This window comes from Spinacia oleracea, chromosome 2 (genome assembly GCF_020520425.1).
Source record: "Spinacia oleracea cultivar Varoflay chromosome 2, BTI_SOV_V1, whole genome shotgun sequence".
Lineage (NCBI taxonomy): Eukaryota > Viridiplantae > Streptophyta > Magnoliopsida > Caryophyllales > Amaranthaceae > Spinacia > Spinacia oleracea.
Window position 1 is genome coordinate 102791681 of NC_079488.1, and position 70144 is coordinate 102861824.

The following is a 70144-nucleotide window of genomic DNA, read 5'->3' on the forward strand; positions in this document are numbered from 1 at the left end:
CTTTCTAGGCCCAACTAGAAAGAAAACCTCGACCCACTAGGAATTTCAACTTAAACTCTTTTCACTATAGGGCAACAACTCAGTTACAAACCTATAAGGAACTCGGGCATTACTTGAGTTCCTCTACGAACTCAAGTTCCCAATAGTTGTTCCTCAAACAACTACGCTCTCACTAACTTCCCTAAAAGTCTCTCTTGACTCTTTTGCTTCACTCAAAGCCTCTCTGCTTCTCTCTCATAGACTTCACTCAAAGCCTACTCAAATACAACCGGAACTCACTCAAGTTCCTACCCCATACACATCAGGAACTCACTCAAGTTCCTGCCCAAAACTTACACAAGAATTCACTCAAACCCTTGACAAATTACCCATTACAAGAGCTCACTCAACCCTTGAACAACTCTTAAAATATAGACATTTGATAATTGATTAAACTCTAATATGTAGAGAGTGAATAACTGTAAAGGAACTCGGAACTGACAGGAACTCGGAACTGCTGGAACTGACTGAAAAACGTGGAAAACAAATAAATTTTTCTATGAAATTATCCCACCTAAATCAGACCCTTTGGAATGACTGCAAGAGTCAGACGCTCTTGAATGAATGAGAAAGCTCTCCTTTTATAGAGGAAGAAACCTCAACCACTTTCTCCATAATCTTCTCCACTAACAACCACTAAGCCCTTCAATTTAGGCATGATCCCATGACTTTAGTAAGTAGAGAAAATCATGGAGTTAGGGCCAAGCATAATCAGGTTTTCCATGATCTCCTATTATTTCTCCACTTATGTAGTTTTTCCAAAACAACGTAAAACAATGATTTTAATTTTCTAAAACAAAACATTTTATATCTGATTTTAATAAAATAGAAAAATAAAGTTTATTAAAATAAAATAACTAACAATCAGATTTTATTTTACAAAAAGATTAATTCTTTTTTATTTATTAAAAATAAAATTTTAAACACATAATAACGCAAAAGATATTCAAAACAAATCCTAGATTAAATAGGACTTTATTAAAAACGAAATTTAAATAATAAATAAATAAATATATGATATTAAAATCAGAATCCTAACCTAGATAAGATTTTACAAAAATTATCTTTTATTTTAAAAATATAAATAAATAGAGTTTTACTAGGAGATAAATACTCAAAGTCAAAGGTAAATCCCTAACAACTAGGAGTTTTAAAAGCCACGTCATTGACACTTAAAATTACCTTAAGACTAGGAATATTAGAGGAAAATAAACTGACGTGATTTCTCATAAGTTCCGACAAGTTCCTTTTGGCACCGTGTTCCTTAATTATTCAAGTTTCTACATACTTACATGAATCCTAGAAAATAAACTCTTATTTTCTTCTTCATGCTTCATGATGCTCCAACTCAAGAGCCTCATGTTGATAGTTCCGCCTCTGGAACTTCTCCATGCTTGTTCCTACTCAGGAACTTTATACTCGTTGTTCCTCTTAGGTTCTGCTGAGGAACTGGTCTGTTTGTGTTCCTTTGAAGAACTCTGTTGCTGCTTGGATACTTGATTTATTGACTTGAACTCTTCATGTTTGTTTCTTCATCAAACCTATATTTGTTTAGTATACATATTGGAACTCAAACATAGGTTAGTCGTTTGCTAGTTATCATCAAAACCATAAAGTCGGTGATGACAACCAATACAAGCAAGATGAAGAAAACTAAACTAATAAACAAGTATGCAGTAGTTAAGGAAACAAACTCTAAGTCTAATGGTACACTTATATAATTAGACTTCTCTTCTGAAGTTCCTTTCACTTCTAGAGTTCCTTTCAGGAACTTCACTTCTTCTTGTATATATCTTCAGAATCTTCCAATTAAATGATCTGTATTAACCGTGATTACTTGTTCATGCACATCTAAACAATACAGACATTAGTTAGATAATCATCATTTGTTCATAATCATCAAAATACTATATTACTCAACAGTTCTATTACAAAAGATAGTTTGGTAAAATTGTAAAATGGATGGGATAGATTGTCTAACCGTATTACGAGTAACTTGTTAACTCTCGTCCGAATTTATTAAGTGGAATAAGAATTTGTTTGGTTTGGTATATAACGTTTCGTCGAAAATGATTTTTTCCTTTTCAATCATTTTACATTGTCTGGTTTGGTAAACGATGAACAAAAATTTCATAACTTCTTCAAAGGTGGAAAAACATTTTCTATTGGAAAGAAAGAGAAACCACTTTTCCTCCTTACCTTTCGCTTCCTTCTTCCCATCAATTTTCACCCATCTTCTATCATTTTCATTTTCCTAATAATTGTCTTGTAAAGAATCAAACAAAAGAAAACTAATTTGAAATTGTAATTCTCCTTGAAGAATATTTCCATAAAAATTATTTTTCACTGAAAACTTTTTACGCCAAACTAAATAGGTGCTAAGATGAACATGGCGGAGCCATCACAGCCATCCAATTGAAGTCAATAAGTAAGGGACGGCCGATATCAAGTCAATGTAGCTGTTGTATCCCATTTTAAGCAACCAAAAAAATCAAGCGAAAAGGATAAACTAAATCAAGAAAGAATTTTTCCCTTCAGAAAATACGAAAATTATCAAAATCCCAAATTTGTTGGGTAGTAAAAGGAGAACAGAGGACCAAACAAGCCCTTATCAATTTTAGCGTCCTTTATTTGATAATCTCTGAAAAAAATAAAATAAAGATAATTTATCTCCCGCGACTTGCAACAGGAGAGAGAAAACCATACATCACTTGCGATTTCCCAAGCTTTTCAGGTAATTTTCAGCTTTCTTCCCCTTTCGCCGATTAGATTACCCAGAACCCTAATTTATTGGCGTAATTAATTTTCCTTTTTCTATTACGTTTCTTTGTGGTAATTCAATAAGGGTATTAGCTTTAATTGAGGAATTCTCCTTAATTGATCAATTGTTAGTATTAATTCAAAAAGGTATTAGCTTTATCTTTTTTGAGGTGATTTTTGTTTTTATTGTTTGTTTTCCCGCTAGAATTATCTGATTCAGGGTTGATTCTTGTGGGGCTTTTTTCTATTTGAGGGAGGAGGGGTGTTTGGTTGTTGGTCAACTTTGGGGAGTGAGAAATATTGGTGATGGAAGTTCTGTTAGTATTCTGAAAGATCTTATTGATTTGTATCTGGGTTATCAATTTGTTGAGAATTCTGTTGTAAGTTGTAACTGGTGGGTTTGATCTCCTTTTTTATGCAATACTTTTTGAAAAATTTGAAGCTTTGAGGTGTAAAATTTGATGCGGGGCTAAAGAAATAGCAGGGATACCTTGATTTCTAGCTGAATTCAGCTTAAAACATTTCAGATATGGAGAAGTTGTTGATGTTCCCATGTGGGATTCTTATTGTTCTGAAAGCTTGATTGGTGTTTGTTAGGCTGAATGTTTTCTTGCTCTAGAGGTGGGGAAAGAACATGCTTTCGACGTTTAGGCTTATTTTGTTGGCTCCTTTAGTATGAATTCCTACCTTTCTGTAGTTAGAATGTTTAAATTGTAAAAGATGCAGTCTTTGTTGAGAGATTATAGAGACTTTGACTTTGATGGGGATCCTTGAGCATACCACTAATCAATGATTTAAGGTTCTTGTAAATGCTAATTACTTTGTTGGGAGTGATGTTCAGCTGTAAATTGCTTTCACGTCATTATGGTATTAGTGGAATGATTCAACGAACATAGTGTTAACCTTTATGGTTCTTATCAACTAGCAAGTCAATTTTTCTCAGGTGTAGTTGAGGCGCTCTGAGGCTATCAAAAACACAAAATTCTTTCTTTATTATGGTTGAAGTAATGCTTTATCATGGTAAAATTGTGGCTTATTTTCGTTATATGTGATTTTATCTAGTTACGGAAATATGCTTGTAGTTTCTTTTTCACTCCCCTCATACCTCACTTCCAGACTTTTATCACCCTAGTATGATGCATGCCGTTTTAAACATTTGCTAACATGTTGACATGCTCCTGGGCTAGTGACCGGTGCCTTCAGACAATTCAATATTATCAAGAGTGTTTAGTTGTTTTCAAATAGAGCATTTGAGGATAGTATACACCAAACTTAGACACTCCATCCATTTAGAAATAGTATGCCACATTGGACTTTGGAGTTTGTATGCACTACCTTTGATTTTCATTTTTCAAATATATACATGGAGTTATAGTGGGAAACAAATCTTGTTAGGTATAACCCTAAAAATAGTTGTACAAATTTTGAATTACTCATATCATAGATGTTACTAATACCATAGTAGTAGAAAATGTTGGTCAAATGCGAGAAGGTTATTTTTTGGCTTGATTTAAAGTGGAGCTTGTGTTTTTTTGTCACCCATAATATTTGGTTCTTATTAGTGCATTATATAGGTAGGGATGTGGTCTATTTGCCCGAATATTTTCTGTTATAGGGAGTCCTTAATGTGGTATGAAAATGCATGTCAGGCTATTCTGTTGGTTACCACTTTAAATTCTGTTTATCTTTTGTGTCATGTTAATAATTCTTAGTTTCTTAATTTTGGTTGTTTGACGTTCTTAAACCTTGCTGTTTGAGTTGGGAATTTGGGATGGGATCAGTGTGGTATTATGACATAAGTTTAATTATGATGATGATCAAATTTGTAGGCCAGTACAGAAGATAAAATATGAGTGCACTAGACGTTCCCAGGGCAGAACTTGCCCTTGTAGTGCTGTATCTGAATAAAGCAGAAGCCAGGGACAAGATATGCAGGGCAATCCAGTATGGTTCAAAGTTCTTGAGTGATGGACAGCCAGGTACAGCACAAAATGTTGATAAATCCACCAGCCTGGCAAGAAAAGTGTTCCGTCTCTTCAAGGTTGGGCTCAAAAATTATCTTTTGATCGTAAAATAAATATGATTGTGTGACTTATCTGTATATAACCGCAATATAAGGTTATTGTCTGGTTTTGGGGTGGATTTTATCCCATTATGGTTTTCTCTCTGATCACGACACCAAGACGTTTCAAGTTGAAGCTGACATGTGCTGACTTTTACACTGCAGTTTGTTAATGATTTGCATGGTCTGATAAGCCCAATTCCTGCTGGAACTCCTCTTCCCTTGTCTCTACTTGGAAAGGTATTCAAGCTCATTGATTTCATGCTTTTACTGGATAACAAACGTCGTTTCTGAGATATTTAATAACCTTTTATTTTCTTCTTCCAGTCTAAAAATGCACTACTATCCACTTTTTTGTTCCTTGATCAATTTGTTTGGCTTGGTAGAAGTGGCATCTATAAGGTACGGATTACTTTCCTTTCTCTTTTCTGTTGGTTCAGCACGGTTCGTATGATTCATACTTGATGGAAACTCAATTTTTGATTGATAGAACAAGGAGAAAACTGACCTGATTGCCAAGATATCTCTTTACTGTTGGATGAGTTCCTCTGTTTGTACTTCTTTGGTTGAGGTTTGTTATTTTCCAAGTTCTAATCCTTTTCATTTTAGTTTCTGTAATTTGGGAAGGCTTTCTGAATCTAAAGGTTCTATGTGATTATGTTATAATAACGTTACATCAAATCTCAGATTGGGGAACTTGGTAGGCTTTCTGTCTCAATGAAGAAGTTGGAGAAGGAGCTCAAGGGTAGTGAGAAACATGAAGTAAGTGTTTATTTTGAGATACCTCACGGACTACGAATAATCTTTGAATTTCTTCTAATAAGTTAGCATTTCTGACTGCGTTGGGCATGTGTGTGAATGCAGAATGAGCAATATCGAGCTAAGTCCCAGAACTATAATGACAGGTCCTTGGCCTTAATTAAAGCCGCCATGGATATAGTTGTGGCTGCTGGACTTCTCCAATTGGCACCCAAGAAAATCAATCCTCGCGTGACTGGTGCCTTTGGTTTTGCTACATCTCTCATTTCTTGCTACCAGGTGCGTCCATATTGTGTCATTGTGTGCTCTATCTGTTTCCTTGGTTAGACATACTGCCATCTCAAGTTAGAACAATTTCTGCTTTGCATTTGGAAATCATCCTCTGCTTCCAATCTGTTGCTACAATGTACCAGCATTTTAAAACAGGGCTTCACTTTTCGTCATATAGCTTGAATTTGACACCTTGAACAGTTAACCTTTCCAATCTCCATGCTTTCACCATTAGCTGGTCAAGCCGTTTTTCTGGAAATCCGTGCCATCATTATTTGTTTGAAATGCTAAACCATGTCCAATATGAGACCAGTTTACATTCTTTTATTTAAGAAACGAAAGTTCTGTGCTGTGAGCAATGGAGTTTCCTCAAGGGTAGAGGATTAGAGACCCAAATATTCGACTGGTTCCATGAGATTTTTTTTAAAAAAGAGAGAGTTTGGTAAGGTTACAAACAAATCCCTTTTAAATGCATAAAACCTTGGTCATAACCCCCTCCCTCTCCCCTAATGAGAGATGAGTTTAGGCATATACGGAGTATGCAATATAAAGCTCCTCGAAAGTGACCTATACTTGGAGAAAAGTGGAAGTATACAAAATTCTTGATTTGACCAGTTCTTGATACCTTGAAGTTTCATACTTTCATGTGTGCTAACCGAGGGAGTAATTTTATGAATCACCAGCATCTTCAGTATCAGTATATGACTCTGGGCAACTGTGACATTGTAGTTCATAATCACTACTTAGCTAGATTTGGTTTTAATACTTATTTGCCATATTTGATGCAGCTACTTCCTTCACGGCCAAAGTCCAAGACGTCTTAAAATCAGGAATCCACGTCAGGATTTAAAGGATTACAGAAGCAAAGATCCATGTCTATGTATGCTTGGGCGAATCTAGATTTCTAGTAGGGTGACATTCATTTAATTAAGAACCACTGCTGTATTTCGTTCTTGCAAGTTCGTCCTTACAGTTCACAATAGCTATGATATGTTTGTTAATTTTGTTTAGCCAAGATAGCAATGTTACATCTTTGTGTTTTAAATTACATATAGGCAATAAGTTTTCCATGAACCCAGCAATTAAAGTGGAGAAAAAGAAGCTGATCCATCATTGAATGGTATACATGAAATGATCATAATTTTATTAATCTCGTAACTAAGGATGATATAAGCTGGAGCTAATCTAAAGACCTAATCTGGATTTCACAATAACCCCCATCCTTACCCTGAAAAGGAAAAAGTAAATTTAGTCGCCATGATGTATAATGAATATTGTACAACGGAGTAACTCAAGATGTTTAAAAGTTACACTTGTATAGGTAAAAGCTATCTATTTTTTAGTGATGAATTTTTTATTTTAATAAAATATATTTCTTTAAAATCACTAATAATGTATAAAATTAATCATTTAACCATTTAAAATATTTATCTATCAACTTTTTATTTTATTATATAAAAGTTAATTAAAATATATTAAAAGTTACAAAAAAAATTAGATAAAAGTTATATTTGTGTACAATAAATTTATTATGCACGCAAAACCTTTTGATCAGCTAAACATGTATACTATAGCTCCTGAACTCATCATCTGATTCAAGAGCAGTCATGACATCAGGTGGTAGACATATTTCTAAAGCTATGCTTCGTCTCCCTTCACTTCCTGGATATGTAGTCACTTTACCAGGAAACTTGTTAGCATACCCACTGCGAACCACCACCGGTTTACCAACTCCGAAATCATTCCCGAACATATCAAATCTCGGTGAGCTACCAATCACGGTGCTGTTTGGCTCGAAGAAAGCATCAATCTGATATACAAAAGGAGACTTCATCCATGCTTCAAACACACTCTTCACTGTTTTATCAGTCAGCTCCATTACTGCTTTCTGCAGCAATTCAGCCACCCATCCTAAACTATGTTCGTTGACTTGATCAGCTGTAGCGGTAGCTTTAGCCACCCAAATGGAATTCCCAAAATAACCCTGTGGCAACTGAGGGTCTATCCTCTGCCTCAGGTTAGCATCCATGGTGCAGGTAATCTTTTCATCACCAGATAAACAGCGTACCCTGGTAATAGACTTCCAGACTAGTGCAGACAATGCTTGCAATGACGAGATCTCTTTATCCGTATCCTCAACGTCTATATTTGCCTTCATCTTGAGCTTTGATATAGATTCTGACGAGAAATGGAAGATTCTTTCTCTTAATTGAGGTACCTCATATCTGCTTATGAATTCATCAGTATGTGTGAAGGGAAGGGTAACCCGTGGACCATATCCTTCAGGAAACCATCGTTTATGAATTGGTAGCTTCGATTTTGAGTTAGGATTGTGTTGCATATGTATTTCTGACCATATGTTCCAGAAATTCCAGTAAGAAGTTCCATCTGCTACTGAATGATTCATTGAACAGCCTATGAAAATCCCATCTACAAGCTCTGTTACCTACAGTCCAGGCAAAAAGTTTTTAAGATGGTGCATACATTTTATATAAATGCTGGCAAAATTGTCAAAAAGTACATTGTTTTTAGGACAGTTTGTGAACTACCTTATTGGTTTGATTTTGTTAAAATGTAACTTGAATTAAAAAGTTGTATAAAATGAGATCTTTGGCCAGAACGTTGATTGTTTGGCCGGAATGTTGGCCAAAGGTCCCATTTTTAAAACACTGTTTTAATTCAAGGTATTTTTTAACAAAATCAAACCAATAAGGGATTAGTTCACAAATTGACCTAAAAACAAGGTACTTTTTGATAATTTTTACCTTAAATGCAGATAAAACATCCCAACTTTCACCTTAGAAAAATCTCCTGATGAATCCTGAACTGGTGATTTACCTGAACAGATAACAAAGGCCTAGTATGCCCATCATGGTTGACAGACTTATGGTGATCGAAGAACGATTTCACTACTACAGGCACGTCAATAGGAGACAGAATATCATGGATGGTCATATTTAGAGTTGCATGAATAAATCTAGCACCAGGACCTTTTTCGCAATCGATAAAGATGAAGCTAGAATGCTGATGTTCATCTATCTGAGTGGCAAGCTGGCCTGCCAATGGATAAAAGTGGACAAGAGTACGAGTTAGAGAATCCTTGAGCTTTTCTAGGAAAGTCTGAATGCTGAAATCTTGATCTGTTGCTGAAGATTTGGTGAAAAGAAGTCCCTTTTGAATGTAGTGAGCTGAGAGCATGGCTAGATCACCAGGTGACAAATAGTAAGGCTGTTTCGAATAATCGTCGTTGAGTTTTGGCTTGATGAAGCATTCTGAAACATGTTTGACGATTGGGGAATTCGACATTGGAAATTGAAATTGTGTTTCACTGCAGCTGCAATTCACCATAAAAATTCAAAGATGACATATTAATTCACAATCAATTCACAGTTTCAGACTAACATAACAGATCACCCAGAAATAAGGCACAAGATCAACCATTCAACAAAGTCTATAATTAGTTCATCAACATCTTAATCCAGTAATTGAACCAACTTAAAACACTACCGAAGAACGCGTCCTTTTATATTAGCTCATACTATAGCTTAACAAACAAATTGAACCCAGCAATTCACTCCAGGCATATTTCTTAAACAAGTTTACACTTCAAACCGATTATCCCTATTATTTTTTTTAACAAATTACAGAAATGGAGGAGAGAGAAAGTACCGGTGGATCTCACTCTCCGGCTTCCGATTGCTATAATCTCACTTTGATGTCACCGACTTGCTGTTTCTTCAGCCGTTTTTTTTCTCTCGTTTTTTTTAGAATGCTTATATGAAAATGGGTGAGAATTGCATCGGGTGGAGTATCACCCGGCATCAATCTGCTCCACCGGGTTCATCCGTTACCCGTTTACTCATTACCCACATACCGTTCATCTATCACTCGGGGTGAATCAGGTGATATTTTGGATAAAAACTATTAACCATCAAAAAATCATCACCTAATAATATAAAACATAATTAATTAAAAAAAACCCTTATATATACCTACATTTACTTCCGAAATAGGAGTATATAATTACACCTCATCACGCATAACTTATAACAAAAAAAAAAAAAAAAAACCACTAACTTTAATAAATAATGGATTTACCAACACCTTTTTATGTTTAAAATATAAACATAAATAATATATACTCCGTATATAAATTAAATGGGTGACGCCGTGACGAGTCGGGGGATAAACAAGTGATAAAAAAACATCGATCACCCGCATCGACCACCGCTTCACCCATCACCCGTTTTTCATTCATTTAATTCGGATATTCAACCGTTTAACTAGAGAGGGTGACCGATTTATTGGACCATTCACTGGATATTTCCATCCCTAATTGTGAGTAGTGCCTAATTCTTTAAGGAGAGATATTTGCTTAACACATCAACGACAAAAGTCCCTCGGCCCTGGTTACGTTAAAATTAATTTTGGTGGTTCTGTTCGTAATAACTATGGATAGTCTGTGCAGTAATATTGTTAGTCGCATGCAGGACCGGTCCTGACATTTAGTGGGCTCTAGGCAAAAAAATAATTATGGGCCCCTATATATAAATATAAATTTTAAATTTTAAATCTACATGACAAATAAGTTCATTAAAATAATACGCTAATTATACTTTTACGATATGTATTTTGTTACAAAGTACAAACTTTGTAGAGAGAGATAAATCAGATGCATTTAAATTTTCTTTCATCTTATTTCTATGATGTCGTTAAAAGAAAAATGAGATTTTATGTCCTTTATATACATTTCACGAAGAGTTGAATGTGTAAAGGAAACTGATCATAGATTATGCAAGAAGACTGTGACACATTAATCTTTATGGAACAAGATTCTTAACATAAGCAAGTTTCATAAATGTTAATATTTCTAAAAATAAATTGAACAATTTTATTAGATCTTGATTTTGTTGAATTAAAGATGTCAAGCAACTCAAGAAAATTACAGTACATAAAACTAGGAAGTAGGAATGAAAAGACTTAATTTGTTAAACATATATAGAAAAGGAAAAAAAAAGAATTAATTTTAGAAACAAATACGCCCATAGTTAGTTAAAATAGGAAAAAAGAGAAAAATACAAAGGGAGATGCCTTAGTTAAAAAAACAAAGCGAATGAATGAAAGCCGCAGGGTTCGAACCTGCATGTACTGAGAACAACTAGGCGCTGGTTACCACTGAGCTAGAGTTTTGAGAGAATATTATCTTAACTTTTGTGTACTTTTCCTTTACAGAAAAATAAAATAAAACTCAACGCCAAAGTACTTCTAGATGCCCTCTATCTAGAAAACCATAGTATTTTTTTTTAGCAAAAACACCCTAAACACAACATTAACCCAACCAGCCGCATAAGTTTTAGCACTTAGAAAGAATCTGCCGTCTGCGTCCATTCTTGAGAAAAAATTTCCTCCCAAGTCAAGATCCAAATCCTTAGGCTCATTTGATTTTTCAGAATCCTCTCCTTAATTTTTATAAAGACTTTGTTTATGTGAAGTATTGTCGATTATAAAGGTCCACTATTATCCAACTCTCCGACGTTTCTCTGGTAACATGCTCTCCGTTCAAGTCTCGTCCGTCGAAGAATTTTTCCCTAGCCAGGCATTTCCTCTTTTAGAACTTTGAGATTTTTTTTCCTGACAGCATAGAAAGATAATCAATTAAATAAAGCTATTCCCTTTTCCTAAATTTCTGGTTAGATTACGGGCTATATCAACGACCACACAACATTGAAATATAAATAACAAACAATTACTAACTTGAGCAATACATGCTCTTACAAGCTGCTTGATTAGAAGACAACTAACATTTGCGGTAAGTATCACTTTAGAGGGACCTTGGTAGTTGGACGAACTCACTGTTGAAACTGGAACTTGCAACGTGTAAAAATAAACTTTACATGTCCTTGCTTTTGCTTCTTCATGAGGTTGGTGGTGGAACATCAGGGCAAGATTAACACAAACAAACGAGACCAATCTGATGATGGAAAATGTGGAAGAAGAGAATTGGTAAGCAAGTCACTTAACTTGCTAACAGAGCAATCCCAATGACCTGAAGTCACAAACAAATGGGATTCTTGGCTCAAGATCAAATCAAGAGTCACTTTTCTTAGTGACTCAGTACCCTCACGAGAGGGTACACGCAGAAGCTCCTCACATCGAGAGCAAGCGACCAAGTGCAGAGAGCTATGAACCCCGAACCCATTTAGTTAGGGAGCCTCCTTCGGAATGAGTTTTTTAACGCAACAATTTCCATCATTGCTGAGCTATAACTAGAAGTAACCAGAGGCCTCCGGTTACCAAAATCAGAGACCTCAAACTGCATCTCCTTTCCACACAGACAAACAACCATTTTGATGTTGATTAGAGGACCTTGTAAGAAAGACCCACATATTCTTCTTCCATCTTCTAAGGTCTTAGAGTACTACCATTGAAGGTACTCCTGTTTGCAAGAATGGAATCAAACTTCACCCGAGTGAAAATTCTCATCACAAAGCCTACGACCTAAGCATTGACACCCGTCATCTACCCTCCTTTGACATGAACAAACCCACAACTGAATCGAAACAAACCAAGCCTGGTCATCCCAACCTTGACTCAAGTACATACATCCATATCAAAAAAACTTACACAAGGAGTCCCCTTTACCCAAAAAAGGAATCGAATACCGAAATGAGCTCGAAATTATTTCGAGGAGGAGGACAATCAACAACATAATTAAATGGACATGACTAAGAAAGGAACAAATTGAAACTACTAAGGACTACTAAGAAAACAAGAGAAGGAGAAGAGTATTACCCACCCAACAAACAGAACCTAAAATCGCAGCTCAAGCACCTATTGAAGGAGTTTTTGGGATCTAGTTGAGGGATTTTTATTTCCTTCTTCTGTTTCTTCTCTACTAGCTTGGACTGATGATGGAGGCTTGCCGGCAAGCTAATCTTGGATACCAACGAGTCTCGAGCAGGGTTCTTTTTTTTTCTCGTGGTGGCTGGGGCTCTTTTTAGAGAGAGAGAATATTAGGGTTTTTCCCCCTACTTTCATGAATGCTGCTATTGTGAGAACTTTTAGATTGTTTTTCAATTTGTATAGATCGAGCCACTTGCTTGATACCTATCAAGTGAACGTAATCATAGAATTGTAAAAAGGTTCCTAATCCAGGTTATTAAAAGGATGGACAATTAATGACTAAAGAAGAATAGCTTGTAATTGGTTCATAGTGCTATTTATTGGACTAGAAGGACATTGGAAGTCATGAATCATTTGTATAGATACTAAGTTATAGCGCACTTGGCCAACACGGGCGTTGCAATTGGCCAAAGCGCACTCACCATCACACCACAACCCGCAGGCGAGCAACACACAAGCAAGGACACGCCCACGACAATCCCACAAGGCTATGCGCGCAAGGGGCGCTGCGGGCCAAGCATTGCTTGGCACGCCATCTTACAAACCAAGTCTTAGGCGTGCGTCTGTGTGCGATCCGACCACTAGGAGTTTACGAATCCTAGTTAGCCAAATTTGATGTTTTAATAGTCTTATTCAACCATGAAGCTTCAAATCTAGAGCTTTAATTGCTGAATTTGACTATTTAAAGCTAAGATTATTGATAAGAAAAGGTAATTAATTTGTAGTCTTGATTGTTTTTTCAAAATTTTAGGGTTATGTGTTGGTGAGGGTGGACTTTCACGGTGAGGTGGAGTTTTTGTGGTGGTGCAGATAAGTTTTAAGGGTGGGTGGGATGGCTTTTTCTGGTGGGTTTTTACTGGTGGTTGGATGAGGGTCAGTGGTAGTGGATAGAAGTCCGGGTGGATAAAGGGTATTCCTAGTGAAAGAGGGATGGTTTCATATAGGATCTCAGGTGGTTTTGTAGTGGTGGGGTGGTTACGGGTGGTTGTGGGTATGATCCATAAGGTTTTCGGCAAGGGAGGGTAGTGGTAGGTTGGTTTCATGATAGTTGGTGCTAGGCGTTGGTGCTTAAAGGCGGGTCTGACCAACGGTGTTGGTGGTTTTGGTGGTCAGTATCAATGGTGATGATGTGGTTCTGGTGGTGTTTACAAGTGACACTATTAGTCGAGGTTGGTTAATGGTGGTCAACGTTTTTGGAATTTTTGAGGAAAAAAGAGTGGATATACCTGAGGGGGTTAGGGAATCAACATAAAAGACTTTAGGGTGAATTGAAAAAAGGAAGATAGTAAAAGAAATGACAAATTAGGACCAACAAACATCTAAGGAAAACATATAAGTTCATCTGTTACACTTACATGAATACCTGACCAAACGCCCCTTAGTAGTTTCTTTGATTCTATTGTTTGGCCTCACCTAAAAGGGTTGAAAAAGTTATTGCCCGTCACCTTTTTAAGCTAGAGTCATTTAGCATAGAACAAGTTTGGGAGAATCATTGCACTGTAGAAACCTCTCCTATCTACTCTTTATCCCTTGTTTAATATTCTATCTTAATTTTTCCCTAAAAAAAAATTAATAATTAGAACCTTGGGACTTTATTAGCCCATATTATTATTATTTTTTTATTTCTGATAATGCGTTGCACTTCTTGCATAAAATATAGAATTAATTTTCAACTAGTTTACATTAGGGCTCTTGGAGTGACTATCCAAATATCTCTCCAACAAGAACTATCTCTTAGTCAACATTGAGACTCTTAGAGCATGTACATTGGGGCTCTCGGAGTGGCTCTCCAAGTAGCTCTCCAACAAGAATTATCTCTTGGCCAACTTTGGGGCTCTTGAGTGGTTCTTGAGGGGCTCTTGAGTAGCTCTTCATGGAGAGCTACTTCAAGGTAGCTCTTGCACAAGAGCTCTTCAAGAGTCGATTCTTGTTGAAAAGTGAGGAGTAACTTTGAAAATTGGATAGTAACTTTGGTTAAAAACACAATTAATTGTGAACCACCAAATGGTAAAAATGATAATGGAGAGCTCATTTGAGTAACCAACCAATGTTGGGTGTTTTTTACAATGAATTCTTGAATGTGTATTGTAGAGAGATAGTGGGAGAGAGAGAGAGAGGAGAGTCCTCCAAGAGCTCTTTTGAAGAGCCAACCAATGTACATGCTCTTAAGGGGTTCTTGAGTAGCTCTTCATGGAGAGCTACTTTGAAGTTGATTTTTATTGAAAAGCGGGAATTAACTTTGAAAAGCGAGAAGTAACTCTGAAAAGTAGATAGTAACTTTGATTATTAATTATGGATCACCAAATGGTCAAAAAAATATTAGATAGCTCACTTGAAGAACCAACCAATGTTTAGTATTTTTAGGAATGAATTCTTGAGCATGTCTTGCAGAGAGATAGTGATAGAGAAAGAATGGAGAGCCCTCCAAGAGCTTTTTTGAAGAGTCAACAAATATACTTAGTATGGGCAACGACACGACTTTTAAAAAGAACCACATCACTTTTAAGTTTGAACCAAAAATTGCATTGAAATTTGCAAGTAGCATCTTGCCGGCATCACCGATTGTAAGACATAACAGGTTTCATGACAGTATCAACGACAACAAGTTCATAGCACATCAACCAAGGTCGATCTCTCAATCCTTGATTAATAAACCACCGACTTTTCGCACTTGCTAAGAGTTATTTACAGAGCAAAACACCAGTCTCAAGCCCTCCACCTAGAGGAAACATTGACAACGCTTATTAACTAATGAAACAAGACCAATTACTGGCGAAAAGTCTTACTTGTTTCACAAGGTTCATTCACCCAACGACTTTAAAAAACATACATGGTCGCTAGATGCACGGGCTGAATTGGGACCCTTGAAAAACTACAAAGCAAACTCCTCAGGCATCTCGTCCTCTGAATCGTGTTGCTCATCGTCTGAATCATAAACCTCAACCCCCAGAGTTCCCCGTAACATGTTTAGAATCTGCTCCCAACCTCTAACATGTCTTTGCACCATCTCTGGTGTTACACTTATTTCATCAGACTCCTCGTTGCCGTTATGAGGAGAAGAAAACTGAGCATGAGGGTTGTACGTCAGTGTAAATCTTCCATTTGGGTCAAGAGATTCAACCCCAAACACAGGGAACAAAGAACGCCCCATAACTTGAACGTGTGCCACACTGTAAAAAGCATGACAAACTGAAATTAGCTGCAGGATACACTAAAACGGAAGTCAGGGTAGAATCCCAATAACACAATTCTTGAAATATCGCCAAAGAAATGGGGAATACCAACAACCAAAAAAAAGCAACATAACAATAAAACATACTACTGTGGAAAATCATACTACGTACAAGAAAAGATACCAGCAAAAACCAAAGTCTGCTTAAACTTTCAATACCACCTAAATTAATGAGTAATTACACCTAAATCAAATTAGCACTTCGTTAGCCAGCTAAAAACAAAATAAGTCATCAGTCAATAAATAAATTGAATCATTAGACCACTTGACTTAGTTCCAGAACTCACCATATGTAAAATAGGCCATCCATTTCTTGCCTCTGAACTCTACCTAGAAGCTCTATCTGTAGATATCCCCCAAAGCAAAGGATAGGCTCTGGAAGCTTGAAATTTTGTACTCGATTCTCCTGTTCCAAGAACTATGTTAATGAACAAAATCCCTAAAACCCAAATTAAAGCACATAAATGTTTCAGCAATAATAACACTGTTCTTTCCTATCCCTCTTTCTGTCCATTTTGAAAAATTTCGTTCTTTGTTTATTTTTTCTGAGTGAGTGAATTACAAGCTACTCTATGGTAGTGAAGTACTGATATCCGTGTCATTCAACAAAAAGTCAAGTCAAAAACCCTTCACACAGCAGTGAATGAGTTTACACTTCACAGGAAAAAACAGTAGAATCCAATAATCATCATCAAGTAACCTCCCCACTCCCCCTTTCCTTACGGAGAAGTGAATTCCAACTTATATATTCTTTTCCTTTCAACTACTCCTAAAACATAAAACAGTTTCACTTGCACCAAGTTGGCAATTTCCATATCTACTTGCCCCAAAAGAAACAAGACCTTCTGGGTAGTGAAGAGAAAAGAACTACCACCACTCCCAGTTTGCTAAACATTACCAAGTATACAGGAAGTGAAACTTCATTTCGACCACTATATTATAATGCATGTAGCAACTTCTAAGTCACTATGATATAGTCGAACAAAGCAACAAACAGAAGCCAAACCCATAAAGATCCATGTCTCAAACTCTTGCATAAAAGAGCCAAAAGGTATTTTGGAGTAAATATCTTGAGTTAATGTATCTTCTATGTCTACTCTCATAAGTCATAACAGTAGAGATAATTTCAAAGACGATTCAGCAACAGCATATTCCTAGGGTGCCACTGACCTGCGCCATTGGAAATTCTGGAGATGTGTAAGTCCAAACAAACTTCTCCTCAGCACATTCTTGACCTTCATGAACAATATCTTCCTCATCACCCTCGGGCAATATTCTGTGACCCATGCGGAAACGCACTGCTTTTGCAGAATATATAGGTGAATTTGATTGGAAAAAGGCTGCATGAACAAGAAGAACACACTTAGTGGGACTTCTTAACGAAGAGATTGCAAGTGGGAAAGCAAGGATCATCACCTTGAAAAGGATGAACATTCATTTCAGTAATTATACACAAATCAGAAATTAACTTATAAGTCAGTCTCTCGGGCACTTCAGGGTTACTTTGTCCTGAGCTCGACCAGTATGAAGCTCTACGTCCAATTCGGTCCCTGGATACCAGAGTGTTATGAACACCTTCTTCCGGATAATTATCTGTGCTGGTAGCACTAATGGCATCTGAGAGACATTCACCCACCTCTGAGGATGTAAGACCTCGAGCTAAAGCGACAAACGCTCTGTGCTCCTTTTTCAAATGCTCCAGCTCAACAAAACTGCTGGAACCAACATCTGAATTCTCTTGTTTGTTGCTTATATCAACCACACGATCAATGCCAGATAACTGAGGAAACAGTCTTAGGCACAAGTGCTTGCATATACCATTTGTTATCACTGCCAATAATTACAAACTATCGTTAGACACTTAGAATTATAGGTTCCTACCATGATCCTCCATCTATAGAGGAAACACATTTCCACAATTCCATCTTCATATGTATTGTATTCAGGAGTACACAACACAGAATATTAGTTGGAAAATCAAGCTGATTATAGTCCATATGAATAAGACATAAGCAACATGTGAAAAACATTAAATGAGAATTATTGGATGGGAATATCTTGAAAGAGAAGCAAATTCAGAAACAGACCATGGTTGCCTTATTTGTAGTATGTCCAATTGCCAATGTAGTAAGAATATGCAATGTTTAAGGAAGTATGCCATTCAAGGTGTTGTTACTTGTTAGTAAAACATCACTACGACGCTTTCCTAGGGATGCAGTAGTCTATAGTTTTTCGCCTTCCTTTGCACTGTTTCAGAGAGATTAAGCCAAACCCTTGTGTACATTTCCCGTAATTCATACAATCTCAAACACACTATTAGTGTAACCCACTTCAACCAATCTTTAATGAATGCATATTAGATATATTGCTCGCTGATCAAGGATTAGACACCAGCTCATAGCTAGAGGCCTAGACCTAACCTCAAGCCTAGTTTGAGTATCTATAACCTATAAAGATTATTTCAATTAAAAGTCCTAAAATTTCTAATTGCATCGTATGATCCTCGGATGAAAAGCAGGGGCGGTCTGTTGCTGATCATAATGCCAAGAACAACCTCCTACATTACCCCTGTATGTTGCTTTCAAGTACACCTTGATCTTACTTAACCAAAGTAAGCTATCTACTTTATCCAAGCGTGGATTCATGTCTAGATCCGTGACCAGCATATGGACACTGAATATTTGACCAAGTTCTCAAGAACAGAACAGGCAAACATCCATCCAACGTAGATATCGCATAGAATCAAACATATCTTCAATCTCTCTCCTCAACTATCCACGTTATCATCATCATTATCCCATTGCCTCCAAAGAGTCTCCCGCAACAAGCGGAGTAAGGGGGATCGAACGTACGCAACCTTATCCCTGAAATTGTAGAGTGGTTGTTTCCGTTGACCCATAAGCGATAACAGGAAGACCATATTATACTTCATGGAAAGGAAGCAAAGAGGTTTTGAGAGCAATTTTGATTTGGTCCATCCTTCAATAATCCATGGAAATAAAATTTCTCACATCTAAAGTACCCCATAAATTTTGGATCCAAAAATGAGCCATTAACCCTATGTAGTTAAATTAATCATCCCCAAGTACCAGAACTGGATATTCAATGTTCCAAGTCTCCAACTGTCCGACATAATCATGACAAACGGCACATAATTAATGACCCAAAGCAAGCAAAATTTTCATAGAATAGTCAAGATTGACACTAGTATCAATTGAGAGAAGGAAGATTATATCAAGGATAAAATGTTGGAAAGAGGGTAATTTTTGGAAAGTGAAGTAAACTACAATGTATTACATAAAAAGTTGTTGAAAAGGTAGTAAATTATCACAATGGAGGCATGGAGCTGATGATTGATTCCCCTGCCCCTCCTAAAATAATAATTTACTCATGTGGGCAACATGTTTCTCCACCAAGTTCTTACAACCACCACCACCACCAACTCATTATTTTAGCCAAATGGATTCTTTTACCCTCATTCTAGTCATTCTGAACATGGCCCTAACCTCCTACAAAAGCATGATACCCATGCAAATTACAATACAAAACATTGAGGCATTGAGCAACAACAAAAATTGCAAATAGGAAAAAAGTGGCTTACAATCCATAGAAATTATGGCAATAAAGTCACATAAAAACCCAGAATGAATACTAAAAACTATTTTTTAAGGTAAGGTAGACCCTGACCTGACCTCAACCCTCGTGGTTTTTTGGTCGAGTATTTGCAAGCCGGACACTTAGGATTAGGGGGATAAAAACCCAGATTTATATGAAGAACTTCACAAAGCGACATTACACCTCTTTAGGATACACTATAACATACTCCACATTTAGTAAAATTTTAAAATGCCAAGAATTTAACAAAAAAACAAAAGCACCATAACACTTCCAAATAGATTGAAGACACATCAAAGAAGCACGGCATACAATCTACATACTGAGTAACTACCACTCTACCAGAGCCAATATTTGGAATGAAATCATCTAAATGCTTACCAAAATCACGCCATAACCTCGACACGGAACTAGCACGAACAATATCAGCAGGATCATCCAAACCCATAAGAATCTTACTCGAAACATCAGGATCCAGGGAATCTAAAAAATCCCAACGGAATTCCATCACTAAATATCGGAGCACTCGGAGCAAAACTCCGAGTTCTTCTCAGCTTCCAAAACCTAATTTCCATAATCATAATCGCATAGTTAGAGCACATTACAATCACAATTCGACGAGCTCGAATTATAAAACATCAACCAATAATAAGCAGGTTAACACATTGACTATTAATCGAATAGATTGAAAAAGACCTCACTTTGACCGCATAAATTCAGAGACAAAGAATCAAAGTAAGTTGAAAATTCAACAATTGAATTTCGTTGTAAAACTGGAAAAAAGCTAAAATTGAATTAATTGAGCGACTATATGGATAACGAGAAGGAAGGTATGCGCACAATTGAATAAAAACAAGGTGGAGGAGTGCGATACAGAAATCAAAGGAGTACCTTTTGGTCACCGACAGGGAAGGAATTCGGAGCAAAAAACCCTAGGAGAGAGAAAAACGAAAGATGATGATCGCGCCTTCCCTTTCGTTCTTGTCCCAGTAGTACCAGTTTAGATAGATAAACTTGAAGGTAACGTTTGCGCAAGATATACACTTGTTTTTTTTAAAAAAAAAAAAAAATAAATAAAATTAGTGCATTCATTAATCAATAAAATTGTCATGAGTACATACATTGTTATATGAGTAGGGCAATGATATTCTCATACTTGCTCAACACCCAAAAAGAGCACTAATCATGTTAGGTTATGGGCGACAAAATTCAGACCCCTATTAACATGAGACCAAGCAACAAAATCTAAGTTTGAGCTAGTTACTAGAACATTATCCAAAATACCATCTAAATCAGAAGAATACGTAGTGAGCTTGGTGAGACGGGACACAACAACTTGGTTGTCTGATACAACAGTTACTTGGCGAAGCCCATACTTGCGGGCAAGCTGGACCGCGAAGAGGACAACTTTGCCTTACCTTCGTATCCACCTTCTTCCAGAGTATTAGAACATCCTTGAAATCCATATTCACCTCACTTGGGATTAAGGCTTCGCACTAGCATTCTCTCCAAAGGTCACACACGACATGGAAAGAGAAAAGGCATGATTCGTCGACTTGGGAACACCTGAACATGTGACATTGCTTAAGGAGAGCTCGAGTGGGTAGCGAGCTCGTGCATACCCTCCACAAGAAATTTCTTACTTTCGGTATAGTGTCCAGCTTCCGGATATTCACCTAGGGCTTATTAAAATTGTCAAAATTACAAGACTTCCCGAGCATTATAAGCGGTCTTAACAGAATAAATACCGTCTTTGGAGTACGTCCGTGTTAAACAATCCTCTCGGCTATGACGAATGCTGATGGGTACCGGTATAGCCAAAATGCATAAGACATCCCTTGCATTGAAAACTCTCGAAATCAAATCAAACCTCCACTCTTTCGTGGAGTCATCAATTGATCAATTCTTGCACCAAAGATACATCAGAAGTCGGCGAAGAGGAGATAAAACGCTCGTTCTTATCCGTGAGCCATGGAGCCATGGGTCCGAATAAATATTTATTTTTGAACCATCTCCAACTCGCCATATTAAACATTCTTTTACAAGAGCCATCGATCCCCAAATGTTACGCCAAGAATAGCTCCCATTCAAGCCTAATGGCAGCCCCCGCAAAATCTCTATGAGGGTAATACTTACCCTTCATCACACGGCCAAACAGAGAGTTTGGTGTTGAAATAAGCCTTCAAGCTTGCTTATCTAGTAAAGATTCATTAAATACCTTCATGTCACATAGAAGCTCATAACATTTCTTGATCGAATAGCTACTACCTATGCCTAGCTCATTAGGCTTAATCACTTCCTTGATTACATCTCTAGTGTTGCATATCTTTTTCCAATACCAGCTACAATTTTTTGGTGGTTTGCATGTCCGCCATTTTTGTGCTTTAACATAAATCGAGTGCACCCATTTGACCCATAGGTTGTCCTGTTTCGAGCTCAAAGCCCACACATGTTTACCCAAGACAACAGTGTTCCAAACCATAGTATCTCGCACACCCAGTCCTCCAGTTTTCTTAGGAATATAGACATTCCAACTTACTATTGCTATAAACAAATTATTGTATGTGCACAACATTTTAAAATCTGTCATTTAGAACTGGTATCAAATTGCTTGTTATGATTTATGTGTAGTACTCATGTTTAGTTGATAGTGTATTGAATCGTTGTGTAAAAACACTTTTTTTTAATGAGGTAAACTTGTTAACTAAACCCCAAACTAGCTAAGAGAATTTATTTTGGCTCACTATTTATAATGGCAAATTTGCCAAAAACAACCTTTTATAACCATTTTTTTGCAACCTTTTATAATTTTTTTTGCAAAAACAGACCTAAAAGTAAAAATAATTTGCAAAAGGCAGCCTATTCCCATTTTCAGGCGTTGACTCTCAATTTTCCGGTTTGACTTGGCATGTGATAGTCACGTGAGGCCGGTTTTTCTTATTTCCACTCTTTTCCCTCCATTTTTCCTCCCATATAAAACCCACTCCCTTAAAACCTAAAAAAACAAAATTATGGAAAGACAAAAGGAAGGTGAAGGAACGCCATTAATGAAGCTCTGCAAACAACGAACCTCCATTGAATGCTGTAAGTCATTCAATTCCAAACGTCACTTTCTTCAACTACTTAAAATAATGTTTAATTTCCATTTTTGGGTAAAAATTCTGAACTTTTTGCACCCATTTTATTCCGTTTTTGGCTCTGAATTTTCTTGCTTTGTTGTACTTCAATGGCACCCAAAAAAGGAAAGAGGAAGGCATCAACATGGTCATGCAATTCCATCAACAAGACAAAATCAATTCACAAAATTGGGGGAAAAAACCTTAAGTTTCCTACTTAAAATTAGGCAAAATTAATGAACAAAACGTACCAAAAATTAGTGGTTGAGTGTCGAAAATCACTTAGTATAGCAGCATGAAGAACGAGGATGAAGCAAGAGGAGAGGAAAAAAAATTGGTGGAGGATGAAGAATGAGGATGAAGAACAGAGAGAAAGCTGTGATTTTGGGGTTTTATTTTGGCTCCAAAATGGGTTTAAGTGATAAAAAGGGAGGGAAAATGGGTGCCATAAGTAAAACCGGCCAAGTCAAATCGGAGATTTGAGGGTCAACGCCTGAAAATGGGAAAAGGCTGCCTTTTGCAAATTATTTTTACTTTTAGGTCAGTTTTTGCAAAAAAAAATTATAAAAGGTTGTTTTTTGCAAAAAAAAAAATGGTTATAAAAGGTTGTTTTTGGCAAATTTGCCATTTATAATTACTCCGTTTATTGATTTTGGCACATATTTAGTAAGTAGCTCTCCTCCTCCATTTTGACACATGTCATTAAATTAGAAACACATGTATAGTTTATACAAGATTTGAACATATATAACCACTTGATTCGTATCCACTTGGTTATGTCATGCTACATGTTATTTTTTGTAAATAAAAATATAATAAGTGATGATAAAATTAATAACTTAATAAGAGTAGGATTTAATTATGTTTTTTTTTTGGCAAAAAGGTAAAGTTAAAGTTATCCAAGTTAATGACTGGGGGGCATCGACCGAGACCCAAAACTAGTTCTACTTATTAAATGTAAGAGAGCACAACTTAAAGAATGAAGAAGAGCTTCCTGAATGACACCTTGATTAGCGAGCCAACACCCTTGTTGTGGTACGGCCTAAGGATTACATACTTACGAGTGATAGCTTTGTTTAAGCTTTAGGAAGGGGCATATTGTAAGTGATCTGAGTTTAGAGGTCTGGAATTAAGGAGCCAAAAATGGTAAATTACTAAATTTGTTTAGCACAATCAAGGGGCCGACTGAGAATGAATTGCATGTACAACTTTGGTTGTTCAAAAACAAATTAATTCTTGCACTTTTTTGCCATTGTATATGCTACTTTGTTAGTAGATCTAGCTTCAAAAATCAACAACACATCTCTTAGCCTGCTAAGACCTGCCCTGCAAACATCAATCACAGACTTATGTCTCGAGTTAAATAGGGTGTACAGGTCTCCTTGCCGGATTCCTGGTTTTATCTTATCGCTTTTCCTCTTGTTATTAAATTGTTTAATTTTTATTCTGAAATCCTTAACCCATTCTCAAAAGCAAACATCATCTAATTAAACAATTTTAATACACAAAACTTTCAAAAAACCAAACCTGAAAAAAACATCGTACTGCCTTCTAAATTCCTAGATCACTTATAGAACTGCCTTCTGCTAAAGGCTAAATATATAAGATTGCGCGATCTTCAGAACAGAACAACTATGGGCTAACAATGCCAAGCTCCCCCTAGTAAAAAAAAAATATGTACATGGAAAAGCCCTTATGCAAACCAACCTGAAAACTATTCTGTTTTTTTTTCTATGACACACTCACTATTTAACATATATCTACAAAAATTATCTAGCTTTACTGGCTATACTCTTGGGTAAAATCATGACAGAATCAAAAGAGAGACCCCCTTTTATGTGGGTGCAATCGATTTGCCTAGCTGAAAACTTAATCTTTGTCAATTTATCAGTTTCTTTGACGACAAAATCTCCTCCGTGGTAGAGGATCCATGATCCAGGACTATCCAAATAACACTCTGACGAAGCATGCTGACCGTCTGATGTTGTCAGCTGGAATCGTACTGGTCTTAGGTTCCACCCATGTATATGCTCCACATTACATGAACGACGACCAAACCTCTTAGAAGACTTGCCAAGCTGGATTCTGAAGAAGAGGCTATATGTTCCTGCTGGGAATTTGAACTCCAGTTCCCCACAAACTTCAAACCACCATATCTGAAGAAGATATGCAACTGTCTGGAATCTACTACCAGAAAAATAGACATTTAAACAACCAGTCAATCAATCTGCTTCAACCCAAATCTATTTTCAATAATTGAAGATATTACTAACAATGCAAGAGATCACCAACAGTCTTAATTTTGGCTGATTGCTAATAATGCTTAAAAACCAACATTAACTATTTCGATCTTTAAACTCTCTAGGAAGCGTATTTACATAAATATTTTCTTTTTCATAGTCCCCTTTTTCATGTTTTTTATTCGAGGAGCACACCGAATATAGTCTAATAAACTTATCAAACAACAGATGCTGCTGTCTCCTGACTTTTGTTCTTAAACGACTATTCAGACAGTCAGATTATGAGACAAGAAGCTATGATATCAGAAAACCCTTGTTTTCAAACAATGCCTCTACCAAAAGGTCAAAGTAATTACCATTTCAACATTCATACAAGCAACTTTTCTAAGGAAAAATAGGAAACCATTGACTGACTCGTCCAGATCCTAAAGGCTCGCTGTATTGACTTTCTAATAGCAGCCGGGGAGGGCTGAGGGGGGCGAAAGAAACCTAATTCTGTCTTTCAGCTTGAGAGTCTCGTTAGCATCACCAGGGTAAAATTGATGTTGATGTCTATATCATTCAGCAATTTAATACGAAGTGTAACTTTGATAATTATCATCATTAACCATTTTGACTAGCAACAAAAAGATGGCATCAAGCCGCCAACCAACCACCAAGGAGGCAAGGAGAAGTGGACATAATGAATCAGTTGGTGAAGTGGACATCTTGAATCAGTTGGTGCTTTCACTATACACTAACAAGTTGATTTTGAGCTAATGGGAACTATTATTATTATCAACATATTGGTTACCAATTACTCAAACTCTACAATTCACCTCAAGTCCTAGTGTCAAATCATCAACACTCCGACATGGAATTAGACACCAAAATACGACACCTTAGAAGTATATAATAGCCGAGTCTAACACTTGGGTGCATGTGCATACCGTGTCTGAAATGAGTATACAAGTCCGAGTAACATAGTTGGTGAGTATGCACCAAAATGAAAGAAGATAGGGTGCTTCATTACATGACCAATCTGGATTAAAACAGAGTCATAAAATCTGACAATCCCAAACAATCACAGTGAAATCAAAGATGATAAATAAAGCAGCTAGCTCACCTAGATTCCTCAGTGGGAATGTGATTCCAGTATCGCCTGTCATCAATACCAGTAATTGACAGTGCCTTTGATGATATTGACACACATACACCTCCAGTTTTCTTGTCCAACCATATTTCCTACCAAACAGAATCCAAGAAAATAAATCACTAATCTAGCAGTCCATGTCATGAAAGATAAGGCGATTATGCTATTTTAGGACTGATGAATGAAAACTATTCATAAGCAATCTGTTCAAATGAATCACCTTAATATGAGTGTATAAGTATCATTTTCATGGTAAATTTAAGACAGTCTGATAGACTACGACTAATCGATTCCATAATGACATGAACGTTAATAATGATTATTAGCTACTCTACTCCATTAATTCTCCATATATACGTTTGTCCATATCGAATCATCGATGGTGACATTGATATTACAGTACAGTAAGTACACCTTGCTTTCTAATAAATCACACATTTTAGCATCTCCAAATGAATCACCTTAATCTTATCCTTAATTGGCATGAAAGCTTGTCAATAAAAATAAAATTCATATAAATCAACATCAATTCAAGAAAGAAACAAAGAAATAAAAGACACCAATTCAGAGTGAAACATCTAACCTACAATTCTATAAACCACAGGGTATGTACACTCCCTCTTTCTTCAAATGTTAAAAAAAAAACAAATATCCGATACATCGTGATTTAGAGTTGAAAACAGCTCGCCACCTCTTGCAGGTGGATATAAAGACAATTTTTATGATTGACTATTCTAACTTTTTCAATCTTTTATAAACTAGATCCATACATCACAACTCAAAACTGCTTGATTTAAGGCAGTTTTTTGTCAAAACAAATAAAATTCATGCATTTTCGAGTGACTAATGAACCAAAATTGACCTTGGAAAAAAATGAGTTTATTTGTGTTAAAGATTTAGACCCATAAATCATCACATGTGAGCGTTCTACATTGATTAAAGCGAAAAAATTTGTCCCTTTATAAAGCTAAGGGATACTCCCCTTATAGAGTTATAGTCATGTCTTCAGTTAAATTAACGTAATCATCCTTATATACCTTCTTTCATTCCACAAGATGTGTACATTTTATATCATTTGTATCTCTATCATACATTATTAAAAAGTATACAATTCCAAATTTTTAAAGTATACATATTCTTAAAGACCACCCGAGTATATAATATATAGATGATCCCACGTCCCTAACTATATATGCTTGCACAAAACATCAACCGTACATAAAAATAAAAAAGTAATAGGCACTTTTACCTTTATTTTACATGCTTTAAAAAAACTTTTCCCCCACCAATCCACCGTAGTAATTTTTTTTTTGAATACTACAATACATGTGAATGTATTCTTTATATCATTGATGTTTGATGATGAATGACTTAATAGTTAATGATGGATGAAATCAAACTACTCAATGTTTGAATAATTAGATTAGATAGTCTAATATTCTAAACAAAATAGTTCGGAAAAGTATACACGACCGTATATACAGAGTATACAATTGTATATTTGTATAGCGGTTGGCTTAACTTCTAAGCAAAAACAACTACGTATAAGTTATAACAATTTGAAGAATGAAGATTACTTCTTTATGTATAGAATTTGAGTCAAGAAAACTTCAAAACTCTAATAATTTCATCTTCTATTTTATTTTAATGCAACATTTTCTTAAAAATATTAAATAAAGATTGTTTATTCGATATAGTTGTTAGCTAACATGCTACAGTACAACCAAAAGAAAAGAAAATAATTCGACTTCGTATGAGATTGAAAATTGCAGAAAATTACACGACTTCCGACTTAATAGTCGAGTACTCCGTATTAAACAACGTAACAAAAGAGACGCAGAGGATATGAGTTACCTTATTGCCGGAATCGAAAAGGTTGTGGCGAGAAAGGCGGGCAAAAATATCTTTTTTATTTAAACCCGTGGATATATCTTTACTACCACCGTAATTCTTCATATCATCATCATTCTTATGATTCAATTCAGAAATCTTATTAACAATGAACGAATAATTCGTAGGAAGTTTTGTCTCCCATATGAAATCAGCGGAGGAAGCACCGCGAAAGGCCCGATTAAGCCGAGCCAAACGGCAAATCTCCGGCGGGTCAAGGTGGCCTAATACCATAGCTATACAACTTTCCGGTATATCTTCTAGTTTACGACGATATTCCGGCGTTTCTCCGCCGTGATTTCCGCCGTCGGTTGATGACATTCCGACGCCCATTGTAATTACTAGGTAGGAGAAAATTATTTTGTTAGAGGAAGGGAGAAAGATGTTGGAGCTTTTAATAATCAGGCTCTATCCAATTTGGGGCTTTATATATGACTTATTTTAATAATTTGATACTGTGCCGTGTGCACGCTCTTTGAAAATTGCGTGACAAAAACTCTCTTATTTTACTCCATCACATGGAATCTTATTTGATCTATCTCAAATATTAATAAATACTTTTAGAGATAACATGAATTAGTGATATTAATCATAAAATATGCATGGATAAATGCGTCAAAGGAAATGAAAAAACTTGTAACATCAGGGGATAGCTTTTGGCTTTATTATGTTCAGGAAAAAAAACAAGATCAAATAAGTTTAGATAAGATCAGATAATATAAAGTTATGAAAAATAAGGTTACCTAATTATAATTTATAACTAAAATAAATTTTGATAAGCTTTACGGAGTAATAAATTCAGATAAGTTCGAGTAAGTTCAGATAAGATAAATTCGTGAAAATCATGTAAATAGAACACATCCTAAGTTTGATTTTTTTTTTTTTTTTTTTTTTGTTAGTTTAATATACAACGAAACATTTGTTACCTTTCCCCTTAAAAATACTAAACATTTAACTTTACACTTTCCCACAAAATATGTTACACTACAATATAGTATAAGAATTATGGTCAATAGTTTGTACGGAGTAAAATTTAACTTAAAAAGTCAATTAAGACAATTTGGTTGAAACGAATGGATTAGCCAAATAGTACAAAACTACAAATATCTAAAAATATCTAAGTAAATAGAACAATAAAAAGAAGGAACAATCACATCATCAATGAAATGTAAAAGTACCTTATTTAATGACTGAAAAAATATCTAAGCTTTTTATTTTTTTTCCCCTAACAATAAAATACTCCTAAGACCTTATTTTAACATTGAACAAATATCTAGGACTAAAATCACATGAGAATATTCTGAATGATATTTGCGTACACTCTAACGAATCTGCTAGCTAGTTGCACCAAAATTATACTTTTAAGGGAAAATTTGCCAAATACAACCTAATAAAGTTTTCTATTTGTCAATTACAACCTTAAATTTTTATTTTTGTCAATTACGAACTTAAACTTATACATCCATTTTAAATTACAACCCGAAATTATTTTCCGGCAAAAATCACCGGAAGATAATGTCATAATGTTATTAAAAAAAATAGTTACATATTTTCTATAAAAACATTAAATCGGTAAATAAGAATTAAAACAACAAAAATAAAATAGTCGAAAAAATATATTTTTTTTGTACTTCATAATTTTTTTTAATAATGTTATGACATCATTTTCCGGTGATTTTTGCCGGAAAATGGTTTCGGGTTGTAATTTAAAATAGATGTACAAGTTTAAGGTTGTAATTGGCAAAAATAGAAATTTGAGGTTGTAATTGGCAAAAAGAGAACTTTATTAGGTTGTATTTGGCAAATTTGCCTACTTCTAAGTTCTAAGAAATACGGAGTAATTAGCATTCTTGACCAAAAACAATAACTAAAACATTTTCATTTTGCATTAACAAATACAGAGTAGCTTCTTATATGTAGTCTTCAGGGTCAGAATATATCATTTAACTAAAATTCTTATTGACGGAATTGTCAAAAAATACAGAATAGGAAAAAAAATGTCGTAACTCTCAAATTTTGAGAAGAATGAGGATTAAATATAAATTTCGCCATGAATAGCTAATAATTAAGTTGGATTTTTGACCTATACTTGTACGTACGTAGTAAGTTGTAATTACCATGGCATACTTCGATCATAGGACTATATAGGAGTATATGAATGGATAAGTGTTAATTGTTTTAGTAACTTGAAGTATTGGGTATGAGTTTTGCGTAAGAATCATATGTTTCAATTTTTAATGTAGGTGGATATATAATATGGAAAGAAACACATTAAAGAAGGTTTTTGGATCCTCTAAGGTTCTAAACTAACTCTATAAGGTAGAGTTGGAGTAATATTAACCATTGAATGAAAAATTAATTGCTCATATATTATCTTTTCGAAATTTCAAAAAAAAAAAATTGTTATCTAGCCATCCTGTGAATCGACCTCAATAGCAACGGCATTGTTGTGACTGTTCGTGGAGGAGGATCTTCAACCCGGGCAGCTTTACTTTGCTTTATCTTTGAAGAAACTTAGTAGCCCGCTTACGGCGGAGGAAACGGTGGTGTTCGCCGTGAAAGTCAACACCGCCTTGGTGAAAAGCAGGGCGGCAGAGAAGTGTGAGTGTAAGAAAAGAGGAGGGTTTTTCGGTGGGGCGATTTCTGAGACGATTGTGATTGTGGAGGAGATGAAGACCTTATTGATCGGCACAATCGATGTTGCAAATGGAAGAAGGTAGGAGAAGGAAGAAAAAGGCCAGGGGTGGCTTTCATGGCAAAAGGGAAGAAGGAAGGAAAAAGAGAAAATAAAATAAATGAGTGGATTATTGGGTTAATGGATTGACCAATTAGGTTTGTTAATGTGTGGAATGATTAGGGGTGTTAATTAGGGATTAACTGGGTTAATTAGACGTTAATTGGTTGATTATAGGGTTGATAACGTCATTAAAGATATTTGGTGTATTTGGTTTTGAAATAGGGGTATTTGGTACATTAAGTATTGAAATATGGGTATTTTATGAATTTTTGAAAGTCAATGGACATTTGGTGAATTACGCCAAAATTCAAGAGTATTTCATGAAAAATCCGTTGTTTTTAATTGTCACCAATAGTCTTGCATTAATCATCATTGTTTAATACGAAGTAGTAAATATCGAGAGTAATTTTATTTTTTTCAATAGGTAAGAAGAAGGGGCTTTCCATCAAAAAAAAAAAAAGGAAGAAGGGGCCTTAACCGAACCAGCACCTAGCACAGGTTAACCAGCCCATCTCCGCAGGTCATCGCTTGAGCCACTCCCAAACAATTCGCAGATGATGGGGCTCGAACTTGTGACCTCCAAGTCACAAGGTGAGTTCCCCACCAACTCCACCAACTTATGTTGGTTATATCGAGAGTAATTATTATGATGTATATTATAAAGAAATCATGTGGGATGTCAACTACGGAGTACTGTAGTTTAATTTTAATTAATTGGTTAAACTTTTGTAGAGAGTACTTAAGATTTAAGATTGAATTTTGTTAATTAGTTGGTTAAACTCTAGTGCAATGGTCATTAGTTTGAGGATGAAGTATAAATCAATATCTGATGGTTGAAGGCCCCAATATTAGTTTTATACTCTATTAATGTATTTCAAGATACATATCACCCCACTAAACGACAAAATAGGCTAAAGACAAACGCTAAAGGATAAAATTATTATTTTTTTAAAATGGCATCCATTTTTTAAAAATTGTATCGATTTTTGAAAAATGGCATCGATTTTTGAAAAATGGCATCAATTTTTCCAAAATGGCATCTGTTTTTGAAAAATTGCATCTGTTCTTTAAAAAATGACACTTGTTTTAATGTTTGCCTTATTCCTATTTTGTCGTTTAATGGAGTGATATGTATCTTGAAATACATATCAGATATTGGCCTCTTCTCCCTCTTAGTTTGCGTGATACGTACGCAAAATTTAAGGAAGTCCCAAATGAAACTCTAAGAATCTTTTCTAATTACAGAAAGAAAACCAAGACAATGGTACTTAAGAAATAAGAACCAAAGTTAAGACAACAACCACACAAAGCAATGATGGGGTTTAAGAATAAACATACTCCGCAAGTGTTAAGACTGCCAGATGTCTTAAATAAGTTGCATTTGAGAAGAAGACAACCTTAATTACATGAAAGTATTACGATTCCTGCATGTTATTAGATAATTACTTCATATCCTAATGATAATGTTCTGCCGACGAAGGACGGATTATACAAAGTGGGACCACTAATATTTTCTTAGGCAATGGTTAATTTGTTTATTTTATGTTCCGGTGTTGTAAAGATGGAAACAATGGGCTTCGAATGAAGGCCCTTTTGTATGTGTTGAAGATCTTGCTTGTTTGAATGAGTGGAGTCCGAATTCACCTGCACAATAGCAAAGTTACTAGCCTCGGGGGTGTTTCCGAGGAAAGCCCCTCCGATGCCTAAGTAAGAATGATGCTCGGATTCTAGAGAGAAGTTCTCTAGAAGAGTAGTCTTAAGGCGGTAAATTCGACGTACCTTGAGGTGTGAGCCTTGGCGGCCTATTTATAGTGTTTGCATAATAAATGCCCATAGGTCACTTATTGTTATTGGGCCTTGGGCCTTAATGGATGGCTGAATAGCCATTGGTAGGTTTGATGTTGTTGTTTAGAGCCATTGGGCTTTGGACTTAGTGGCCCAATTGAGAATCAATTGGGAGCCCAAACAACATGCCCCCCAGACCCGGTCCATTTAGAATTAAATGGGTGGGTTTCCAGCTGCCAGAAGTCCGAAAGTTCCCTCTCTTTTTTGAAAAGGGATGATTTGCATTGATGACAAGTGTTGGGAATTGTACTGTGTCATGGAGATCGTGGGTTTGAGGAAGTTGATGCGCCCTTTCTCTTTTCTATAAATACTGGGTGCCTTGCTCCTTTTAAACTTTTTACTCCTTATTTCAAACCCATTCTCTCTCTAAATTCCGGCGATCGCAGTGCAATTTGCTTCTTCAGATCTACGAAATTCGGCCAACTTTAGACTTCGGGAACTTGTGTTGTTCGCTTTATCGGCGAATTCCGCTTCGGAAAAAGGTAATTTGTTTCTGAGTTCTCCTTTTTTTTTTTCGTTCTTCCTTCTACCCCTCAATCTAAACCCTAGATCGAGATTTCGCGACCATGGCAAAGAATAGGGGCAAAAACAAGTTCGTTGTTGGCTCCTCTAGTGAGAGAGAGAACGTGCCTTCGGGGAGGTTACCGAAATCTTCGAGGGGTCGACCTTCGGAGAGGCCGTTGGAGAAGAGTTCGATTGGTTGGGATGCTTCCGAAGATGAACGTGCAACCTCTGGTGAGAGAGCTGGCTTTTCGGGTGTTCGTCGTCGTTACTCCGAGTTTCCAGTTCATTGGTCGGAAGCTGATCCGAAGGGCAAGTATGCCTCAATTTTGCATGAGACCACGCAGATCGACGGTCCGTTGGAGAAATCGGTCAGCGGTGACTGGTTGGTGGAAGCGAAGTTAGGGAATTATCATCGGAAGGCCGAGGAGCTATACGGAATTCAGCATGCCTTGGGGTACTGGTGCGAGCTTCCTGAACAAGAGCGTCCTCGGGTGACTCATCCACCGAGGGGGTTCATTTCCGTGTATACTCACCATTTGGAGAATGGTTTCCGCTTTCCTTTGGATCCGTTCGTATCCGAGGTTTTGGTGTCGTACAACATTAGTTTGGCCCAGCTCACACCCAAATCTATGAGGCACATAATCGGATTTAGATGGGTGTGTGACTTCGTCAATTTCCCTTGCTCTGTCGCTATTTTTCGGGATCTTCACGATCTGGTTCTCAACCATGCTTCCAAGGGTGATGGGTATGGTTGGTGGACCATTGTCAACAAGAAGTCCCGAAAGAGGGGGGATCCGAACTACATCACGGCGTACCCCTACCTTAGCTCTGACCACAATTGGAAGACGGAGTGGTTGCTCGTCCGTGTGCCGACGGATCCGAAGCATCCCAACTTTTATCGTCCTCCGAAGTGGTTCGTGGCTCCTGATCCTGATATGAGGGGTGTGGCGGCTCCAGATCGGAACCATCGCCACTATGTGGACCTCCTCCAGTGGTTCTTGGCTCAAGAGGATAACCACCGACTGCCGTCTAGCTGGCTCCCGAATCTCAATTACATTCTGAGGGAGGACATTCTTGCTGTCGCCGGTCTCAGCAGGATTTTTGACAGGGGTAGGTGTCTTTCGGCTGAGACCGTTTTTTCAGTGAGTTTGTCCTCTTTCCTGTTTCGTTTTGCTGACATGTTTTGTGCTTTGTTTTTGCAGAGTACGGCTTTAGCTGCATTGATCCTAAGAAGTTGGGCATTTCTTTGGATTTGAAGACTATTCACGACCCGGCTCCCGAGTACAAGTTCGGAAAAGATAACCCTCGTAATCCTCGTCTGAAGGATTACGTGTTGTCTCCTTTGGGGGTTGCTCGGATATCCGAAGTTCGAGCTGATCCGTGGGATTCCGCCTCTTCTGTTGAAGCTGTTCCTGTGAAGGTTGTGCTTCCTGAGTTGAAGACGACTTCGGATCCGGTGAGTGTTCATTTATAGGCTCGATTTTCTGTTTATCTTTTTCTTTTCGGTTGGCCGTCGGCTAACGTCTTGGTCCTGGACCATCTTTTTAGGGTCCTGGGACTGACGCTGTGCCGCGTGCCGTTCCTTCGGTTTCATCTCCGGCTCGGATAGATATCTCTTTATCTAGGAACCGGGTATTTCCCGCTTTTTTCTCTATTTCTTCCTTTTTCTTCTTTTACATTCGTTGACCCTTGGTCTCCCCTTTTTAGGATCAACGCAAAAGGAAGGGTAGCACTCTTTTGAGGCCTTCCACGCATCCGAAGAAAGCGAAGGCTTCTCAGCCCTCGGAGAAGGTATTTGTTCTGACTTGGAGTTTTTGTAGTTCGTTTCTCCCCTTTTCGGAAACTAATCTTTGAATGCTTGCTATGCAGGAAGCAGTTTCGGAAGTCATGCCTCCTCCTAAGAATCTTCTTCACTTCATGCCCTTGCCAGGGCAGAAGTTAAAGAGTGTGGTGGTTGCTGAACCGCCGGCCGTGGATCAGCCGCTGATCGAGGAAGATATCATCCCTTCTCCCCTTAAACCATCTGCTGCTTTGGGGATCGAAATCCAGGATATCACCGAGGTGATGGAGGCGATTGAAGCCGATTTTGTTCCTGGTTCGGATGTCCCTGAGGTAGCTGGGGAGAAGAAGGAGTCTGCTGATCTTCCCTTCGAGAGGGAGAAGAGTCCAGACAAGGAGATGATAGATCTCTCGGGCCCCGAAGCTGCGGTCCCCGAGGTTCAGAAGGAGGTTCCCTCTGCTGGAGAGGAGGAGCAGCCCGAGCAAGGTTTGACGAGGAAGAGGCGCCACTCGACTTTGGGTTCTACTTCTACCTCGGCCCTGGATAGGCTGATCCATGCTGATCCCTGTTCGGATGTTCCGCTAAAACGGATCCCCGAAGAAGTAAGGGAGGCGATGGCTCGATATGCCAGGGCTCCGATTTTGGGAGAGGACCCTTTGGCTCACGTGGGATCCTTGGTGGGCCCCGAGGCTGCTCGGGAGAATCTGCTTCGTGCTAACCCGCAGTGGAGGGTTCCTGGGGCCGAAGAGAGGAATCCGGCAATGATGGCCCAGTACTATCTGAACGAGGTAATTTGCTAGATTTTTCTCTTTGAGTTGTGTTTTTGTTTTATGTTTTTCCTATTTTGCTCATCTTTCTCTCGTTCCCAGGTTGTTTTCTGGTCTTCGTTCGCTTCCGAGTGTAGCTCGGTTGAGGAGAAACAACTGAGGAAATATCGTGAGGCTTATGCTCGTGATATTCCCATTTTGGACCAGAAGGCTGGGCAACTCCTCTCCGAGCTTACGGAACTCAAGCAGCTGTACCTTCACTATAGTCGCGAGGCTAGAGAGTCTGCTGAGAAGATCGGGACCGAGGTTGGCCAGCTCATCTTCCGAGTTGAAGAGGATGCTGAGAAGATCGCTTCCTTTGCTGAGGAGAAGAAGGATATGGCCGCTAAGTTCGCTAGCGAACTTGAGGAAAAAGATAGACTCTTCCAGGAGATGAAGTCTAAATTTGAAGCGGCCGACAAGGAGCGTACAGAGGCGGAGTTAAGGCTCCACCATTTTGTCCAGCATCGGGAGCTGATCCAGCAGCAAGCTGATAAGGTGCCTGTCCTTCGGCTGAAGCTTCGGGAAAAAGATGACTATATTCGGAAGCTGGAGCAGGAGCGAGTCAACCTCTACACTGCTGATCAGTGTAGAGAGCAGTACTGGAACGGCATCCTGGGTGCTCGGCGCATGTTTGCGAAGCACATGCCTCACTTCCCTTGGAACGAGAAAGTTCCTCTATGGATGCAGGCCGAGGACCACTTGGTGGAATGCCAAGCTGATCGAGATGAAGCTGAAGCTGAACGCCAAGCTGCTCTTGCAGAGGCTCGGTCCCAGAAGGCAACTTCCGAAGGTGATACCACTGCTGGGGGTTCTTCGAAGGATGCTCCCCTAGGGGCCGCTTCTGAGACTCCCAAGAGTTAGGGATTCGGGCAGTCGTCTTCTTCAGAGTCGGTCGGTTCCAGTTGAGGACTTCCGAATATGTGCTTGCTTTTCCCCCTTTTGCCTCGGCGCTGCGTTGTACTCATTTCTTTTTGCTTTCTTTAGTACTTCGGTAGGCCGGTATTGTCTGTTGATGGCTGCCGATTTTAACTTGTTTCATTTTGTTTTCAATTTTTGAGGTTTTCGATGTGTTTGTACTTCCCCCAAATATTGAATAAAAAATGAATGTTTGTTACTTGGCTGCTTCTTTTCAACTTGTGCTTTCGCAATTTTTAGGTCTTTAAATCCGTAGATTTCTCGAGCTCCTCTTTCTGTAGACTTGCTAAAAACCTTTTGATCTTGCGAGCTCTTTAAATCCGTAGATCTGCTAAGAGACTCTTTAGTTTTGCGAGTTCTTCAAATCCGTAGATCTGCTAAGAGACTCTTTGACTTTGTGAGTTCTTCAAATCCGTAGATCTGCTAAGAGACTCTTTAGTTTTGCGAGTTCTTCAAATCCGTAGATCTGCTAAGAGACTCTTTAGTTTTGCGAGTTCTTCAAATCCGTAGATCTGCTAAGAGACTCTTTAGTTTCCAAACTCTTCAAATCCGTCGATCTGCTCAGAGGTTTGGATTGTTCTTCCGATCTCTTGTGGTTCGGAAACCTGGGCAAGAGATCGCTAGTCTGCCTCTTTAGTTATGCCTTCGGCGATCCGTGGATCTGAGCCGGAGTTTTATAACTTGATTCGAGCGACTGTTTGTTGCGAACAAATTTTATTAGGGTACCGCGAATCCGAGGATTCTGGACGGTTCCCTGAAGTGTATGATTTGGTCATTTCTTGCATTTTATCAAGGAATGGGCAAAGTCAACCTGTTTTTGGTCTCGGATTGATCAGATCCGAGGCTGCATATATATATAAAGGGACAATAAATGTAGAGATAAGTTTAATGAAACACATGGTGCCAATGGCTTTCCTCTTCTCATTAAACAACTTACTTGGTTTACAGACAGAGATCATACAAAATATTTCTTGAGAACATCGGTATTCCAATGGTTCTTCAGAATTGTTCCATCTAACTGTTTCAGCATATACGTGCCTGGCCTTTTTTCGGAATGGATGATGTATGGTCCTTCCCAAGTGGCTGAGAGTTTGCCATGGATCCGTCCTTTCTGAACCGAGGCGGCGTTTCTGAGTACTAGATCACCGACTTTTAGGGGTCTGGCGTTGACTCTTCGGTTGTAATGCTTGTTGACCCTCTGCAAATAGGCTGCGTTGAGTGTCCTTGCATCGTTCCGAGCTTCATCCAGTAGATCGAGAGCTTCGGATAGAAGCTGGTTGTTGCTTTCTCCTTGGAGCCCATCATACCTGTTGTATGCCTGGATCCTCAGGCTTTCTGTTCCGATTTCCACAGGAATTACAGCTTCGGATCCGTATACAAGGTGGAACGGTGTTTGTCCGGTAGCTTCTTTTTCAGTGGTCCGAAGGGACCATAGCGTTCCGGGTAGCTCTTCTAACCATTTGTTTTTGTCATCCTCGACTCTTTTCTTGAGTGCGTTGAGGATGAGTTTGTTAGCAGCTTCGGCTTGCCCGTTGCTTTGTGGGTGACAGACTGCCGAGTATGCTAGGTGTATGCCGAACTGTTTGCACCACTTTTGCAACGGGGTGTTGTCGAACTGTTTCCCGTGGTCGAAGACCATCAGTCTTGGTATGCCGAACCTTGTGATGATGTTCTGCCATATGAACTTGCGGACCTGAGGTTCGGTGATGGAGGAGACAGCTTCGGCTTCGATCCATTTGCTAAAATAGTCGACTCCTACAATCAACCACATCTTCTGGTTCGTCGCTGAGGGGAAGGGACCAATGATGTCTAACCCCCACTGTGCGAATGGTAAGGGATACAGTGTTGATTGTAGGGCTTGAGCTGGTTGATGGATGGCTGGTGCGAACTTTTGGCATTTCTCGCATTTCCTTGCCATCTGCTTTGCCTCGGAAACCATAGTGGGCCACCAGTACCCAGCCCGAAGGGCTTTATGTGCTAATGTCCTACCTCCAATGTGGTTTCCGCATATCCCGAGGTGGATTTCCCTTAGGATGTAGTCAGCGTCTGTTGGACCCACACATTTTAGCAGCGGAGCAGAGAATGATTTCCTCATGAGCTCTCCTTCGGCGCTGATGATGAACCATCTGTTGAATCTTTTCAGTTTTCTCGCTTGCAGCTTATCTTCAGGAAGTTCTCCCCTTTCTTTGTATGCAACTACTGCGTCCATCCAGCTCGGTTCGGTACGTAAGCTGCATACTGTGGTGGGTAGCAAGTCGATGCTTCTCTCCTGGTGAACTTCCACGTGGACCGACCTGTTTAGGTCGATGAGTGTCGAGCTTGCGAGTTTTGACAGTGCGTCTGCTTGCGCGTTCTGTCCTCGGGGAATGAGGATGACTTCAAAGGATCTTAACTTTGACGTTAAGGATTTAATCTTTGCTAAATAGGCTGTCATGCTGGGCCATTTGGCCTCATACTCCCCTCGGATCTGGTTGGCTACAAGCTGGGAATCAGTTTTGAGGCGAACATGTTCGGCCTCCAGGGATAAACAAAGCTCTATCCCTGCGATTGCGGCCTCGTATTCGGCCTCGTTGTTGGTTGCTTTGAAGCCGAACTTCAATGCATATTCTATGCTTTTCCCCGTCGGGGGGATTAGTACAACTCCTGCCCCTGAGCCGTTTACTGTGGAAGATCCGTCAGTGAAGACCTCCCAAGTGCTTTTCGTATCATCCAACATTTCCTGGTATGAGCACTCGGCCAAGAAGTCTGCCAATGCTTGTGCTTTGATTGCTGTCCTCGGCTGATATTTGATGCCGAACTCTGATAGTTCGAAGGCCCAGGCAGCCAATCTTCCTGACCTCTCTATTTTGTCGAGTACTTTTTCGAGCGGTTGGTCAGTTAGCACTGTGATCTGGTGGGAGTCGAAGTATGGCCTCAGTTTTCGTGCAGCTACCACTACTGCATATGCGACTTTCTCGATGAGTGGGTACCGGGTTTCGGCTCCTGTAAGTGTTCGGCTGGTGAAGTAGATTGGCTGTTGCTTCTTTTCTTCTTCCCGAAGAAGCACTGCGCTGACGGTTCCAGGGCTAACTGCGACATATAGGTACAGGGTTTCCCCCTCCTTTGGTCTGGCCAGTGTCGGCAGTTGAGCTAGGTGGGCTCTGAGTTGCTGAAAAGCTTCTTTTTGCTCCTGTTCCCATATCAGTTCGGGATCCACTTTCCTCGGGACCCCCTTTTTCTTGACTGGTTCTGCTTCTCCTCCGGGGAGGCTCTTTGGTTTCAGTGCCTTGAAGAAGGGGGCTCCCTTGTCCGAGGCTTTTGATATGAACCTTGTTAGTGCGGCTAACCTGCCGGTTAGCCTCTGCACATCTCTCTTGGTCTTCGGCTCGGGTAAATCCAATGCCGCTTGGACTTTGTCTGGGTTCGCATCAATTCCTCTTTCGCTCACCATGAATCCGAGGAATTTCCCTGACTTCACCCCGAAGACGCATTTTTTTGGGTTCAGCTTCATGCTGTATTTCCTCAGATTTCCGAAGGTCTCTGCCAAGTCTTTGACATGGTCTTCCTCCTTGATGCTTTTTACGATGGAGTCATCCACGTAGACCTCCACGTTCCTCCCTTTCTGGTCGGCGAAGACGTGGTCAACTAACCTCTGGTAGGTGGCTCCGGCATTTTTCAAGCCGAAAGGCATCATTTTGTAGTTGAACACTCCTGCGCTTGTGATGAACGCTGTCTTTGCCCTGTCATCGGGGTGCATGAATACTTGGTGGTAGCCTGAAAAGGCATCCATGAAGCTGAGCAGTGCATGGCCGCTGGTGGAGTCAACCAGTTGATCTATCCTTGGCAGGGGATAGCAGTCTTTGGGGCAGGCTCGGTTCAGATCTGTGAAATCTACGCACATTCGCCATGAGCCGTTCGCTTTCTTGACCATCACCACGTTGGCCAGCCACTTCGGATACATGCATGGTTCGATGAATCCGGCCTCTTGCAACTTTTTAACCTCCTCGGCGATGGCTTTGTTTTTCTCCGAGGAGTAATTTCTCTTTTTTTGCTTGATTGGCCGAGCTTCAGCGTTGACATCCAGCTTGTGACAAATCAGCTTCGGATTTATCCCTGGCATATCTGCTGCTGACCATGCGAAGATGTCTTTGTGATCCCTGAGTAGTCGGATCAAATCGATTCGGAGCCCCGAGCTTAGGCCCTTGCCTATTCGGACGCTCCTGTCTGAATTATCTTCGAGGAAGATATCCTCCATTTCTTGATCTGGTTCGGGAGATAGGGTTTCGGGGCGAGCATCAACTTCTGCGGGAGACAAGCTGCTCGTGCTTGCTCTTCTTCTTTTTGCCTCGCTTTCCTCTCCCTTAGCTCCTTTTTCTTCCTCGGGGCCGTCCTCTAGTTTGGGCTTTCGGACAGCAGTGTGGCAGGTTCTTCTCGCCACTTCTTGATCACCCCTGATTCGTTCGGCGAATCCTGCATCCGAGACGTATATCATCAGCTGGTGGTATGTGGAGGGGACTGCTTGCATCTTGTGAATCATGGTTCTCCCCATGATTACGTTGTATACGGAGTCGCAGTCCATCACCAAAAATTCGTCCCGAAGGGTTTTTGCTGCCTGGCCTTCGCCCACTGTGACTGGCAGGGTGATCTTTCCTCGAGGGATAGCTGCGGATCCGTTGAATCCGATCAGAGGATAACTGACTTTCGTCAGTGCTTCCTCTGGCTCTTCGAGGATCAGCTGCTCGAAGCAGTTTCTGAAGATGATATTGACGGCACTTCCTCCGTCGACTAATACTCGATGTACGTTGTGGTTATTGAGGTCCATGGAGATGACCAGAGGATCATCATGTTTGTACTGGACTCCGAAGCAATCATCAGCAGTGAAGGTCATGTTCGGGGGGTGTGGCTGGTTGTCTCCCACCGCGCTGAAGTTGACCCGATGGGAGAGGGCTCTTAGGTGTTTTTTGCTGGCCTGGCCAGACTTCTGTCCCCCGAACACCACTAGGATGTCATTTTTCTTGTGCCCTGTTGCTTCGTAGACCCTTTTCTGGGGTTGCTCGTGTTGTTTGCCGCTTGCGGCCTTTTCTTTTTCCTCCCTTCGGTCTAACAAGTACTGTTTCAGGTAGCCTCGGCGAACGAGGTCCTCAATGTTGTCTTTCAGCGAGTTGCATTCTTCGGTATGGTGACCGAAGTCATCATGGAACTCGCACCATTTGTTCTTGTTTCTCCGAGCTGGGTTGGACTTGAGCTTCCCAGGTAGTTTCCACTTTTCGTCATTTCTGTTGAGGCTGAATATCTCCTTTCGGGGCAGAGCTAGTGGAGTGTAGTTGGTGTACTTGGGTTGAAGTTCACCCCTTCTCCCGTCTTTCTTCGGGCTCATCTCTCTAGCTCCTACTTTCTCTTTCCCCTTCCTTGAGCTACCCTCGGGCTTGCTCTGGGTATTCTTTGTGTCTCTCGGATCCGACGATCCTTTCAATCTTGCAGCGGCCTTGTTGAACTCTTCGGTTCTGATGAACGCGTCAGCCATTTGGAGCATGTCAGCTATTCTGGAGGGGTTCTTCATTGAGAGTTCGTCACGGAACTTCCCTTCCTGGAGCGCGTGCTTCAAGGCGAAGATGGCCACGTCTGGCTGCAAGTTTGGTATGTTTGTTGATTCCTTCATGAATCTGGCCATGAATTCTCTCAGACTTTCGTCTCTTTCTTGTTGGATTGAGGTCAGTTCTGCTGTGGTTCGCTCGGGGCGATTGTTGCTCACGAACTGTGTGCAGAATATCTTTTTCAGCTTTTTCCAGCTCTTGATCGATCCCTTCGGCAGCGATCTAAACCACTCTCCCGCCACTCCGGTTAGCGTGGTTGGGAAGTATTTACACCAGCATGCTTCGGAGTAGGGACTCAAGAACATTTGCTGCTCGTAGGAGATGACATGATCCCTCGGATCTGTGATTCCGCTGTAGGTTAGGTGAGCTGGCAGTCTTACCTTCGGTATTTCTTCCATAATTAGCTCGTCCGAGAAAGGGGATGACGTAGGAGTCATGATTCTTTTCCCGAGTCTAGCCCTGATGCCTTCGTTTGCCGAGGTTCTATGATTAGAACGTTCGGGCGTACGATGGGGGCTAGGGGTTCGATCATGCCTCCTGTCTCTTCTTCTTTCTCGGCTACTGACCTCGGGTCGTTCGCCAGATCTGCTCGACTCACCTACCCCGAGTCTCGTGTGGATCGAAGGTCTTAACCTTGAGTGGACCGAGGGCCTCAACCTGCTGAGCACCGAGCTTCGGATCCGAGTGTTACGAGTAGTTGATTCGCTTTGGAGAGCTGTTGGAGTAGGCGATGGTCTCGCAAACCAATCTGGTTGCTGTTGTGCCCTTTTTTGGGTGTCCCACGTGCTTTCCGTCCACCTCGACGTCAAGTGTGTTCCTGTCAAGGGAAGGAGTTCTCGTTCGGGTCTGGACACTTCCGCACTGGGTGGCTCGTTCAGCCTTCGCCTGGTCCTCCTCTCTTCTCTGCGGTCGTTTGCCAGTCCTTGCTGCTTCACATTGAAGAGGAAGTTTTGCATGATGGTCATGGCCGCAGTGAGCTCTTCCCTAGTTGGAATCGGAGGTCCTGCATTTGTGGCGGTCGTAGCTCTGCTTGGCTGTGACCTCGCCATCGATTGAGGGTGCCCCTCTTGGTCAGATTCTGAATCTGACCGCACCATCATATCGTCGTCATTGTTAACAACATCATTCACCATTTTCGCGGAAAGAGGTGGTTGATGTCTTTCAAAGGCTTTGAAGTGTTCTTCCCCACAGACGGCGCCAAATTGTTCCGGTGTTGTAAAGATGGAAACAATGGGCTTCGAATGAAGGCCCTTTTGTATGTGTTGAAGATCTTGCTTGTTTGAATGAGTGGAGTCCGAATTCACCTGCACAATAGCAAAGTTACTAGCCTCGGGGGTGTTTCCGAGGAAAGCCCCTCCGATGCCTAAGTAAGAATGATGCTCGGATTCTAGAGAGAAGTTCTCTAGAAGAGTAGTCTTAAGGCGGTAAATTCGACGTACCTTGAGGTGTGAGCCTTGGCGGCCTATTTATAGTGTTTGCATAATAAATGCCCATAGGTCACTTATTGTTATTGGGCCTTGGGCCTTAATGGATGGCTGAATAGCCATTGGTAGGTTTGATGTTGTTGTTTAGAGCCATTGGGCTTTGGACTTAGTGGCCCAATTGAGAATCAATTGGGAGCCCAAACATTTTATTTTCACTTACCTCGATACTCGGACGATGGATGGCTAGATTTTTCCGCCCAATGCGTAGGAAGGGGCTCTCCAAATAAGTTCCAATAAGATAAGTTGAAAAAATTAGTTCCACTCAAGTATTAGTGGGACCTTCACTTTTTTAATTAATATTTTTATGATATTAGTTATATAAGTGTGACCTTATGTAAGTGAGATAAAAAAATTAAAAATAGAACAAATATATGCTAAATATAGAAACCGGACAAGTATTTCGAAATGACTTTATAGATAAAGCGTACGAGTATTCTTGGACGTAGGGAGTACCATCTATAATACAAATAAGTTATACTCCCTCCGTCCCTTAATACTCGCACCGTTTCTACTTGGCACGCTTGCCAATACACAACTTTGACTACCAATATCTTTAACTACATATTATAAAAACTTGTAAAAATATTAATATTTTGAAAATATATATTAAGATGAAGCCAACAATATATCATATACTCACATTTGTTTTCATATACTAGAAATAAAATAGGGTCAAAGTGAATTATGTGAATAGTGCGAAAAGTCAAAACGGTGCGAGTATTAAGGGACAGATGGAGTAATACATTTAAGTTTTTTTTTTAAAAAGTGAAAATCAGAATGAAATGAAGTGCACTAGATTAGCAGACTGTTTTATCACGCTACGTATGCGGTATGCAACTACTTAGGCACACATCTACGCTCACACTCGGATAAGGAGGCCGACATCCTATATATAACTTGATTTATGTGGATACTAATTTTTGAAGTGATACAATAAATAGACTAATTAATTATTGTATTACACTATTATCATGTAATTGTTCCATCAAAAAATATAAAAAATATCATGCAAATGGACATTTGGATTATTATTTTTTTCTTCTTGTGCGCGCGTGCGCTTGTTAGAATCATGATATTTTCACAAGAGAGCCACAAATTAGATCTTGGTTAATAATACACATATACAACACCTCTTTTTTTACCAACTAAAATAGTACTCCGTACTATGGTAACAATAATATTACATTGTATTACATTACAATATTACATTGTTAATACTCTGTAGTTAATGATAATATGAAGTATCTCATTATTTTTTGATAATTAATTATGAAGTACTTGTACGTCATCTATACTATATATTAAAAAATGTCAAATATGATTTGTTTAAGGTTTGAACCTCCGACCTTGAATTTAAACAATAATTTTTTTATCACTAAGTTATTACATGTTTCATGTTATATATCATTACAAAATAAAAAAAAAATTAAGTAAATACGACTGTTACTAATGTAGTAACTCGGGACATCGCCCGACGCCAAAAACTAGTTATTAATCAAATACATATATGTAGTTTGAGAGTTGGCCCCTATTACGATGTGATCTTAAGTTGGTAACTTGGTATAGACTCTTCCCTTAATCCTTTTAAAAGAAATACATAGTACTAAGGAGAGAATTTAATTCATTTTTTGTTTCACAAACGTTACCATAAGATGTTCCGTTGTGGATCTTGTATTTCATACGAAGTATCTGTTTTTCGCATACAACGTTATGGTTTTCTTCAAAGCAGCGGATGAAGGACTTGAAATTTGGTTTCTATTCTTTCACGTTTCTACGATATTTTATGTCTAATGGCTTAATTTAATTTGCAGAAATCTTTTGTTAAGTTTAGCCCGAACAATCTGTGTACGACTGAAGATTGGTATCAGGCTTAAAACTATTCTCCTTAGGCCCCAAGTTGACCAGTTTCAACCTCATTTTGGGGTTCCTATTGATATAATAGGGAAAAATATTTTCAGTTCATGATTGAAAAAGTGGCAAGCTTGATTATTTCCTAGAATTGCGTTCTTTTAAGCCAGCAACAAAAATCGGTACTCATCAATAATACAGTACAAATTTTTCTATAAGGCGGTCTTACACAAAAGACCACATTGGTATCATACAAGTTAATCCATAGAACCAATTAGTTAAGCACTTGAACTAATTAGTTACGCACTGAAACCAATTAGTTAAGCAAAAGAATTAATTAGTTAAGCAATTGAATCAATTAATTAAGCAATGTAACCAATTAGTTAAGAAATGGAATCAATTAGTTAAACAATCAAAGTGGTCTTTCCGGTAAGGCTGTCTTACACAAAAGTTGCCGTTATTTAAATGTGCTACATGTAAATGCACAAAACTGGAAGGTATTTGACTTTCTTATGAAGTACGGAAGAAAATGGAATGATGTGAAGGTATGGGAGTGTTTTGAGTCTAATGATGCACGTAAGATTCTATCAATATAATTACTTGACTCTCAGCAAACAGATTTCTTATTTTGGCCTGCCGAACCGGGAACTTCGCACTCAAATCTGGTTACGCTTACCTTCAATAATTGGATCAAGACTATAATATATGAACCTCGATCTTCAAGGATTTCTATAAAAAAAAAACACTTTGGTCTATTGATCTATTCCCATCCTTCCAAAATGGAAACATTTCCTTTGGAAAATCATTAAAGGGAGTCTTGTTGTAAAGGCCAATTTATGTTCAAGAGAGATTCAGGTGAATGTTATGTATGAAGAAATACAACACGTTTTCCGTATGTTTACAATCACGCGATAGACATGGATGAGTTGATCGTTGGGTCTCCTCTCAAATTTCAATGTGAACTTGTAAATTAATTCAAGATTGGATTCTTTACTATGTACGATATTTCTAATGATATTGCTTCAGTCAATAATTATTTTAACACACTCCACCATCATACGGAGTAGGAAACAACCTTCAAAATCAAAACATTCAAATGAAATGGATACTCCACAAGATTCGTAACATGAAAATATCCTTCAAAAATTGTGTTGTCTACAAGGTTGGCTGGTCTCAGGTTCAGCTGGCACACAACCTAGTAAGTAGTAAGAGTTGCTGCGAAGACTCAAATTTGCTCGAATTCCTATCTAGCTATAACCATAATAGATTTACTTGTTTTATTGTTTATTTTCTTTGCTAGTTCTTTTTCGTTTGTTTAGATGATGTCAATTTTTTTATTTTCTCTTTACCAATTAGCTAAGGCCTAAGTAGTACTAAATATATTACTCCGGAGTATAATTAAACAACAATTATCTATTGTTTTGGTAAGTTGGCCTATGAAGCTTGGACCCTCTTAACTTATCTCAAGGATCACTTAAATCAAACATGTTGAAGGAGAATATAATGATCATATGAAAGTGTAAACTCTTAATTAAGACTTTAATTAAGACCTGGGTTTAGGAGTTCTGATGTTTTTTTTTGTTTTTTCCACTTTTCGTGTTAGTACCAACAAATCCAAAAAAAACCAATATATTTCAATTTAGGGTGTTTTCATGAAATTCTCCTAGTTTTGAAGAAATTCACCAACTGCCCTTCGAGTTTTCATACTACATAAAATACCCCCTTTTAATACTTAATATCTCAACTTACCCTTTAATTATGTTATCAATCCTAATTTACACGATTAACACTTAATGAATCAACCAACCCACCCATAAACCCCTAAATCACTCATCCGCTAACTTATCCATTAACCCACTAACCACCCACTTTTTCTCCCTTTCCTTATTTCTTCTTTTTCCCCCCATTCTACTGCTTCCATCCCTACAATGAACCCCAGAAAACCGAGTCACTAACCCTTTCTCTTCCTCACCACCACCACACACCGCCACCGCCATCGCCACCAGCCTGCACGAGTAACACCCTTGCCCTTTCCAGGCCTTCGCCAGAGCACATAACGTGCACGAGCGCTCCAAAGGCACGTCCAGATCGTTGCGAGAAACAAAGCAACATATCCGGTCACGCGCGCCCACCCAATGCAGATCCATACTCACATGCGTCTAGGATCGCTCAACCATCGGTCGCGCGCCTCGCCTTGCAGGGAAAAAAGCATATCCGGATTCGTTGTTGAGTTCGCCTCGCCCACCAGATGTAGATCTGGCTTCGCCGGTCGCACGCCGTCGATGCTAACCGAATCCCCCCTGTCGGTGCTCGCCCATACTCACCCACGCAAGTCACTGGTGCTCGCCCTTTCCTTCTTCCTCGGTGTCAGTGGCGGTGTGTGGTGGTGGTGAGGAAAAGAAGGGGTTAGTTGGTCAATTTTCTAGGTTTGATTGCAGGGAAGACAGCAGTAGGATGGGGAAGAAATGAAGAAAGAAGGAAAGGAAGAAAAAAATGGGCGGGTTAGTGGGTTAATGGATGGGTGAGTTAGGGGTTAATGGCTGGGTTTGACTAAGGGTTTAGTTGTTCATTAAGTGTTAATTAGGTTAATTAGGATTGATGACGTTATTAAGGGATATTTGGGTATTAAGTATTAAAATAGAGATATTTTATGTATGAGGGAAACTCAAAGGACAGTTGGTGAATTTTTCAAAACTCGGGTATTTCATAAAAAAAACCGTTTAATTCAACATACAAAGTACTCCGTGGATACTCATCAGTTCATGAAGTACTTCCTCCGATTCTTTATTGTTGCAACATACCCCTCTACACGGTAATTAAGAAAGTGGTATTTGAGTGGGGCCACAACCACTTTATTCCTATTACTTACTTCATCTTAGGTGTAAAGTTGTAACTTTAGGTAAAAAAATATTTCTATTTTAGACGTGTTGCAATTATTGTAATATTTTCATTTTAAAAATGTTTTGCAACTATCTAGAAATGGAGGAAGTACTAAACTTACGGCCGTCCAACTTGTTTATGTACGTAATTACACACCTTTTAAATATTTCTATGCCACGCATATTATGCATTATTGAGGCTAGACCCCGCATATATACAACGCGGCAACATCAGTACATACAAATACTTCATATAAATGTCAAACGTTTTATGTGGCGAATCTAAGCAACTATTTGACCCAATAATACAAAACTTGGACGATCTTATCCAATTCATAACACCCAATTACTTACGTTTTAATTAGTAAAATGATTAAGTTACAACATTCCAACTCTCTGGTCTATTTTAATGGTACCTTTTGCTTTCATGTGAAAAAAAGAATCTAACCACTCATAATTTTAATTTATTCTTCAATATTGGAGTATTATTCACTTTATTCCTAATTAACATCATCGAGGTGTCTTTTCACCTTAGTTTTAAGCCAAAGGAACTTTTGGCCACCACCTTAATTTCTCTACAACACAATACCATAAAGTGAACATGCTTATTATGCCAATTGCCAACTAGGCTTAAAGGTTCATTATTGGAAATGTTAATATTCGATTACTAGAATCTAGCTACTACAAACTACTATTATTAGGAATCGATCAACTTCACTTATTGATAAGAACTGTATCTAACAATATAATAACTCTATTAAAACCTCATTTAGTTCACCTTATTTATCATAATATGATCTGATATGAACTTATTTTTTCTGATACTCCCTCCGTATTTTAAAAAGATATACACTTTGATCGACACATAGTTTTAGAAAAGTGAGTTGAATTTATTAAAATAAGATGAAAGTGGGATAGTTGATGAATTATTTATTATAGTTAAAAGATGATGTGAGTAAGTGTGGGGACCACAAAAAAGATAGAAATATTAATATAATAGGAAGTGGAGACCAAAGCATGTCAAAAAGGAAACTGTACCTTTTTTAAAATATGGTCATTTAAAGAAAGTGTGTCTCTTTTTTAAAATACGAAGGGAGTATGATTTAAAGTTATTATTTTTATCTGATATGATATGGTCAAATCTGAACTGATATAATATGATCCGATCTGAACTGAACTTATCTAATATTGTCTGATATGATTTTTCAAAATTAGGATTTAAATAAAAATCAAAATTATTAATAATAAATGATTTACAGGTAAAATTAATGTTATTCATATTTATAATATTGTTATTAAAATTACACATTATCTATTTGACTTTGCTCATGATTTAACTATTCCTTATATTAGATAGACCTAGACATCATCTAGATATATCGGTTATGGTCTGGACAGATCAGTTCTGATCTGGACATGTTTTGGACAGAACGATTCTGGTCTGGACATGATCTGGACATATCGGTTCTGATCCAGGTTCTAGTATAGACATAATCTGGAAATATCATCTCTGAAATCTGGACATGTTCTGCACTTATCGGTTATGAGTTGGACAAATTATTTCAGATATGGACATATGTATGGGTTCTAACCTGGACATGATCTGAACATATCAGTTTTCATCTGAATATACGAGTTTTGATCTGGACATGATCTGAAATATTAGTTCTGTCCCGAATAATGGGTTCTGATCAAAACATGATCTGGATAGATCAATTATGGTGTGGACATATGGGTTATGATATTGACATGGTTTGGATACATCAATTCTGATTTAGACATGATATGGATAGATCATTTCTAATCTTGACATGATCGGTTCTGAGCTGGACATGATCTTGACATATCGATTTTGATTTAGACATATGAGTTCTGATCTGGACATATCAGTTATGACCTAGACATGATCTGGACATATCGATTCTAATCTGCACGTAATCTCGACAAATCAATTTTGATTTGGACATATGGGTTCTGATTTGAACAGATCGATTCTGATCTGGACATGATCTGGAGACATGGACAATTTAGTCATTATCTAAATAGATCGGTTCTGATCTAAACACTTGAGTTATGATCTGGACAACATTTGGGCAGGTCGATTTTGATCTAAATATATGAGTTATGTTTTGGACTTGATATGGACAAATCTGTTAGACATATCGATTCGATCTGAACATGATCTAGATAGATTAGTTCTAATCTGGACACAGACAAATTGATTATGAGTTAGACATGATCTAACAAATCGATTCTAATCTAGACATGATTTGGATAGATCGATTTTGATTTGGGCATATATGTTATGATCTGTACATGACCTGGAAAGATCGGTTCTAACCTAGTCATGATTTAGGATCGGTTTTGATATGATCATATGAGGTATTATCTGGACATGATCTAGATAGATTGATTATGATCTGGACATGATCTAGAACAATCGATTATGATCTGGATAGATCGATCTAGATCGATTTTGATCTTAGCATGATCTGGATAGATCAGTTCTGATCTTGACATGATCTGGATAATTGTTGGTGGGTGAAGTTGTGGGTGAAAAAGTATTTTAAAAATAAAATAAAAAGTTAACTCGTTCTTTAGGTGGACGGTCATAAAGGACCATTAAAAGAAAATATGTCCAAAATGTTGGATTATTACAAAAACAAAATGCCATACGTGGGATTAGTAAAAGAGAAACGAAAAAGGTTGGATTATTAGAATCCATTATTCCTTATTATTATTATTATTATTATTATTATTATTATTATTTATTATTATTATTATAAATGATTTGAACTTATTTTTTCTAATTTGATCTGATTTGAAATAAGTAATAAGGTACTGAAATAAGGTGAAAACCAGGCCCGGGTAAGAGTTTATTTTATTCACCTGATTTTCACTTTATTTTGATAAACTTATCTGATATGAACTTATTAGAACTTATTTTAGTTACTCCATATAAGTTGTATTTGGTTAACCCTAACTTTTCTTAAACTTATTTTATCTGTCTGGACTTATTTTTCCTTAAATAAGTAAAAATATGGTGAATAATACAAAACGTAGCCTAAGTCAACCCTTAGGTAGTTTGTTATTACAGAGTATATTGTTGATCGTTGTTTTGTTGTATAAAAATGACCTATAACGACATTGGTAGAAGAAAATTTTGAAAACCCTTGATAGATTTTGAGAACTCCTAGGTACGAGAAACTTTTATATAGAGTAGCTGAGTAGTCATTTACAATAAATATTACAAACCTTTTTGTAACCTACTAACCAATCTCGTCACTTTGTAGAAGTTTATTCAGAATTAGCTTTTTTCACTCACGCCTCTTTAGTCTTTTCCAATCATTTTCTCAAACAAACACCCCTATTAAAAGATTGGATTGCCCGAAGTTCAAACCTTTTTTTTCTTCTGAACCTCTCTCAACTACTAACGCCCATTATTGAATCACTTAGCATTTTAAATAATAATTTAGGATGTTAAAAGAAAATAATGTTCACTATCTAAACATCGTATTATACTTTATTTTAATATAAGTAGTCAAATGGACCAATCCAACCAAATTATATCACTACAAAATAATTAATTTTTAAAGACGAAGAATTGAATTTCATTTCTAATAGTCCAAATTTGTATCAAAATGATGATTAGAGGCGGATTTGAGACGGAGGGCATCTCCAAAAAAAATTGAGACGGAATTTTGGAAAATTCATTACAAATTTAAGACGGAATTTTTGAAACTCCATATATAATCTCATCTCAATTTTAATTTAAAGACAAAATTTTAGTACTCCGTCTCAAATTTGAGATGCTTATAGTATCCGTCTCAAAATTAATCCATCTCTAATAACGCATAATTTTATAGTGTATATAATTCAAAATGCCAAGTGCTTTTTTCTAGAGAGGGAGACAGAGATCATATTGAGGATAGTATACATGGTAGCAGGTGAACTTTGGTGTGCTCCCAAGCCAACTCAGCAGCTCCTAAATCAGAACATGTGATTCTGTACTATGTAGCCGTTTTTACTTGCCTTGCTGTCATCTGTTTATTTGCTTAGCAGTAACTTTGTTTCTTTCTAGGTTGATTCTAGAATAGTGATAGGTGTCCTAGTTTCTATTGGTGGAAGAATGTCTAGGGTTGTCATATATATGCTGCTGTAATGCTCATTGAGCCGCATGATGAAATGAATGAAAGAAAAGCTTGGAGCAATCTCTCTCAATATTAGCAAACTGGAAATGTTGCACTTGTCTTCATGGTATCAGAGCATCAGGTTTGAGCTCAAAAACACCTCTGTTTCCATGATTTGCTTTCATTTATGCTCTTAGATAGTATTCTGAAATTGCTCCATGCTTAAAGCTTCGATTTTTCATATTTAAATAGTTTGAGATTACTGTTATATGCCTAGATCTAGGTCTAGAAATAATCAAAATATGACTACTATAGAAACCACCAGTCCTCTGTACCTTCACCCTTCTGATGGTAGCAACTCTGTCATAGTAGAAAAGCTTCAAGGTGTTTCTAACTATAGGTCATGGAAAAGATCTTTGGAAATCACTCTTGCTGCTAAGAGAAAGTTAGGATTTTTAACTGGTGTAGTTAAAAGAGATCCTAGTGATGCAGTCAAACAGGAACATTGGGATACATGTAACAGTATGGTAATATCATGGATTATTGGCAATGTGAATGAATCCATCAAAAAGTCTATTATGTTTGTAACAAATGTTGCTCAAATCTGGACTCAACTTGACCAGAGATACTCAGTGACAAATGGTTCCAGAAAATACAGACTAAACAAGAAAATTTATGACTCTAAGCAGCATGGCAAACCCATCACAGATTACTACACAGATCTGAGAGGCTTGTGGGAAGAACTAGAGTCCCTACAAAATTATCCACCTATTACAACCATGACAGAAGAGATAAATGCCTTCATAAGAGAACTGAATCAACTGCAAGAAGAGCAGAGACTGTTTCAGTTCTTGAATGGAGTTGATGAGACCTATGCAGCATTGAGAAGCCAACTGCTTATGATGAGTCCACTGCCTTCTGTTGACACTGCTTGCAGTACATTACAACAGGAAGAATCTCAGAGAGAGATCTTGAAACCTGTAAAAGAAGAAGCTGAACCACTAGCTATGTACAGCAAAGGTAGTGAGGAGACTTGTACTGCATGTGGGAAGAATGGTCACAACAAAGACAAGTGTTGGTCAGTTGTGGGATTCCCAAGTTGGCATCCTAGAGGACAGAAAGATCAATATCAGAAAGGCAAAAATAGAGATTTTGGGAACAATTCAAGAGGAGGTAGATGGAATAGAGGCAGAAATGGAAGGGGTGGTGGAAGAACTGCAGCTAATGCTCAAGGGCATGCAAGTTCAAGCTCCAACTCTAACACAAACAACACTTTCACCACTCAACAACTTGCAGAACTGATGAAGTTGCTCCCAACTCCCTCTAAAACAAACAATATCTCAGATTCAGAAGAAGATATGGACACAAATTATGCTGGTATGGTGAGCTGTCACTTTGCAGATAGCATAAGAACATAATGGATCATTGACTCTGGAGCTTCAGATCACATGACAGGATCATTTGACATGATCAAAGATGCAGAGAAAAGCAGAAGTGAACAAAAGATCAACCTTCCTACTGGTCACACCTCTGTAATCTCTCACTGTGGAAAGGTGCAGTTAGCCAATGATATGTGCTTGAAGAATGTTCTGTATGTGCCAGAATTCAAGCACAACCTACTATCTGTTCAGAAGTTGGCAACAGATGCAGAGTGCAAGGTGAACTTCTACTCAAGTTTCTGTCTCATTCAAGACATAAACACTGATGCTGTCAAGGGAATAGGAAAGTCTGAAAATGGACTGTATTATCTGATCAACAAACCTCTTAAACAAATACTGTGTGATCTCAATGAAACTCTGACTCACAGGAAAACAACAAGTCAAGCAGATGGAAATGCTATGAATGCTGACACAAACACACAGTTTGTTCTACCAAACACTATACCTGATGCACCTCTTCTTAGTCCTACCACTGTGTGGCACCACAGGTTTGGACATGCTCCACTGAAGAAAATCAGCAAAATAGGAGGGTTGAAAGGCTTCAATGACAAGTGCACTGATGTGTGCCTCACATGTCCTATGGCAAAACTCACAAAGCTACCATACAACATCAGCAAGTCAAGGGCAAGTGAGCTGTTTGGTCTTGTACACATTGATATTTGGGGAGCATACAGAGTAAGATCAAGAGGGAACCACAGATACTTCTTGACAATGGTAGATGACCACTCAAGAGTCACTTGGGTTCACCTTCTCAGACATAAATCAGATGCATATGAAGCAATACTGAGGTTTGTTAACATGTGTAAAACTCAATTCAGCAAGTCTGTTAAGATAATTAGATCTGACAATGCTCTAGAATTTGATGACAAACATTGCAGACCTTTGTTTGACAGTTTGGGGATCATTCATCAAACATCATGTGTGGATATACCACAACAAAATGGAAGAGCTGAAAGAAAACATAGTAACCTTCTGGAGATGGCAAGATCCTTAAGGTTCCAAGCTGGATTACCATTGCAATTCTGGGGAGACTGTGTTTTGGCTGCTGCATACATCACCAACAGATTGCTATCTACACTGTTGGAGAACAAATCTCCCTATGAGGTACTACACAAAACCCCTCCAGTTTACAATCATTTGAAATCTTTTGGTTGTTTGGTTATGGCTAGTAATCCAGATAGAGTCAGTGACAAATTCAAGGCAAGGGGAGTACCTTGCTTGATGCTAGGATACCCTCTTACTCAAAAGGGATACAAATTACTAAACCTCACCAATAATGCAACCGTTGTAAGTAGGGATGTAAAGTTCTTTGAACACATTTACCCATACAAAGTGTTTAAACCTAAAGCTGATGAAGTGGACCCTACCTCTATGGACCACAATGACTGGATTGAAACTGACACTGAACCACCAAACACTGAAACCAATACCACAACTGTACCTAACTTACCTACCTCACCTCCCACTCCCACAGTTTCTGTAGCCAGAAAATCCACTAGACCCCACAAAAAACCTAGCTGGCATAGTGACTACCATGTAGCCAACTATGCTTGCCTTATCAAACCCACAAAAATCCAAACTATTGCTCAAAACCAAGCCACTGCTGAATTCATATGTTTTCTAGCCAAACTTATAAAAAAACAAGTCCCTACTCAATACAGAGAAGCTGTAAAACACCAAAGATGGGTCAATGCTATGAATGAAGAGCTAGATGGTTTAGAAGAAAACCACACTTGGGAAATCACTGATCTTCCACCTGGAAAGAGGGCAATAGGGTGCAAATGGTTATACAGAACAAAATATCACAGAGATGGTAGAGTTGAGAGAGACAAGTGTAGACTTGTAGTTCTAGGGAATAGACAGAAATATGGAATTGACTATGATGAGACATTTGCCCCAGTAGCAAAAATGGCTACTGTTAGATCTTTGCTTGCTATTGCCTCACTAGAAAACTGGTTTGTTCACCAAATGGATGTTAAGAATGCATTTCTGCATGGTGATTTGCAGGAAACTGTCTACATGAAACTTCCACCAGGCTACACTGAAAAAGGCAGCAGAATTGTAGTTCAAAGTGAGGGGGAGCAATGCCCTGTGAACACCTCAAACAAGGTATGCAGGCTGATCAAGTCACTATATGGACTCAAGCAAGCACCCAGGCAATGGTTTGCCAAACTGAGTCAAGCTCTAAAGGCATTTGACTTCATCCAATCTAAGTCAGATTACTCTCTCTTCACTAAGGAGAGTGGAAACACCTTCACTGTCCTTCTGGTCTATGTTGATGATCTTGTCCTAGCTGGAAACAATATGGAAGCCATCAATGATACAAAAGAGTTCCTGTCATCTCAATTCCACATGAAAGATATGGGAGAACTCAGGTATTTTCTTGGAATAGAGGTTGACAGAACTCAACAGGGAATTTTCCTATCTCAGAAAAAATATGTCATGGACCTTCTTGAAGAATATCATATGAAGCAGTGTAGACCCTTAAAACTTCCTATGGATAGCCAAACAAAACTCACTACTGACTGTGGAGACCCTCTCATCAATCCAGAAATGTATCAGAAATTAATTGGTAAATTGATTTATCTCACTCTCACTAGACCAGATGTTGCCTATACTGTTCATGTCTTGAGTCAGTTCATGCACAAACCAACTACAGTGCATATGCAAGCAGCAAAAAGGGTGCTCAGGTACCTAGCCAACAGTACTGATCAAGGGATCCTTTTAGCAAGCAAGTCCAACACTAATCTCACTGCATACTGTGACAGTGATTGGGCTGGTTGTGCATCCACTAGGAGATCAACATCTGGCTTCTGCATACTCTTGGGTGACTCTCCCATATCATGGAAATCCAAAAGACAATCTGTTGTAGCTAGAAGCAGTGCAGAAGCTGAGTACAGGTCCATGGCTCTCACTGTGTGTGAAGTAATGTGGCTAAAACAACTTCTAAGAGACCTAGGCATCAAGAATCTCAACACCACTACAATCAAGTGTGACAACCAAGCAGCAATAGCTATTGCAGCCAATCCTGTGCATCATGAAAAGACAAAGCATGTTGACATTGACTGTCATTTCATCAGAGAAAAAGCTTCTGAAGGTCTGATCAAGCCTATCTATGTCCCATCTTCTCAACAGATAGCTGACATATTCACCAAACTGCTTCCTTCTCAACAACACCAACACCTTCTCAGCAAGTTGGGAGTTCAGTCTGCTTCTTCACTCTCAGCTTGAGGGGGAGTATTGAGGATAGTATACATGGTAGCAGGTGAACTTTGGTGTGCTCCCAAGCCAACTCAGCAGCTCCTAAATCAGAACATGCGATTCTGTACTATGTAGCCGTTTTTACTAGCCTTGCTGCCATCTGTTTATTTGCTTAGCAGTAACTTTGTTTCTTTCTAGGTTGATTCTAGAATAGTGATAGGTGTCCTAGTTTCTATTGGTGGAAGAATACCTAGGGTTGTCATATATATGCTGCTGTAATGCTCATTGAGCCGCATGATGAAATGAATGAAAGAAAAGCTTGGAGCAATCTCTCTCAATATTAGCAAACTGGAAATGTTGCACTTGTCTTCAGATCAAAATGATAAGTGCTACCAGCAATTGCACTTCTATGCTATTTTTTAGGGCTAGACTGAGATGAGCTGGATCGAATATTACCTTGTTCATGTTCATTTAGATTAGGTTAGCTCGAGCTAGAGTATTCAACTGAGCTTAAAAATTTGTACAAACTCGATTTATTACAGAACTTTTAAGTTCATGAGTGGTTTGTGAATAACTCATTTTTTAATTGAGTCGATATATTAGCGAACTCTTTTTGTAAATGAGCCTTAAACTCTGAACATTTGAAAATATCAAAAGTCGAATATGTTATTTTTATTCTACACTTCGTTTTTTGGGAGGTTAAAAGTCAAATATGTGATTTTATCTATAACACAAAATTGTATATAAATAAACGAGGTTGTTCATAAACTTAAATAACGAGTTGCTCATGAACTTAACTGAGCGAGTATGTTTTTCTTCAAACTCATTTATTTAACGAGCTTCAAATTGTGTTCAAACTCGTCTCATTTATTAAATAAACGAATATAAATGAGTTGTGTCTGAATCTAAGTTGTTTAATTTGTTGAGAGTCTTGACTCAGTTACGCTCCTAATACTTTCTAATAAAAAATGGTTACTTAATAATTATAGTAATTCAACCTCTTGATTGAAAATAATATAATATATATCAGAAAAATCTTGTAAGGTTCCGAATTTATTTTGTTTGAACTTTTTATCTTAAACCAATGCATTGAAATTTGATTGGTTACAAATGCATTGAAACTTTACATACAACACTTTCTCTCTCCAATTAATTATATTTATATATTATATTATGTTATATGTATATTAGGGGTTGCCAACCCTTAGGATCAACCAAACATTTTCCGAAAATAAGTTGAATCAAATTAATTAAACCTCACTTTAATCTTTCTTAGTCATAATTAATTGAAAGATCTAGAAGTGGGGAACATTTGTTCCCCAAGCATGATCTAAGCTACTCTGATAATTGTTTCGTTTAAACTTTAACAACAAAAAAGTTGAATAATTTACTATTTTTTGAATTTTGACGTGGTGACTAGTCAGCAACACACTTGAGCCACATAAAATACTCCACAAAATACTTCGTATAAAAATGTGACATGTCTCAACCCTCACCAACATGGCATGCTTTGTCATCAAGAAAACAGGAAACCATCAATTAGTAAGCTGACTCATAAAAAAATAATTAAGAAAAGACATTTTATGAGGGGAACGCTATAGAGATCTTCAGTGGCAAGCTAATGTTAAGTCACATAAGATTTTAAGCTATTTTATTTTCTAGCTAGTTTCAATGGTTAGTAACTAGCTTGTTATTTAAATTGATTTCACTTGTCAATTAATTATTTGGCAATTTTTGAGAGCTAGTTGTCAAGCAAATTCAATTAGCTTGTTTAAGCTAATTTGTTTGGCCAAACTAATATATTATTTCTACTCCAATATATGGTCTAACTATTAGCTTGAAAGTAGAAACTTTTATAAATTTCAAGTTAGTCTCTAACTACAACCATTAGAGATGCTCTAAAACTCTATAAATGTGTCCATGTATATGTATCTATCTCATAGTTGTATGCACAGTAAATATCAACTAACACAATTGTTAAAATTTTGATAGATGGTAACCAAAACTTGGGATAGAAATTCTATCTTACACCATTTGTTTTTTGTTTTTTTTTTTTACGGAAGACTAGATATTATATTAAATAGCCGAAGCCATAAAGTTCAACAAAATATCTTCCCATTCATAAGAGATAAAACACTTAAACCCAGATGTTATACACAAAACTTTCCCAAAACAACCCGTTCAACAAAATATCTTCCCTTTCAGAAGAGATAAAACACTTAACCCCAAATATTATACACAAAAACTTTCCCAAAATAACCCAGCCTAAGCCTTGTGCCCACAAAATTAAATTTCTGCCAACTATATACAATACAATGCTCCAAATTAAATTAAGACATCTAGGCAAATGAGCATAACAAAAAAAAAAAAAAAAAACGATCACATTTGTACACACACCTAAATACGAACTATTTATAATTTTAGAAGGCGTTTGTTTTTTTGATTAACAAATAGAAAGACAATCTTACTCTCGTCTACCATGATTCTCCCTAGATCATCTCCTAAGAAATCATCTTAATCATATCCTAGAACTCCTTTTCAACCATCTGCATTAATCACCACCTTTTTCACCATCTTTAACCTTTCATTTAATCAAACCACCACCACCCACATCGACATGATGCCATCTGCACCCATACCACCGGCGACACCTCAACCTTCATCCTTGATCCAACTCAAGGACCAAACTAATTAAACCTTTTAGAGCATACCAGAACATATCAGGTGAATGAGAACATGACGTATGACTAATATATAACCCACTTATGGAGAAACAACATCTAAAAAGAAAAGCGAAAATTATTCGATTGTCTACAACATCGAATAAGATTCTTTTTTCAAGGATTGATAGCTATATGATATCGAAATGTAAAGGCCACCTAATTTGATCCACTAGAGGTGTAGCCATTTACTTCGAAGATTGGAGGCCTAATATAATGTCTCTTTCATTAACAAAATTTTGAAATACATTAGCTCTTTTTTCAATAATTAAGTGTCACTCTCGCCAAATCGAAAAATATATAAATGAAAGCGTCAATTTCTTACCATACACGTAGGTCCAATTGTAGCAAAAAGAAACAACAAACTTTCATCAAAATCACAAAGAAAACTCAAGGGCCATGTAAATTTCTAGTAGCAAGTTAGGTCCCCAACAAACCAAACCTAAACCTAAAGTATTGAAATGCTTAAACAAGTGGATAAGTGGATATACAAAATTCTAGTCAGCAAAGAAAGGACACTAGACTATTTTTATTTTTTATTTTTTTATTAGACATAGGACACTAGACTAATTTTATTTTTAATTTTTTATTGGACATAGGACACTAGACTAATTCAGAGTACATTCACTACCAACTTTACCTATCACAGAAGAGCAACCAACGTCAGCTCGTGTTCGTGTGATAGGTATTAGGTGAGAATGCAAATTTATGAAGAAAGTTTGGTGTGGGAATGCAAGGTTGGTGTTTTTCTTCATAAATTTGCATTCCCACCTACCAACACGAAGTAAAATTTGAAAAGTGGTATTAGGTGGGAATGCAAATTTATGAAGAAAAACACCAAACTTGTGACAAAATTTCATTACCATGGACATTGTGATGTTATTTTCTTAGCCAAATAACACTAAGATTCATTCCCGTTCTCACCATTTATTATCGGCTACCAAACGGGCCGTTAAAGTACAAACGCAAAAGGCACATACATAGATAAAACCCAAACAGCACAAGGCTTAAAACACCACCAACCAAAAATTAGGGGCTTTATATATGAAGTGTTCACCAATAAAGCTCAATCAACAAGCATGGAAAAAACAAGTCCAACTTCAAATACTACTTCAATACTTTGGGAAGTTACGGAAAACATTAGTCAGTCGAGTTACCTGATATCATCCCTCCCTACAAATGCACACTTCCCGCACAATGATCAGAAATCAGGTACAAACACATCCATTACAGAAACACATAGGAAAGGAAAGGGGAAGAAATAAGAATTAGGCTATTGCAACTACACAGCGAAGAAGTACTACATTGATCATAGTTAACAGAATATTCACAAACGCACATAATCCGGAGACAATACAGTAGAGAAGTATACGTTTAGTATCAAAATCATATATCCACATATTACGAGGCCGAGTATGTTAGACAAACAAAAGTCCTGCAATCTAGAACTGAAGTAACCCACACAGCAATGACTTCAGATGTAACACTGGTATTATCAGTCACCTCCCACCTGCCTCTTCCAAGAATCTTCAACAATCAGTTCATCCACTCCCCAATCTTCATAACTGTACATTTTTTTTAAAGCAGTCAAATTTATCATTCACTATTTTCGTGTTAGTAACAGAGTTGGACAACAAATGGTGAAGATATATTGCATCCAACTAAAAAAAGTACCTTCCATCAGGCAAGTAACGACGGATGGTGAATGGTATCTTGCGCTGTCGAAGCTCCTTCATAGCAATCTATATAAATATCCAAAATTAGGAAACTCAAAATTCAATACAAAAAATGACTTAGGGTTGCCACTCAACAAGTTCCACGAACAAATTTAAATTAGTGAATAACTTTATCTGGTGGACAAGTGTTCATTTCTCAACAAGCTTGCATGATTCAACCGCATTATATTCCCTTTATAGAGAGATCTAGTTGAGTAGCTAAGGGTGAAGTTGAAAAAAGAAAAAGGAGCCAGTGTACTGAAAACTGAGTACATAAACAAGCGGAAACTATTTAGTATTAACAAGGGAGAACAGGCAAGTTAGAGCATGCACCCAGAAGCTTGCTTAAGGAATTTTAAATGTCTGATACAAACAATTGCACCAAGAAGCAAAAATTCACTGTTATCCCTGCCCTACATTTCAATATATTAATGTGCTCTCATGGCTAACAAGTCTCTTCCCTCTCCCAAAACCCAACCCCTATCTCCCCACCAATAACACAAACATAGAATGCCGAGGCAACTACAACGCATTCCACATATGCCTTGTTCCTTTGTGTTGCTCTCTCAACTCGTCTACAGTTCTATCAGATTATCAAAATGAAGCATCATCTAACATTATTCTTGATCCAAAAAGCAAATCAATTATTAAGAACTGAAAGATCTCCTAACATCATTCCAAACCACTGGCATTTCTCACCATCTACCTCTCAAAATAATACGTATCAAGATACCAACTATGCTAAGAAGCCATAAAATAAGCACAATCATCCTCAGAATAAGTTATCGACAACTGACAAAGTAACAATAAGAAAAGGGTCAGATATAAAGAGGGCCAGGGAAAAAAATCACCTCAAGTGGATCTGTTTCACCTTCCAACTCAACCATCACTGGAGCATTCATACTACAGAACATTATAAGCTTTCATTATTCCATAATTATAGAGTGATCACCATCACAATAACTGAATTGATAGTCTTATTTCCACAAACCTGATCTGCAGAGCACGTGTGCCTAGAATTCTAGCCCGCTCATACTTTGTCATGTATTTAGATGTCTTCCTTTGCAGCTTCTCTTTTGCCTCCGCTTCTCTATCTTCACCTTCTATAACCGGATCATTCAATTCATCATCTGGCTGTACTTCCTCTCCTTCCTCTCCTTCCTAAAAGCAGTGCCACATTAAGATGACTCAGACATACTTACAACCATGAAACAAGAACAAAATCATACAATTGAACATTCTTTACCTCAATTTCAGGCTCTGGGGGCTCCTCCTCGTACCTGAAAAAGTAACACACCAACTTTGTATCAGTGAATTGGAACTTTTAGACTTCCCGTCAATCCAAATATACGGTAGGTCTTGTACACACCACACAATACAATCCAGAAAACAAATTTCAGGCACATGTTAAGAATAAATAGCATCCCTTAATTGCACACAGTACATAAATACATAATGTTTCCAATTGTTTCCTAAGCAGAAAGTATGTGCGATATGTGGATAGGATATAACACAAACAAAAGAAAACAAAAATTTTGCCAAATCCCCACTGGAACTCAAACAGATGAGATTTAGCATGTGTCATTTAAAAAATAACTCAATAAATGAAAACAGATTCATAAATTTCTCTATGTGTGTTCATTCATAGGGGGATGAAAAGGGTTCACTAAATTAAAAATAGTGGACACACATTTCATTAGGGCTTGTGAACTGTGATAAATGATAATACTAGTGAGCAAAGGCTTCCAACTTCCAAGTGAATTTTGCTACTGATGTGAATGAATTATGTTCAAAGCTCAGACAAAATGAACATACGTATTTTCCCGGATCTACAAAAGATCTCAAAGAGCTGGGATTAGACATTTGTCATCATGGCATCACAAAAACCTTCTAAAGAACAATTTAAGAAACGAAGAGTGCATCAGAGTCCTTGAGAAGCGTTAGTTTGTGAAAAGAGAAAACATTGTTATTTTATTTAAAAAACCACGAAAGAACACACATTTCAACTAAAGTTTGGTTTTGCTTCTCATATCTTTTTTTCCCTCTTCAAATGGATAATATTCTAAAGCTCAGACAAAATAAACATATGTATTTTCCCGGACCTACAAAAGATCTCAAAGAGCTGGGATTAGATATTTGTCATCATTGCATCACAGAACATTTTAAAATACAACTTAAAACAGTGTATATTGTTAGAGCCTTAGGGGGTCTTCTTTCGCCATGTTTGTTTTTACGAAGAATTGAAAACGGTGTTATTAATTTTGAAAAACTTTGAACGAAACCGCAGTGCAGCATTAGTGTGTTCAATTGTTTCCACACTCCTGTTCATCTTTTGTGAGGAGGGATGTAGGTTTGTGCAAATTGATTCGTTCTAAAGCTCAGACAAATTAACATAGTATTTTCCCGGATCTACAAAAGATCTCAAAGAGCTGGGATTAGATATTTGTCATCATTGCATCGCCAAAAAACTGTTAAAAACAACAGATAAGATAAAAACAGATTAACTGATTATCCAATTGCCCTGTTTGTTCAGGAGGAATAAAAGATTAAGTTTCCCATTTGTTTTCTTCTTTTATAGAAACGGTATGTGGTATGTCAAATGGATACACTCTATCGCTCAGACAAAATGAACATAGTTATTTTCCCAGACCTACAAAAGATCTCAAAGAGCTGGGATTAGCCATTTGTCATCATCGCATCACAAAAACTGTTTTAATCAACTCAATACATGAAAAAAGGATTAGACTAGGCAACTAGGGTCTTTCTTTCTTCCAAGTTCCTTCATTTGAGGGCGACTAAAAAAAAGGTGGTTACTTTCGTCAGATACACCATGAACAAAGACACATTTAAACAATCTGAACTAGTGAACTCCCCAAAATTAATGGCCGGTTTACGATATAAGTCCAGCTATTAAGCTTAACTTCTGGCTCATGTTACTTGCTGAAAACCACACATTCTTATTCAATAAGCAATACTAACCAACAACAAAATACTTAGCTTAGCGGAGCTGCTTTAGCTATCCTTTTTAAGCAAATTTCAAATACCTATTTCTAAACAGTGTTTAATGTTTGCACAACACTGTTAAATGTTCAAATAACCATTTAAAATACTTAGCTTAGCGGAGCTGCTTTCGCTATCCTTATAAGCAAATTTCAAATACCTACTTCTAAACAATCTTCAATGTTTGCACAACAATGTTAAATGTTCAAATCACCACTTAAAAAACAAAACAAATTGCAAAGTTATAGAAAACGTATAAGACCTAAAAAATCAAATATGTATATCGATTAAAAACAAATGAGTAACAGTAAAATGCGCCAATTAAACGATGATACCAACAATATCCGATATTCAGTTGCATTAATTCGGCAAAACCCTAGAATAATAATTACCACGAAAAAATGCAATCAGAAGAGGGAAAACATAGTGTGTAAGCCGCAAAAACTAATTTATAAAAAACGGAAACATTACCCCATGTCCAAATCGTTGTAATCGTCGTCCGCCATTGTTTAGATTGTTGAAATCTGGTTCCGGAAACGCAAAAACCCTAAGTTGGTTCAGGATCTGGATCGAGGAGACAGAGAGAGAGGAGAATGGGAGCGTGCGAAACGTATGTGTCCTTGGGCTTATACTTAAACAAAATATTAGATAAACCCTAAAAAAGGAAACGAATTGGGCTTTTCCTATTTTCTTTGGGCTGTAACTTTGGGTTATCCGAACGGACTTCAAATTTATTTTGTGTTTGGAATTTTTAACTCATGACAAGTTGTCAACTGGAACTGCCAAGTAAAAGCCATACGGACTACGGAGTACTTTCTTTTTGCAACAATTTTGTGTTTTGGATAATTAACTTTTACCAAATATTGAGCTATGTTGCGAGTTAATGGAAAGAAATTAAGAGTTTTTACTATTTGATAGGAAGTTTATAAAACAGATATATTACTCGTATGAGTTACTCCAAATTATCAGAATTGCATTGGTATTTATAGTGGTGATACCACTATTAAATGTCAAGTTACTAGCTAGCTTACTTAGAGTAGGAGGCGAGAAATTTTGCTCATACATTAAATACTAAGTTGGACATTCACCTTTTGTAGTGTAAATATTTTAAATCTTAACTCTTCCCCTTGGATGTACATCCTTAACGATGTACTAGTTTTGTGATTATATGCTTTTGTATACTGCCTCATTAAAAATCTTGTCAGGAATAATCCAGTGGGATAAAAACCTGGTCGAAGGAAAAAGAGTGCAGTGCATATAATACTCCCCCGGCCCTCAATTTAATATAGCTCACGAAGACGACACATTCCAATTTTGTGTACCAACTGCTCAAACCTCTTTGAAGGAAGAGATTTGGTAAACAAATCTGCAAGATTGTCACACGATTGAATCTGTTGGACGTTTATCGTTCCGTCTTTCTGGAGGTCGTGTGTGAAGAACAAGTTTGGAGATATGTGTTTTGTTCGATCACCTTTGGTGTACCCTTCAGTTACTTGTGCGATGCATGCAGTATTGTCTTCGTGGATGGTAGGATTTTCTGTTACTGAGTTCATTCCACATCCTTCTTGGATATTACTGATCATTGACCTAAGCCATACACATTCTCGTCCGGCTTCATAAAGAGCAATCAATTCCGCATGGTTTGTTTATGTAGTGGTCAATGTTTGTTTCGTTGATTTCCAGGATATTGCAGTACCTCCGTAAGTGAACAAATATTCATTTGTGGCTTGGCCTTCTGTGGATCTGATAAGTATTCAACATCTGCATATCCAATGAGAGTATCATCTTTTCTCGACTGATAGAGTAGATCAAGTTCTGGTTTTCCTCGTAGATAACAGAATAAATGTCTGATTCCATTCCAATGTCTCTTTGTTGGCGAATTGATATACATGGCTAACAAATTAACAGAAAAAGCAATATCGGGTCTAGTTTAGTTGTTCTGATTAGCTTTAATTGTGCCATTGAATTTACTGTAATTCTGATCAGCTAGGTTGTGGAGGTGTAGTAATGGACTTATTAGATGTTGTTGCTTGCTATCCTAAGTCATTTGCAGGACTGATCGTAGTGGACTTATTAGCTGTTGTTTGCATGACTTATTTGATTGTCGTTTTTGTGTATTTTCAAGCAGGGATATGATGGTTGAGGAGAGGAATCCTTCTGATATTAAAGTGTTCCTGGTTTCTGAAATAGTGTATTTTCATGAACTTCTATGTATGAGTAGGAGTGTTGGATAAATAGTATTAGTTGAGAACTTGAGGGTTGTTTATTATTGTAATACTTCATAACTAATTAAGTCAATCACAAAGAGATATTGAAATTTAAGCTAAAGAGGTTACTATGGGGGTTGACGAAGTGTATTGTTGTGACGGATAATTCATAGGTTATTTTGTCGTTGCTTGATTATTTCTGATCATGAGCATTGTAGGAGGTTTAATTTTCTGTCACTCTTTCTTTGGTCTTTTGTAAGTGACTGTTTAATTTGTAGTTGCACTTCTATATCATCCCATTTAGTATGTGTTTCGGTCATTGTGTAACTTAAATCCTGACCATATGTAGCTATGCAATACAATTTTGAATTTTTATATAATCTCGCACACATCGCGTGCATATAAGACTAGTTAATTCATAACAAACTTACATAAGACAAACATGAACCACTCTATCCAAAAATCAAAGAGAAGGAAATAAATAAAACACGATTAATTAAGATGATCTCTTTCCTTTTTAGTATCCAATATCATGGGACCCATTTCACATAAGAGAATTGAAACCCCACAATTATGCTTTGATTTCAAGGGAGACCATCCAAAGATGAATAAATTCGAACCATATTGGAAGATAAGTATTTTTCTTTTTCTAATTTTAGGGTAAACAACTTGTGAATATAGCAATCACACTAGTTTTTGGCTAGCTAGCTCTCTATGTATGATGATCATGTCAAGATTGTTAACAAACAATACTTCCACGCAAAGGAGAGTATCGTAGGATTGTAGCCATTGTAGGTAGAGTTGATTAGAACGGGAGTAACGTAACTCAGCTCTCTATGCTACTTTTTATTTTTTCTACTTTCCTACTCTTTAATACTACTCCGTAATTTGTTTCAAACAACTCAGAAAAAAGAAGAGTATAGTAGAGTAGGAATAAATGACACTCGTAGAGGATCAAAGTATGTACGTACACATTAGCTAGTGAAAACCGTAAATTCAATTTGGGTAAAGAAACCAAATAGTATTGCAGGTGTGTCATTTTCCAACACAAATTAAAGGGATGCTGACTTTTATCCATAATTAATCCAATACTCAATCAATCAGCTGTTTAATATGCATACCAATTACCATGTACTTAAGTTTTGGCAAAAAAATTGTGAACCGTGGAAACGAATAACCGTTCTGAGTTTTTGCATTCGAAAATTTTGGATCGGATATCATGATTTCACAAGATTGAATTCAAACTGCTTTATAAATTTTCACTACAAAAATTTGTATCTTTAACGACAACCTAATTACGACGGGTAAAAATCTCGTCGCAAAAGCCTTTTGCGACGGGGCTAACAACCAAACAATGACGGGAATAACCGTCGCAAATGTCTTTTACGACGGGTTAACGACGGGATTTTCTATTAACGACCCCCTTTTATGACGGGTTCGCGACAGGAAATCCCGTCGTTAATCAACGATTATTGGCCTTTCGCGACGGAATTTCCCGTCGTTAATAGTACAATTTCTTGTAGTGTTTCGGATATATCGAAAAAATACAATTTCTACACATGAATATCGCGGATTAGGCTTATGAAATCTTATGAGTGAATTTACCGATCTAAAATTTTCAAATTGAATCGGGTATCTAATTTGTCCCGCCTTCGTGTATTGTACACAGGATACATGTCTAAAGAAAGAGTAGCTTGATTTGAAGAAGCCAACCATCTTAGAAAAAAGAAGTTGGAATTTATTTGCTTTAGTGAATTGATTTGAAAAAAGAGATAGAAAAACCTAAAGAGAAGTAATCCAAGATTCAAGAAGTGTCCAATAATGTTGTTAGTTTGTTACACTCCGATCCCCACGCGGACTTTTTAATGCGTACACATAATACTCGTAAGAGCTACGCTTACTCACTACTCACTACACTATCCAACTATCCAACTATCCACATCACACCACCAAATTTATACACCAATATTCCAAAACCAAAAACCTACTACCTTAGTGGTCTACCACTACTTATTACTCTCACGAGAGAGGCCATGGGAATTTCTTTTATTGTTGATCACCTTCTTTCGTCTAAAATCTTACTCCCATCGTTTTAGAATCACTACAAGAAATTGTACTATTAACGACGGGAAATCTCGTCGCAAAAGGCAAATAATCGTTGATTAACGATGGGATTTCCTGTCTCGAACCCGTCATAAAATGGGGCCGTCGTAAATAGAAAATCCCGTCGTAAAGTCGTGGTAAACCCGTCGTAAAAGACATTTGTGACGGTTATTCCCGTCATTGTTTGGTTGTTAGCCCCGTCGCAAAAGGCTTTTGCGACGGGATTTTGACCCGTCGTAATTAGGTTGTCGTTAAAGATACAAATTATTGTAGTGAATATTCGTTGTATTTTTACATTATGAATAACACGGCGGCTTGTTTAATAGCCGATCATAAATGGTGTTATTGAGAAATCAATATTCATTCACAAGGTAATGCTTGTTTACTTAAAATTATCTTCATTTTTTCTTTATAAATTAATTTCCATTACCATTCGTTACTATTTGAGAAATGGTATTATGTGAGAATGCAAATTTATAAAGAAAAATACCAAGTTTAAAACAAAATTGCATTACCATGGACATTGTGATGTTATTTTCTTGCCAAATAACATTTATATTCATTCTCATTCTAACCATTTATTACCGGCTACTAAACAGATCGTTAGTTTATTATTATTGATAGAAATAGAAATCTCTTATGATACTTGCCTTAAAATATGATGTTTATTAGACTTCATATTAGTGTACCTAATTCTATTAGGACTCTTCTCGTAATCCCTATATATTTGATCAATGGAGTACACTCCAATTCAAGGAGATTATACAACCTATTATGGTATCAGAGCCTAAGGTTGTAGATCACGTTTTCTAGCTTCCTAGGACGTATTCACCCACGTCTCGCTTCCGCCTCTTCGTGGCTCGCCACACCATCCCCCTCACGTCGCAAGCCCGTCTGTCCCCCTTGCCTTGTCGACGTCCAGCCCGACTAACCAGCTAGTCGTGCCGCACCACCTAGCCCTCAACGCGGTCCAACAACCATGGCCAAAGACGGAGATATCCCCAACGATGATCAACCCACTCCCCCTCCACCGAATATCAATCACCCCACACTTGGAGTTAATAATATCAAAAACGCAATCCCAATGGTTATTGATCGAGAGAAGGTACAACACTCCAACCGGGTAGAGTTATTTGAATGTCATGCTCATGCCTTTAATGTTCAAGATCACATAGATCCTAAAACACCTAATCCACTATTTTTTCTAACACTATTGGAACCTTCATGACTCGATTGT

The 70144-nt window shown here is 37.8% G+C and overlaps 6 protein-coding genes and 4 non-coding genes across 13 annotated transcripts; 2 read left to right on the top strand and 8 right to left on the bottom strand.

The window, feature by feature from the left end:
• The first annotated feature begins 2587 nt into the window (after positions 1-2587).
• Positions 2588-6900, top strand: LOC110799564 (peroxisomal membrane protein 11C). Its single transcript, XM_022004836.2, has 8 exons — positions 2588-2773; positions 4629-4840; positions 5027-5101; positions 5189-5263; positions 5352-5432; positions 5549-5623; positions 5726-5899; positions 6679-6900. Exons 2-8 carry the CDS (start codon positions 4649-4651, stop codon positions 6712-6714), a joined length of 708 nt encoding a protein of 235 aa, XP_021860528.1. The 5' UTR covers positions 2588-2773; positions 4629-4648; the 3' UTR covers positions 6715-6900.
• A 406-nt stretch (positions 6901-7306) lies between these two features.
• LOC110799566 (uncharacterized acetyltransferase At3g50280) lies at positions 7307-9724 on the bottom strand. Its single transcript, XM_022004837.2, has 3 exons — positions 9560-9724; positions 8729-9224; positions 7307-8336 (listed from the first exon to the last, which is right to left on the bottom strand). The coding sequence occupies exons 2-3, from the start codon at positions 9194-9196 to the stop codon at positions 7446-7448; spliced, it is 1359 nt and encodes a 452-aa protein (XP_021860529.2). The 5' UTR covers positions 9197-9224; positions 9560-9724; the 3' UTR covers positions 7307-7445.
• Positions 9725-15293: 5569 nt separating this feature from the next.
• Positions 15294-20684, bottom strand: LOC110799563 (F-box protein At4g00755). 2 transcript variants are annotated; one of them, XM_022004835.2, is made up of 7 exons: positions 20532-20684; positions 20022-20204; positions 17442-17855; positions 17196-17365; positions 16313-16431; positions 15624-15963; positions 15294-15512 (listed from the first exon to the last, which is right to left on the bottom strand). In XM_022004835.2, exons 2-6 carry the CDS (start codon positions 20146-20148, stop codon positions 15666-15668), a joined length of 1128 nt encoding a protein of 375 aa, XP_021860527.1. In that variant the 5' UTR covers positions 20149-20204; positions 20532-20684; the 3' UTR covers positions 15294-15512; positions 15624-15665. The 2 variants fall into 2 exon arrangements, with proteins under 2 accessions (XP_021860527.1, XP_021860526.1); XM_022004834.2 differs by having other exon boundaries at positions 15294-15963.
• A 3535-nt stretch (positions 20685-24219) lies between these two features.
• On the bottom strand, positions 24220-28467 carry LOC110799574 (F-box protein PP2-A13). Of its 2 annotated transcripts, none has more exons than XM_056837565.1 (3): positions 27983-28467; positions 26102-26220; positions 24220-24943 (listed from the first exon to the last, which is right to left on the bottom strand). In XM_056837565.1, the coding sequence occupies exons 1-3, from the start codon at positions 28349-28351 to the stop codon at positions 24526-24528; spliced, it is 906 nt and encodes a 301-aa protein (XP_056693543.1). In that variant the 5' UTR covers positions 28352-28467; the 3' UTR covers positions 24220-24525. The 2 variants fall into 2 exon arrangements, with proteins under 2 accessions (XP_056693543.1, XP_021860548.1); XM_022004856.2 differs by having other exon boundaries at positions 24220-24940; positions 27983-28455.
• A 5832-nt stretch (positions 28468-34299) lies between these two features.
• On the top strand, positions 34300-35700 carry LOC130468060 (uncharacterized). Its single transcript, XM_056837566.1, has 4 exons — positions 34300-34560; positions 34653-34736; positions 34812-34895; positions 34974-35700. The coding sequence occupies exon 4, from the start codon at positions 34992-34994 to the stop codon at positions 35682-35684; it is 693 nt and encodes a 230-aa protein (XP_056693544.1). The 5' UTR covers positions 34300-34560; positions 34653-34736; positions 34812-34895; positions 34974-34991; the 3' UTR covers positions 35685-35700.
• Positions 35701-61165: 25465 nt separating this feature from the next.
• On the bottom strand, positions 61166-65550 carry LOC110799567 (DNA-directed RNA polymerases II, IV and V subunit 6A). 2 transcript variants are annotated; one of them, XM_022004838.2, is made up of 6 exons: positions 65069-65550; positions 62844-62877; positions 62589-62758; positions 62449-62500; positions 61557-61624; positions 61166-61447 (listed from the first exon to the last, which is right to left on the bottom strand). In XM_022004838.2, the coding sequence occupies exons 1-6, from the start codon at positions 65101-65103 to the stop codon at positions 61378-61380; spliced, it is 429 nt and encodes a 142-aa protein (XP_021860530.1). In that variant the 5' UTR covers positions 65104-65550; the 3' UTR covers positions 61166-61377. The 2 variants fall into 2 exon arrangements, with proteins under 2 accessions (XP_021860530.1, XP_056693545.1); XM_056837567.1 differs by having other exon boundaries at positions 61166-61485; positions 65069-65226.
• LOC130468382 (small nucleolar RNA snoR69Y) lies at positions 63386-63480 on the bottom strand. The gene has a single exon (XR_008928770.1). It is a non-coding gene; the product is annotated as a small nucleolar RNA snoR69Y (small nucleolar RNA).
• Positions 63660-63753, bottom strand: LOC130468380 (small nucleolar RNA snoR69Y). The gene has a single exon (XR_008928768.1). It is a non-coding gene; the product is annotated as a small nucleolar RNA snoR69Y (small nucleolar RNA).
• Positions 63968-64062, bottom strand: LOC130468383 (small nucleolar RNA snoR69Y). Its single transcript, XR_008928771.1, has one exon. It is a non-coding gene; the product is annotated as a small nucleolar RNA snoR69Y (small nucleolar RNA).
• LOC130468381 (small nucleolar RNA snoR69Y) lies at positions 64206-64301 on the bottom strand. The gene has a single exon (XR_008928769.1). It is a non-coding gene; the product is annotated as a small nucleolar RNA snoR69Y (small nucleolar RNA).
• Positions 65551-70144: the final 4594 nt, after the last annotated feature.

What these genes read in the sequence shown, in the direction of transcription:
- LOC110799563 (XM_022004835.2), bottom strand. Translation starts at nt 20,148, where the DNA reads ATGGAATTCCGTTGGGATTTTTTAGATTCCCTGGATCCTGATGTTTCG. An exon ending in GAATGTTCATCCTTTTCAAG is followed by an intron (nt 17,366 to 17,441) that starts GTGATGATCCTT and finishes TTGTTCATGCAG; the next exon opens with CCTTTTTCCAATCAAATTCA. An exon ending in GATGGCCTATTTTACATATG is followed by an intron (nt 15,964 to 16,312) that starts GTGAGTTCTGGA and finishes TGCTTTTTACAG; the next exon opens with TGTGGCACACGTTCAAGTTA.
- LOC110799564 (XM_022004836.2), top strand. Translation starts at nt 4,649, where the DNA reads ATGAGTGCACTAGACGTTCCCAGGGCAGAACTTGCCCTTGTAGTGCTG. An exon ending in AAGTGTTCCGTCTCTTCAAG is followed by an intron (nt 4,841 to 5,026) that starts GTTGGGCTCAAA and finishes TTTACACTGCAG; the next exon opens with TTTGTTAATGATTTGCATGG. An exon ending in CCTTGTCTCTACTTGGAAAG is followed by an intron (nt 5,102 to 5,188) that starts GTATTCAAGCTC and finishes TTCTTCTTCCAG; the next exon opens with TCTAAAAATGCACTACTATC.
- LOC130468060 (XM_056837566.1), top strand. Translation starts at nt 34,992, where the DNA reads ATGCCTCCTCCTAAGAATCTTCTTCACTTCATGCCCTTGCCAGGGCAG.
- LOC110799574 (XM_056837565.1), bottom strand. Translation starts at nt 28,351, where the DNA reads ATGGGCGTCGGAATGTCATCAACCGACGGCGGAAATCACGGCGGAGAA. An exon ending in TTTTCGATTCCGGCAATAAG is followed by an intron (nt 26,221 to 27,982) that starts GTAACTCATATC and finishes TCTGTTTGGTAG; the next exon opens with GAAATATGGTTGGACAAGAA. An exon ending in ATTCCCACTGAGGAATCTAG is followed by an intron (nt 24,944 to 26,101) that starts GTGAGCTAGCTG and finishes TTTTTCTGGTAG; the next exon opens with TAGATTCCAGACAGTTGCAT.
- LOC110799566 (XM_022004837.2), bottom strand. Translation starts at nt 9,196, where the DNA reads ATGTCGAATTCCCCAATCGTCAAACATGTTTCAGAATGCTTCATCAAG. An exon ending in GGCCTTTGTTATCTGTTCAG is followed by an intron (nt 8,337 to 8,728) that starts GTAAATCACCAG and finishes CCTGGACTGTAG; the next exon opens with GTAACAGAGCTTGTAGATGG.
- LOC110799567 (XM_022004838.2), bottom strand. Translation starts at nt 65,103, where the DNA reads ATGGCGGACGACGATTACAACGATTTGGACATGGG. An exon ending in CCCCAGAGCCTGAAATTGAG is followed by an intron (nt 62,759 to 62,843) that starts GTAAAGAATGTT and finishes CACTGCTTTTAG; the next exon opens with GAAGGAGAGGAAGGAGAGGA. An exon ending in GTGAAACAGATCCACTTGAG is followed by an intron (nt 61,625 to 62,448) that starts GTGATTTTTTTC and finishes ATATTTATATAG; the next exon opens with ATTGCTATGAAGGAGCTTCG.